Source organism: Molossus molossus, unplaced genomic scaffold (assembly GCF_014108415.1).
Source record: "Molossus molossus isolate mMolMol1 unplaced genomic scaffold, mMolMol1.p scaffold_m16_p_2, whole genome shotgun sequence".
Taxonomy (NCBI): Eukaryota; Metazoa; Chordata; class Mammalia; order Chiroptera; family Molossidae; genus Molossus; species Molossus molossus.
Window position 1 is genome coordinate 18415557 of NW_023425355.1, and position 72089 is coordinate 18487645.

Consider the following 72089-nt stretch of genomic DNA (forward strand, 5'->3'; position numbering starts at 1 on the left):
AAATCAATAAAAAATATATTTTTTAAAACTCACAAAATTACACATCACACTGGCAAACATAAATCATACTCAGAAAATTTCACATCTGTAATAGAAAGATTCATTAACTCCTTAATGCTGGTATAAAACTCAAAGAAAGGAGTATTTAAATATTTAATAGCGATTATAAGGTGTCAAAGAATACACAATAAAAAAGAAATAAATGATGATGTCAGAATATAAAAAGGGAGTAAAAGGGTAATGCTTTTGTAGATGATCCAACTTAACTTGATATCAGCTTAAAATTGACTTGTTAATCTATGAGATGTCTCATGTAAACCTCCTAGTAACACAAAACAAAAACTTAGAGCAGATTCATAAAAGATAAAAAAGGGGAAACAGCATACCATCATGAAAAATCACCAATTTACAAAGATAAGCAGAAAAAGAAACAATTGAAATATAAAACACACAGAAATTAATAGGTGGCATTAGTAAATCCTCACATATCAATAATAACTCACTGTAAACTGATTGAATTCATTACTCAAAATGATCAGATTGGCTGGAAGGATAATAAAAAAGACAACTCAACTACATGCTGCCTACAAGAGACACTTCAGCTTTAAAGATACACATGATTTCAAAATGAAGAAATAAACAAAAGTATCACCTGCAAGTAGAAACCAAAAAAAAAAAAAAAAAGGCAGGAGGTGCTATACTTATATGGGACAAAATAGACTTTAAAACAAAAATGGTAAAAAGAGACAAAGAAGTTCACTATATAACTATAAGGGAGTCAATTCATCGAGAAGATATAACAATCATAAATATGTGCACCCAACATTGGGGTACCTAAAAATATCAAACAAATATGAATGAATCTGAAGGGAGAAATACACAATATTATAAAAATAGAGGACTTCAGTATGTTACTTTCAGCAATAGACAGATCATCCATATAGAAAATCAACAATGAAACAATGGACTTGAATCATATTTTAAACCAAATACACCTAACATATATTTATAGAACATTTTATGCAGCAGAAGCAGAATACATGTTCTTCTCAAGTGCACATGGAACATTCTCCAGGATAGATATATGATAGGACACAAAACATGTCTTAGCAAATTTATGAAGATTGAAAACATACCAAGTATCTTTTATGATCACAATGGCATGTGACTAGAAATCAGTAACAACAAGAAAGCTAGAAAAATCTAAAAACATTAAATTAACACACTCCTAAACAATTAATGACTGAAAGAAGTCAAAAGCAAAGTAAAGAAATATTTTGACACAAATGGAAATTTAAGCATAGCATATCAAAATCTATGGTATGCTGCAGAAAACATTTTTGAGAGGGATGTTTAATGCATATGTAATAGCCTCTGCTTATCTGCAGGAAATATGTTCCAAGACACCTTGTGGATGCCTGAAACTGCAAATAGTATCACATCCTATATATACTATGTTTTTTTTCCCTAAATATACATACCTGTAATAAACTGTAATTTATAAATTAGGCCTAGTAGGAGATTAACAACAACCAGTAATCCCCAGTAGGGCGCGTGCAGGAAGCAATCCATCAATGTTCCGCTCTTGCATCAATGTTTCTCTCTTTCTATCACTCCCTCTCCCTTCCTCTTTAAAATTCAATTTTAAAAAGCCTTTAAAAAATTTAGAACAATTATAACAATATAATTTAATAAAATCATGTGAATGTGGTCTCTTTGTCATATCAAAATTGCAAGGGACATTTTTAAGTAAAATAAGGGTTACTTGAATATAAGCACTACTATTACCACAACAGTCAATATGATAACTGAGAATACTACTGCAGTGTTAATGTGCTGGACAAAAGGATGATTTAAATACCGAGTGAGATGGAGCATGATGGTATGAGATTTCATCACACTACTCAAAATGACATGCAATTTAAAACCGATGAATTGTTTATTTCTGAAATTTTCCATTTACTATGCTGAAGCAAATTTAACCTCATGTTAAAAAAAAAAACTATGAAAAATTAAATTACAAATAGTAGTAACTAATATATTAAGAAAGCATAAAAATCTCAAATAAACAGCCTAACTTTGTATCTCAAGAAACTATAAAAAGAACAAACTAAATCCAAAGTTATCAGTTATCATTAACTAAAACAAGAGAAAAGAGTGAAATAAATAAAATCAGAAATGAAAGAGGAGGCATACAACTGATATCATAGAAATTTATAGGATCATAAGAGACTCCCATGACAAATTATATACCAACAAATTGCATAACCTAGTAGAAATAGATAAATTCCTAGAAGCATACACCTACCGAGACTAAATTAGGAAAAAAATAGAAAACCTGAACAGACCGATAATGAGTAAGAAGATTGAATCAGTAATCAAAAGCCTCCTAATACAGTAAAATCCAGTACCAGATGTCTTCATGTGTGAATTATTCCAAACATTTAAAGAAAATGTAATGCCAATCATTCTCGAACTCTTCAAAAAAAAAAGGAAAGTAAGGAACACTCTCAATCTCATTTTATAAGGCCAGTATTATTCTGACCTCAAAAATATTAGGAAATCAAATTAAAAAACACATTAAAAGAGTGATATATCATCATGACCAAATCAAATTTTTTTCCTGGAAGGCACAGTTGGTTCAACATATACAAATCAATAAATGTGATACACTAAATTAATAAAATGAAATATAAATTATACGATTATCAGAATAGGTGTAGAAAAAGTATTTTAGAAAAAAGCAGCCACCTTTCCTAATTAAACACTCAATAAACTGGGTATGAAAGGCATAGCTCATCATAATAAAGGACAGCTATGATAATCCCACAGCTAACATTATACTCAACAGTGAAAAACTGAATGCTCTTTCTCTAAGATCAGGAAAAGGCAAGGATGCTCACTCTCACCACTCTTATTCAGCATACTACTGGACATCCTAGATAGAGCAATTAAAAAACAAACACACCCAGCCAGTGTGGCTGTGGTTGAGCGTCGACACATACACCAAGAGGTCGCCAGTTTGATTCCTGGTCAGAGCACATGCCCAGGTTATGGGACCAAAGCCCAATGTGGGCATGCAGGAGGCGGCCACTTGATGTTCTCTCTCATCCATGTTTCTATCTATCTCTCCCTCTCCCTTCCTCTCTCTCTAAAAATCAATAAAGAAAAAAAATTAAAATATATATTTTTTCATTTATTGTATTTTGGGTGTGTCACAAATTATCAACTTAAAAGGCACTGTCATGAACTCTTTTTCAGTCATTCTTGAATACATTTCCCGTTTCTGGTCTGTGTACTTTTCTAAATTACCTTTTCTAACTCACTTTCTGAAGTGAGCTCTTGTCATTTTATTTCAGCTCTTCCATTATAGTTTTTCAGTGAGAAAATTCTTTTTGGAAGTTGACCAACATATACATTGAAACTCTTTTTCTTACACATATTACCAATGACTAGCATTAGTTACTATGCCCTATTAATCTTCAGAAATAATATAACCACAGTTTAGAATGAAGTAAAGGATAATACGTTTTTAGTTTAAGTAAAGTTTCTTTTGAGTTGAAATTTGATTCACAAAAGTTGCCATCATATTTTTCTCCCTCATTAAATGCAGGGCTATATTTAGCAAACTGGTTCTCTTTGTTCGGGTTTGTGATTCCATTATGAGAGAGCTCCTATGACTAGTCATTTGTTTTCTGTGTGCATGAGTATATGTATGTGTGCATTTAATACGATGTTACCAAACAATTTCAACTTCAGTACTAAAGCACTAAATTAGAAATATTTTTTGACTTTCTGGTTTCAGTTTGGCTTAGTCCAGGTGATCGCACTAAAATACGAATAATGCTAAATGATATCATTACAATGGGGGTGGGGGTGGGGAGAGAGCAAAAGAGTGCAAGAAAGCACACAAGTCCTTTTATTTTCTAAAGAAATCCCTAATATACTTTGAAACTGGGGCAGACATTTAATCCAAACCTTTGTTTTTAGTTTTGCCACAAGCATCAGTATGGTAAGAAATGTTTACAGAATGGAATGTCAATTTTAAAATTAGTTATATCACCTGCCAGAATGGCTGCCATCAACAAATCATCAAACAACAAGTGTTGGCGAGGGTGTTAAGAAAAGGGGACTCTAGTACACTGCTGGTGGGAATGCAGACTGGTGCAGCCACTATGGAAAACACTATGGTGTTACCTCAAAAAATTAAAAATGGAACTGCCATTTGACCCAGTGATCCCACTTCTAGGAATATACCTTAAGAAGCCTGAAATAACAATCAGAAAGAATATATGTACCCCATGTTCACAGCAGCACTATTTACCATAGCTAAGATCTGGAAACAGCCCAAGTGTCCATCAGTAGACGAATGGATCAAAAAGCAGTGGTACATATACACAGTGGAGTACTATGCAGCTGTAAGAAAGGAAGATCTCTTATCCTTTGAGACTACATGGAGGGACCTGGAAAGTATTATGCTAAGAGAAATAATCCAATCAGAGAAAGACAAATACCACATGATACCACTTAGTTGTGGAATATAATGAACAGACAAAGCTGATGAACAAAATAGACCCAGAGACATAAAAAGGAGTATGGTTCAAACTGACACATTTCAGAGGAGAGGGCGGGGGCGGGGGAGGGATAAGATGAACCAAAGAACTTATATGCATGTATGCATAACCAATTGACATAGACAACAATGCTGGGGTGAGGAGGGGGAATGGGGAGGAGGGTGTCTGGGGAGAAAAAGGAGAAATATCTGTAACAAAAAATAATTAATTAATGAAGAAAATAGATAAATAAATAAAAATGAAGCCGCAAAATTCACCAAAAAAAGGTATTTATGCAATTACCTCTGATGATAAACATTGTGAATATTCCAGTAATTAAGAAATTGCATACACATAATGTTTTATTTATACGCTTCCGTTGTGTATTCAGAGCCTAATTAAAGAGTAATATTATAACAGAATTCTGGGCCATTGGTCATAAAATTGTAATACTTCATATTTGAAAATATAAAATTGTTTTATTCTTATATTGCAGAAGTTAATTCAATGAGGATGAATTTTAATATTGACAGAATACTGATTTTAATACTTGACCATATGGGATTCAACTAAAATGTGTATTCAGCGAACCACTCTTCTGTATTATGAAAACAATTTCAAGAGTAGTACACTTTGATCAACTTTCCCAAAACTTTATTCTATGCCATTGGAGTAAGTTTCCTGCTATCAACTTTGTATTTAAATTTTTTTCACTTAAAAAAAAGTTATATATGAGAACCTTGTTTCTTAGAGCTGAATCTTGATTCTAGCTGAGCACCATCCTGATTTCATCTTGCAATTACCACTTTCTCTAAATCCTGAAGAACAAGCTGAAAGGTTCATTCTGACATTTCAAAGTGAAAAAATGTGAGTTAACATTGATGATGAGCCTTAGAAAACACAGATGCCAGTTCAGCTCATTTTGGTTTAGCTACATTTTCTGCTCCTAGGTAGCTATGAGTGTGGGTAGTTATACAGGTAAAAGGACCAGGATGAAAATTTCAGCTTTGGGAAAAATCCTTGGTGTGACCTTGTGCAAGTGATAATTAAGTAAGACAGGACATTTTTTTTTTCCTTTATTGATTTTAGAGAGGAAGTGATAGGGAGAAAGAGAGAGAAACATCGATGAGAGAGAACATCAGCTGGCGAGATAGGACATATTTAAAGATAGGAAAGCTCTCACGAAGTGGCAGCTATTATTATTTCCCCAAAACAAGTCACCTCTAGGACAGGATGTGTGGCAGGATAAGATCTTAATATTTTGAGATGCACTGAAAATCATCTTGTTTCCTTTGACTATCATTTTAAGAGCCAATATGAACTGCACAATTGCTGATTTTTCCAACTTAAATATTATACAAATAATTTGACTTCCTCATTCTCTATCACTAAATTTCCAGATGAAAAAATTCTGAAACATATTTGAGATAAAATAGCCATATTTCCAACTAGTAGCACAGGAAAATCAAAGATGCATTTTTGTCCAGCTGGTGTGGCTCAGTGGGCCCAATTCCCAGTGGGGGGCATGCAGGAGGCAGCCAGTGGGTGTTCTCTCTCATCGATGTTTCTATCTCTGTCTCCCTCTCACTTTCTCTCTCTTTAAAATCAGTAAAGAAAAAAAATTTAAAGATGCACTTTCATGTTAACTTACATTTATTAAAGAATAAATGCATGGTGAATGAAGGTTCCATTTTATCAAAGCTAATATGCTATGTGTCTTTTTATCTTTCAATCAATAGGTGTGCCTACAAAAATCACATCTATTATTTTCTCTGATTCTCACAATGTCCTGTAAAAAGATAGGACAGGCATTATCATCTCTAGTTTACCAAAGAGAAAACAAGCCTCAGCAATATTAAATAGTTACCCAAGGTAAACTGAGGAACAAGGCTGGACCTGAGGTCTGTTTACACCTAAGTGAGGATCCTTGTCACTACAGCATAGGGAAGGGAGGCTGAGAAACATCTTCCCAAGAGCTTCCCATCACCCCATACAGTCCCTAAATACAATGCACTTCACTGTTAAAGCAAACAAACGTTCAGCCTCTAGGCTAAAAAAGTTCTGAGCCGTAATTTCAAGTTGTAGGCTGCGAACTGAAGATGACTTTGACCATTATTATCTCTCCAAGTATCACAGGTAACTAACAGAACATTCCCTACATCTCACACCTGAACCACAGTGGGAACTGAGCTCAGCCTGCCCTGCTGAACATATTACCCGGGACATATTTTCATCAGGTAGATATTTTCAAAAATGATTACCATCCTGACTAGATAAGGGTATCTGGTCATTTTACCACAGGATTTCTTAACTGGGGTCTATCTCTGCCCTAGGAATCCACAGATGAGTTTCCAAAGGGCCCCACAACGTATATGGAAAAGTATGTGCCCATACATCTAATTCTTCTCGAGATGTGAACCATTATCTTCATTAGATTCTCAGAATGCCTCCCCAAAAGGTTAAGATCCCACACAAGTTTCCAGAACAATAGAAATCAGATCTTATTTCATTTTAAACATTAATTTTTTATTTGTATCGCAAATTTCTATTACGCTGTTTATTTTTAATAAAACTATACAATTTCACCTATCTTCTCAAATATATTTTGGGTTCCTTTGGGACCCCTGATGGCAGATTTCAAAGCAAGAGGCAGTTCCATTCTAGATCAATCTAAAGTGCTTGCTAATGCCTGCTGCCTCCTCCATGCAGCTCATTGCAGAGTGGGTGGTAGCAGGAATTTACTCGTGTAATGTTTGTTAATGATTCTCCAGAGTTGGTCAGATGGTAATTTAAAATTTGTTTATGGTCTATGGCTTTAAAATATTTATGTATGTTTTATATATGGCTCTATTTATATATATTTCATGTACACACTCTTATAATGTCTGATTTTTATCTGTGTCATAAATAATCAGTTTTACTTTGTACTATTACAGATGGTTTCATTTTTTGTGTGTTGATTCCATTACTGCTGAAGAACCAGAAAATCTGCCACATTTTTATTATAATTCCTCCACTGCCTATCTGTATCGTCTAATGGTTACAACTGGAAAGTGAAAATCAATGATTATTTCTTTCATTTCTCTGAAAAATACATTTCCACTTAAACTGCATTTCTCCAGTTGGTTTGTGTGATCTGTGAAATCATCATTAAAAATCAAAAGTCAATGTGTTCATGCATCAACTTCTTCAATGGAACACACAATAATCAGCATTCAAGACATTCAAGTCATTTCTCTTACTGTATACCACTGTCTTCACAATTCATTATCATTAAAAAATATGTTACTGTGTCTAATGGACATAAACAAAACCAACTCTTGCCTGACAAGAATGCCCAGTGTAAGAGAGGACTTAATTCTTCCAATAGATTACAAAAAAAAAAAAAAAAACACCTGTGTTCCTGCATTTGGGATCATCTAACATGCTCACTTGGTAGCCTGGTTCCTTTGTTTAGGACAAGACAATACTGACATGGAGGCTAAATATTTTTGAGATTTGTTCCATCTCATTCGGACCAGTTCTTTTGGCCAGATACCTCATTTTACTGTGTAATTTAGTATGACCCTGCTGCCAAGCACACAGACTCAGCCTGAGTTAGATTTAATAATATCCAAGCTCTGGCCGGTTTGGCTCAGCGGTTGGAGTGTCGGCCTATGGACCAGAGAGTCTTGGGTTCAGTTCCTGCTAGGGGCATATACCAAAAAAAAAAAAAAAAAAGTAATAATAATATCCAAGAGGACATGAGTTTATTTCTTACACAAGCAGGAAGTTCCTCAATGTTTACTTCTCTGGTTATTTGTAAATGTGTATTTTAACTCTGAATGTAGGTAAGAAATGTTTCCAATACTGAAAACAGGAAGAAAAAGAAAACATCTATGTAGTTTATTTATTTAATTTATAGATTTGTTTTCTTCAGCATGAAGACTAATGAGTAAAATGCATAATTATCTTTCCAAATACCCCTTTCCACCTTTAATTTACACAACATCGAGTAGCCATGGGTCCAAAGCTCTATAGAAAAGAAAATAAAGGTCATCATCAAGAAGGGCTCCTTCCTGCCCTGGCCAGCATGGATCAGTGGTTAGAGCATCAGCCTGCACACCAAAGGTCTTGAGTTCAATTCCTGGTCAAGGGCATGTACCTCAGTTGCAGGTTCAATTCCTGGCCCTATCCAGGACTGTGTGTGGGAGACAACCAATTGATGTGTCTCTCTCACATCAATGCATCTCTCTCTCTCCCACCCTCCCTTTCACTCTCTCTAAAAATCAATGGAAGAAATATCCTCAGGTGAGGATTAATAAAAATAAATAAATAAAAAAGGGCTCATTCCTCTCACAGAGCAACCAAATGTATCACACTCTATGATAGAAAAAGATGACTGTACCAAAAGTTGTAGATGACCTAAAGACTACACAAAAATATAAACTGGACAGGTCATTCAACATATACATGATCTATTAATATTTTTTCACTGTTAAAAAACGTGTTTATTAAAACTAAGATTGAAAAGAAACAATATGTTTAAAGCAATGTGTACACTGTCTAAAATGAAGTTAGAAAGGAAGAGTTGAATAGATCATCCATTGTGATCACTGTTCTTTCTTACTCCATATTTAAAAAGGAAGATATTTAGTTGAAGCCTTAAATACTTAAATACTTATTGTGTTAGACACCACTTGTAACCAAATGACCTTTCATTGGAAAAACATGAACAGCTACACAGCACAACAAAAATGCATTTTATGCTTCTCATCTCTTATGTAAAACACACACACACACACACACACACACACACACTCACATGCACACAGATGGAGGTACCATTTCTTGCTACATCCCTAGCCTCTGTACTAATTCCAAAATGCCTTTTTACACTTTCATGATGCTTTGAAATCTCTATAGTTACTTTAAACTCTTCTTGTGAATCCAGGAATTGACGTATACTATTTAGCACACTAATCAGACTAAATTAGAATAAACTACATACTGTGGCCTATAATTTGAAATTATACATCCATATTGTTTTCTGGGATCAAATGACTTAGTTTCAAAATATTAAAATTGTTAGAATCTAAGTTTCAGAAGACAGGGAATTAAAAAAAAACTTTAAAAAATTGATTTTAGAGAGAGGGGGAGAGGAAGAGAGAGAGACATCAATCAGTTGCCTCCTACATACCCCATACTGGGATCGAGCTCACAACCCAGGCATGTGCCATGACCAGGAATCAAACCAGTGACCTCGCCTCTCCGTGCATGGGACAACACCCAAGCAACTGAGCCACACCAGCCAGGGCAGGGAAGAAATTTTTTTAAAAATTTTTTTCCCCTTCATTGATTTTAGAGAGAGAAAAAGGCAGAGGGAGAGAGAGATAGAAACATCAATGAGAGAGAACATCGATTGGCTGCCTCCTGCATGCCCCTCACTGGGGATCAGGCTTACAACCTGGGCATGTGCCCTGACCAGAAATTGAACTGGTGACCTCTTGGTGCATGGGTCGACACTCAACCACTGAGCCACACTGGCCAACAGGGAAGGAATGTTTTAATGACCATGTTTATTTATTTAACTGCAATATAAACATTCCAGGAATTAAGGCATATTGAGTACTTTGAAGGATTCAAAGAGAACTAGAGTATCAAGAGCTGCCACAAATCTCAAAAAAAAAGTTCTATATTAATTTGGTCACTAAAATTGTCATGTTCATAATATTTTCAAGTTATATGACAATTTCAGAGCTGCAATGATTTTACAAAGGATCACTGATCATGTCAGAATAAACTAACTGGAAGGAATACACTTGGATGATAAAAAAATAAAATAAAAGATTGTCAAGACTATCCTAGAGATGTTGAAAGATACTAAGAGATTACTTCAGCACTAATGCACAGGGTGCTGACACTCCACAATCTCTCCTAAGTGGAAAGACTGGGTTGAGGGTTCTTCACATTTCAAAGGGGTTTTCTAGTGTCCGTACAGTTATGTCTGTGGTCTGAACCTTCTAACTGCCATACTAAATTGGAAACCACAAATCCTCTTGGATCTTGGCTCTTGGATTTTAACCCTGAGGAGTCATTTTCACCTCTTTCCTAGTTTTATTGACGAGGGAATGATGTTCCATGTGTTTAAATTCCTTTTCTGTTATCATTGTAAAGATGAATGAGAATGAGAAATGGGACATGACCGTGACTTCTTATTTCTGGTCCTGGGCTTGGACAACGAATCAAGAAAACACAGTTCTGACATTAACTAACCCTATTACCCTTGGGTAAGTTACTTCTTTTCTTTGAGTCTCAAGCATAAAAGTGGGGTGAAGGCAGTTCAGAGGAGTCATGAATTCAATCAAAAAATATATATTTCAGGCAATTTAGGAGCACTAGAGTTATAGTATTGAATAAGAGATACACTGTCAATAACTTCATGGATCTTAGATTCTAGTAAGAAGAGAGAGACCAACAGATAGAGAAATAAATAAATAGACATACAGGCATACAAAGTATGTTGGTAATAATAAGTACTATTCTGATAATTAAAATATCTGTTAAGAGCTTGAATGAGTAGCTACTCCAGATCAGGTGGTCAGGGAAGGCCTCACAGGTGAAGTGACATTTAAAAATAGCAAGCATGTATATATACTTTCTCCACATCTTACTGTTAACAAATGTAAACACCTATACATTTCCATGTGGTGCATACTACTGCATAAATTTTGTAGATTAAGAAACTAAATGCATAGTACAGCATTGACCTGCTCAAGGTCATGTAAGCAAGTGTGACAGCAAAGGTTTGAACCCAGGCTGCACAGCACTCAAAGTCAATACTCATGTTCTGTGCTTTAAAAATACACACACACACACACACACACACACACATAAATATATATGTATATATATGAGGTTTGATCCCCGGCCCTGGTCAGGGTCGTGCAGGAGGCAATTAATCAATGTTTCTCTCTCACACTGATGTTTCCCTCTCTCTCCTTCTCTCCCTCTCTCCCTCCCACTCTATCTAAAAAGCAATAGAAAAACATCCTCAGGTGAGGATTTAACAAAAAAAAGGAAGGCCCAGCCTGCATGGCTCAGTGGCTGAGCATCAACCCATGCACCAAGAAGTCGCCTGTTCAATTCCAGGTCAGGACACATGCCCAGGTTGTGGGACCGATCCCCAGTGGAGGGCATGCAGGAGGCGGCCAACCAATGTTTGCTCTCATTGATGTTTCTCTCTCCCTCTCCTTTCCTCTCTAAAATCAATAAAGAAAAATTAAAATTAAAAATAAAGAAGAAGAACCTAATAGAACAGTGTTGAAACATGGATTTGAGCCAGAAAAATTCCTTTCCATTTTAAATCCTCATTAAAATTTTGGTATAATTTGGTATAATCCTTGGGTATAATGAGATTCTGTGCTTCCCAAGAACAAAATCAGGTATGGATTTGTCCCCAATCCTCAAACCAGTGCTGTTTATCAATCATGCATGGATAAAATTCCTACACAGGGTTGGGTAAAAGTAGGTTTATAGTTGTGAGTATGCAAAACAAATAGTCTTTATTTAATCTGCATGTCTTTTTCCACAGGAATAACTGTAAATGTACTTTTGCCCCCACCATGCATTAGAAAAATAATTTAAAGTAAAAATACAACTCAGAAGTGGATCTATGAGAGTTTTTATATTTTCTGTAGTTTTTCAAAATTCAATATATTTTTAAATTGCACTTTAAAAATAAAGTTGATAACTACAATTCTAGATTTAATGAAGCTCCTGCAGCCTAGTACTCATAGGCTAGTTTAGAGGCAATCAGGAAAAAAAAAAGTAATTGTACGGTTTCATTTCAGTTAACAATTATTTTCCTACCCACGCTTTACTCCTGACTAAAAAAATTCTAATTTTCAAAACATCATTAAGATTGCTGGACCTCTGCCAAATTTAATAAAAGCAATAAAAAGATAAATATAATTATCATGTTGATATATTTATTATAGATTAAAACGTAAAATTATAAGAATTAGTACAGCTGGTGTGGCTCAGTGATTGAGCTTCGACCCATGCACCAAGAGGTCAAGGGATCAATTCCCAGTAAGGGCACATGCCCAGGTTGTGGGCCCAATCCCCAGTGGGGGGCATGCAGGAGGCAGCCAATCGATGTTCTCTCTCATCAATGTTTCTATCTCTCTCTCCCTCTCACTTCCTCTCTCTCTAAAATCAATTAAAAATAAATAAGTACATTTTAAAATTCTAACACCTTATGGCTCTTGTTTTAAGGTGTAAGTTACCTGAGCCAAAATGTGAAAGGAATTTAGAGAACTATAAAATATCACTAGTAACACAGTAACAAGGATTAATTTATCAAATTAACCCAAATAATACTTTGCCAATTTAACAGAAATGTAGGTTTGGTCGGTAAAGTCTAGAGAAGTGAAGGGGAGAGTGAATGTACAGAAAAGCCAAAACAAGTAAGACACTGCCTAGGTTGGATTTGCTGAAGAATATTTGTTGACTAGCAAACCCTTTTGTTGATTTGCTTTTATTTATTTATTTTTTTATCCTCACCTGAGGACATTTTTGCTTTTATCTTCAGATAGCGCAAGAGGGACAGAGCGGGGAAGAGACAGAGAGACACATCGACTGGCTGCCACCCACACAACCCCAATCAGGGCCGAGGACAAACGGCAACCGAGGTACATGCCCTTAGTGGGAACCGAACCCAGGACAATCTGGTCAGCCTGCGCTGACACACTAACCGCTGAGCCAAACTGGCCAGGGCTGTTGATTTGCTTTTAATAAGACAGTAATTATAAGCAATGTGTTTATTGTAACAGTGGCTACCAATGCAGCAAGGTGTAAAGGAAGGCAATCCTCAAGACCCTCTTGCCCTCTCCAAATTCTATCCCCAAGAACTACCTGTCATTATTTATGGTTTGGACTGTGTATTTCAGCTTTTAAATAGACTTTTAAATTTAACTGAAAACTGCCCTGGCCAATTTGGCTCAGCAGTACAGCGTTGGCCCTCGGACCAATGAGTTGCTGGTTCAATTCTGGCCAAGGGCACGTACCTCGGTTGTGCTTCGTCTCCGGCCCTGGTTGGGGTCATGTGAGAGGCTGCCACTCGATGTGTCCCTTTCACATCGATATTCCTCTCTCTCCCTCCCACTCTATCTGAACAAAAATGGAAAAATGTCCTCAGGTGAGGATAAAAACAAAACAAACAAAAAATAAATTTAACTGAAAACCCAGAATTTTCTTATGAAAAGACTCCTGCATTTACACAACTGCCTACATTCTCCCTAGAAAATTAGCACTCTGCATAATTTTTATGCTTTAATCACATGTAAGAAACCCCAAATCATGAAAGTCAGTAATCAGCTAAAACTGACTATTTGTGATACTCTTTCGCATAGGCAGAGTATACAGAACAACCAGCTACTTCACTGGAGAATGACATAGTCTGACTGCGGCTAAAATGTGCAGGTGCTCAATTAAACAAGGGCATAAACATGACTTAATAATTAAACTGTTTGAGAAATATCCTATGACTAAACATTGGCCTCTGATTTAATAAAATTACCCGGGAAAGTCTTGTAGTCAAATAACCAAGAGGATGACTACCTGGCAATAGCTTTTTTAGGGCAGCTGGGAAAAGATCACATTAAAATGGAGCAAAAGCTCTGTGAGTCAGTGGGAAACGCGGATATGGAAGATGAAACAATACTTCGTTAGCTACACATAATTATAATTTCGGTGGTTTATAGAAACAGCTCTCAACACATGAAGCAATCATATGTCATTTAATTGAATTTTGTATCGTCTGCCTCCTTTAATCTTTATTGGATAATTAACCGATTGCTTGGGTTGCAGCACCCAAAGAAACAGCTGAGCTTGAAACTCAAATATTGCAGAAGTTCACGCAAGCTTCTGACAAGTTAAGGGTACATAAAAATAAAAATAGCCACTTGAGAGAAGGTAGAATTAACTTTGCTATTATGATTTAGAAGGCACAAAATAATTTCATTTGATTAAACTTCACTGGAATCAGCGTGTCTTTTATTCTTGGTATCTAATGGATCATGCACAGTCTTAATTTTTGTTTGCATGTAATGTTCAAACACTTAAAAACAAGTATTTGAAAATTTCTAAACAATATACATGTCATAGGATAATATGCATAGGCTTAAATATTTATAGTCCCTAAATAACCACACACAAAAAATGTGTGTCGTGGGGAGGGCTTGCAATATCTCATGTGGCTATCAAATTCCTCTCTCCTGTTTTCCTCAGAGGCACCTATTGTAAAACGGCACATATTTATCATGATTTCAATGTAACTTTTGGTTGTGTTTGAATAAAATAATCATCACTAAACAATTTAAAAATGAAAACCTGATACAACTATCCGGTAACTGAAAAATAGATGAAAATCCAATTATCACTAAAATACAACAAATTCCCTCTATAAATCTGGAGTCAAGAAATTCACTTAGTGATTCACAAGTAGTTAAAAATCACATGCGTCCTCGCCGGTTTTGTTCAGCAGTTAGAGCATCGGCCCGTGGACCAGAGAGTCCCAGGTTCGGTTCCCGTTAAGGGCAATTACCTTGGTTGCAGTTTGTCCCCGCCCCAGTCGGGGTTGTGTGGGTGGCAGCCACCTGATGTGTCTGTCTCTCTCTTGATCGCTCTCTCCTTCCCACTCAATCTGAAGATAAATGCAAAAATGTCCTCAGGTGAGGATAAGAAATAATAATAAAATAATAAAATAGAAATCACATGGTACCTCTGGGAGAAAAACAAAACAAAACACATAGACCAATATGAAGATAGCTTAAGCAAAGAGAGTTCAAAACTTAACAGCCCAAAGGAGGAGTAATAATTTTTAGCAACACCTATATTTCTTAAAAACACTGGAGAGCCTGGATTTGATCTCTTTTCATAATAGTACTAGGGGTATGACTATGTGTTCATCGTTTTTTCTCCATCAAACAATAACTGACTTCTGTGGCTGGTCTTATAAGTCACTGAGATGATATAAACAGGTAAGTAGAAATTTAGCAGTGACGACAGTTACTTTAAATGAAAAGACGAGAAAGAAGAAACAAGTTTTGAAATTAAACTGTGTGCTAACTATTACAAATACATTCTTTGCAAATACATTTTAAATAAAGCAATTGGCACATGAGGTTGCCCTAAAGGAAGATAAAATTTCAACTGTTCCACAAACTACTTTACTACTGCATGAACTTATATCCCTTTCATTTAGAAATCCTGAATTTTTCAGTATTTCTGGTGTTCTCTTTTTTTTTCTTTTAAAGCAAAGATTGAGTTCTCTCTCTCCTTTTTTCAGTGCTTTTTCTAAATGACTTCATGACCACAAGTACAATTTGTACAGTACAAATAGAGTAATTTGTCCCTAGGTTTAGCATATCTTCACCAAAATTCAAAGACTTCTCATAATGATAATATATGGCATGTCATTTTCATTTTTATTCTTTGTCTTCATTGTTTTGTCTTATTACATAAAAATATGGCTTCTAATTCCAAGAATGATAAAGGTAACTAAAATACAGAGTACACAGATTCTTAAATACATTTATGAGATTCTAATTATTTTATTCTCATCTACTGCTCCGTTTTTGTTTGTTTTTTTCTTTTTTGGTTCTGTCAGAGATTAAATCCACAGGTTGTCATTTCATCATATTAAAGGCTAAGACATGAAATGGTATAATATTTAACGGATAAATTGACAATTTGCAACTCAAAAGCTGCTATGAACATAGGGGTGAAAATATTCTTTCTCATTGGTGTTTCAGGCTTCTTAGGGTATATTCTTAGAAGTGGGATCACTGGGTCAAATGGCAGTTCAATTTTTAACTTTTTGAGGTAACACCATATTGTTTTCCATAGTGGCTGCACCAGTCTGCATTCCCACCAGCAGTGTACTAGAGTCCCCTTTTCTCCACACCCTCGCCAGCAGTTGTTGTTTGATGATTTGTTAATGGCAGCCATTCTGGCAGGTGTGAGATGATACCTCATTGCAGTTTTAATTTTTATATCTCTGATGATTAGTGATGTTGAGCATATTTTCATATGTGTATTGGCCGTCTGTATGGCATATTTACAGATCTAAAACAAATATTACAAAAACTTATATGGACCACCCCCCCAAAAAAAAGACCCCAATAGCCACAGCAATCTTGAAAAAGAAGGACAAAGCAGGAGGGATCACAATGCCAAATATCAAGTAATATTACAAAGCCACTGTAATCAAAACAGCCTGGTACTGGCACAAGAACAGCCACATAGATCGATGGAACAGAACAGAGAACACAGAAATCGATCCACTCCAGTATCGTCATAATTTGACAAAGGTGGCAAGAGCAAACAATGGAGTCAAGACATTCTCTTCAATAAATGGTGTTGGAAAAATTGGATGGATACATGCAAAAAAAAGAAACTAGACCATCAACTTACACCATACACAAGAATAAACTCAAAATGGATAAAAGACTGAAATGTAAGTCATGAAAACATAAAAATCCTACAAAAAATAGGCAGTAAAATCTCAGACATCTCACATAGCAGTGTTTTCACTGACATATCTCCTAAGGCAAGGGAAACAAAGGAAAAATAAACAAATGGGACTACATCAAACTACAAGGCTTCTGCACTGCAAATTAAAGCATCAACAAAATGAAAAAGGAACCCACTGTATGCGAGAATACATTTGCCAATGATACATCTGATGAAGGGTTAATTTCCAAAATATGCAAAGAACTCATACAACTCAACATGAGGAACACAAACAATCCAATTAAAAAATGAACAAAGGCCTGGCCGGTGTGGCTCAGTGGTTAAGCATCAACCCATTCACCAAGAGGTTGCTAGTTTGATCCTGGTCTGGACACATGCCCATGTTGTGGGCCCGATCCCCAGTGGGGAGCATGCAGGAGGTGGCCAATCAATGTTCTCTCTCATCAATGATTCTATAGCTCTCCTCTCCTCTATCTCTAAAATCAATAAAGAAAAAAAAATTTAATTGGGCAAAGGACCTGAATAGACACTTCTCCAAAGAGAAAACATTATTCTATTTTATTGAATTCTTTGCAGCATCCAACTTACTGAAAATAGAAATTTCAGCTATTGAGCCATACTTTATCTAGGATATAAAGTGTTGTTTGAAACAATATACATATATATAATCTAGGATTACTAAATGCCTCATATTTGTGTCTCTAAATTAATTACCTTTATGGTTCAGAAAAAAATGCCACAATTCAGTGCTCCAGTTATTGCTTTAACACATTATCTGACATGACCAAATATCTTGGTGTTGAGTAAATGATGTAAGGTATTTTCATGTATAGCTTAATCTTAATTGTCTCTGCTAGCCCAAGGGAGGCAGGTGAAAATCAAACATAACCTCAAGCGTCTGGTCAACCTAATGTCATATTGACAGAAGGTCATCTACTACTTATACGAGAAAAAACATATGAAATTGCAATATATTTAAAAACACTGAATTTTATCTCTTATCTCACAGAAGTTCTAATAAGATAACCAGAAGTAGAATAGATTAAAATTAACATAATTAATTATATCAATCTGCATACTAGATAAATCATCACAAGATAAATCTTCATTTATAGCATGATTCATTTCTCATGTTTCCTGCATATTCCCCCATCTGAGCAATTTATGCCCACTCTTGAGGAAGACTACTCAGAAGACCTACTGCAAGAGGACAATGAAAACAAACCTGGAGTAAACATTCTGGCATAGAGACAACCAGTTAAGTTAATTCATGGCATAGAGAATGGTTTTTAGTTACAGTAGTGAGAAAGTCAGTGTCTTTGTCCACAATGATGACACCTTTTTAAAAATGTTGTATAGAATGTAACTTCCATTTGAAAAATTCAATAATTTGCTTTCTACGTTTACAGGTAAAGGAAGTTGATATCCTCCAGTAATATTTTCATCAATGTATTCAAGTGGAAAATTTTATTTGAAAAATTGTGAATATACCTTGACTCAGGTAGCAATGAAACATGTTGCTTCTCCAGTGAAAATAAACACACACACACCCACACACACATACATGCACACATATGCATGCACACATACACACACACACACTGTGAGTTCTTTATGAATATATTTTAAGAAAAAAATATTTTGCTTTCAATTCAACTTAAAAAATAAGGACCCTTTCTCTTAGTATATTAGGACTACGTTGAACAAATGGATCATGTCTGCCTTTACATAAAGTAAGAGGTTTTTTAATGGTAAAATTCCTTAACAAAAATTTTAGTTTCCTATTTTCAAGGGGCTCTTGGCTTTTCCCATCATGCAAATATATTTAGAATTGTACTTCTCAGGATTTTTTTTCAGCTAGTCAAATTCTGTGCTATTTTTTAAACCTGTCTTTTTTCAAAAACATTTTGTTTTTTATGCATTTCCTGATGAATTAACATAGGTCACTAGACTTCAACTCTGGTCGACTTTGAAAACTCCATTTTTTTCTGTTTCTGTTTTTGTTTTTGTTTTTATAGCTTAAATTTAAAAAAAAACAAAAACTTTTCATATACAGCATTAGAGTATAGTTAAACCAGAAATACAAAGGATCGGAGAAAAAATGTTAGTTTTTCAAATAACATAATTAGTTTGTAAGAGGAAATGCATTAACACTTACTTGGAGTCGGGAGGTTACTTACTGGGTTGAAAATAGTCTAAAAAATCATAAGCCAATGAGAAATTTAGTCCCCGAGTTTCAAAATGATATAATAGCATTATGTTTTTTTAAAGAATCTCAAAGTATGTTAAACATCAGAACAAACATGTGGCTTATTTAAATTCATGCCTGTTCTGGTAGACATTTTTTCCATTGTAGATGTATAGACTTGACTACATTTTCTCAAAATTCTGTGCCTTATCCTAGAAACCAATCTTGTTAATATATAAAAATAAATTCCTTGAGTTGGTGGGAAAAGTGAAAAATATCATAATCCTTCCTAAAGTAACTTGCAAACTTTGGATTTCTAATTATTATATCATCATAGTCCAGTCATAATTCTAAGGACCAGTTTGAGGGCTACTCAGCAGTGACGGAATTCCTAGCCTAGTACTTATGCACAAATAGGAACAAAATTAGCAGATTCTTTCCAGATCTCCAAAAATTATAAGAAACCAGAACATTGCAATTAAATTCAAATATAAAATATTGCCAACTACAGGGTAATTTAAAGGAAAGCAAACGCAGTATCCCACAGAATTCATATTAATAATAGGTATGTCTTGAGATTCTCATATCAGTCTTTGAAATACAAAGCTAAGTAGTTCAATTTAATTTTTTTTAAAGAAGTTTTCATTAAAAGCACATACAGCCCTGGCCAGTTTGGCTCAGCGATTAGAGCATCGGCCTGCAGACCAGAGTGTCCCAGGTTCGGTTCCCGCTAAGGGCACGTACCTCGGTTGCAGTTTGTCCCCGGCCCTGGTTGGGGTCGTGTGGGTGGCAACCATTTGATGTGTCTCTCTCACATCAATGTTTCTCTCTCTCTCTTCCCTCCTCTCTCCCCCACACCTCTCTCCCACTCTATCTGTCATCAGGTGAGGATAAAAAAAAAAAAGGCATATCTAAAAATGTCTCAATAATCAACAGACTTTTAGTTATTTGGTTTCTATCATCAAAATCATTTTCTATTAATCAGAGAAATTAGCTAGAGATTTTAAAATAGCACAGCTTTTACTTAATGTGTCAGTGATAATTTATTAGTTTTGACAAATGCACCAAGGTGATATCAGAGGTTAACAATGGGAGAACCTGATTGAGGGGGGTACAGGAACTCTGTAATGTTTCATAATTTTTCTATGAATTTAAAATTATTTCAAAATTTAAAAATATTCTAAAGTTATTATATTAATCTAAAATTATTTCAAATTCACTGTTAGAGACCTAAATGTAAAATGAAAAACTATAAAATTCCTAAGAGATAACATAGGAGAAAACATGAATGGCTTTAGGTTGGGCAATGATTTTTTTATTCTTTTAAATTAATTGATTAATTAATTTTAATCCTCACCTGAGGATGTTCTTACTGATTTTAGAGAGAGGTGAAGGAAGAGAGAGGGACACAGAGAGAGACAGACAAACAGAGAGAACCAACAATATGAGAGAGAACATTGATTACTTGCCTTCCCTACATTCTCCGACCGGGGATTGAACCCACAAACTAGGTATGCACCGTGACCAGAAATCAAACCTACAACCATTTGGTATATGGGACAATGCTCCAACCAACTGAGCCACATGGGCCAGGGTGGGCAATGGCTTTTTAGATAAAACACCAAAGGCACAATCCACAAAAGAAATCATTGATAAGCTGAACTTCATTAAGATTAAAAACTACAGGTTGCAAAAGACAGTGTCAAAAGAAGAAGAAGACAAGTCACAGGCTGAGAGAAAATATTTGCAAAAGACATCTGATGAAGGACTATTATCCAACATATGCAAAGAACTCAAATCACAACAATAAGAAAGCAAACAACTTGATTAAAAGATGAGTTGAAGACCTTAACTGACACCTTGCCAAAGAAGATATGCAGTTGGAAAGTATAATATGAAAAGATGCTCCACATCACATGTCATCAGGTAAATGAAAATTAAAACAAGGAGATAGAACTACACCTCTATGAGAATGGCTAAAATCTGGAGCAATTACAACACCAAATGCTGGTGAGGATGTGGAGCAACAGGAATTCTCATTCATTGCTGATAGTAACAGCAAATGATACAGCCAATTTGGAAGATGGTTTAGTGGTATTTACCAAACTAAGAATATTTTTACCATATAGTCTAGCAGTCATGTTCCCTAATTATTTACTCAAAAGAGTTAAAAAACTTATGTCACATGGTAACCTATTAGATGTTTATAAAGGCTTTATTCATAATTGCCAAAACTTGGAAAAAACTAAGATATCTGTCATGGGGTAAATGAAAAAATAAACCATGGTACATGCAGACAATGAAACATCATTCACTCCCAAAAAGAAATAAGCTATCAAGTTATGAAAAGACATGGAGGAAACATAAAGGCATGTTACTAATTGGAAGAAGCCAGTCTGAAAAGGCAACATACTGCATGATTGCAAATATAACATTCTGAGGAAAGCAAAATTATGGGGAAAGTAAGAAGATCAGGTTTTGCCCTGGCTGGTATGTCTCAGTGGTTAGAGTGCTGGCTCATGCACTGAAGGGTCTCGAGTTTGATACGTGGGTTGCAGATTCAATCCCCACCCCAGTCAGGGCATGTGCAGCATGCGACCAATCAATGTCTCTCTCTCTCTCTCTCTCTCTCTCTCTCTCTCCCCCCCCCCTCTCCTTCCCTCCCTTCCACTCTCTCTAAAGATCAATTTAAAAAATATCCTTGGGTGAGAATTAACAACAACAAAAGATTAGGTTTTATGTGGGATTTTGGAGGGAGAAAAATGAATAAGCCAAGGACAGAGATTTTTAGGGCAATAAAAATACTCTACAGTCCTGGCCCGTTTGGCTCAGCAGTTAGAGCATCGGCCTGCGGACCAGAGAGATCTGGGTTCGGTTCCTGCTGGGGGCACGTACCTCAGTTGCAGTTTGTCCCTGGCCCTGGTTGGGTCATGCGGGTGGCAGCCACTCGATGTATCCCTTTGACGTTGATGTTTCTTTCTCTCTCTCTCTCTCTCTCTCTCTCTCTCTCTCTCTCTCTCTCTCTCTCTTTCTCTTCCTCCCACTCTATCTGAACAAAAAATGTTAAAAAAAAATAATAATAGGGAAGGGTATGCATGTGTGTGTGTGTAGGGATAGATGGGAAATCTCTGTATCTTCCTCTCAATTTTACTATGGTGCTAAAGCTACTCTACAGAAAGAAAGCCAGCTGCCCTGGCCAGTTTGGCTCAGCGTTGACCAGGGGACCAGAGAGTCCAAGTTCGATTCTCACTAAGGACATCGCTAAGGACATGTACCTCGGTTGCAGTTTGTCCTCAGCCCCGGTTGGGGTCGTGTGGGTGGCAACCAGTTGATGTGTCTCTCTCACATTGCTATTTCTCTCTCTCTTTTTCTTCCTCCCTCTTTCCGTCCGGCTCTATCTGAAAATAAATGCAAAAATGTCCTCGGGTGAGGATAAAAACAAAACAAAAAGAAAGCCAGCTGTGGACTAGATGTTTGTGTCCCTCTAAAATTCCCATGTGGAAATCCCAACTCCCAAAGGTGATGCTATTAGTAGGTGGGGCCTTTGGCAGATGATAACATCAGGAGGGCAGAGTCCTCATTACTGAAGCTAGTGCCTTTTCTGTTGGAAAAAGAAGAGGCAAAATAGGGAGAAATAGCCACATCTACAAAGAAAATATATCAAGCCCACGCAGTCTAAAACCAAGTAAGCAAACTAAAGATGTTTAGCATGAATGAAAATAATAAAGTCCTGCAACAGTATTGGTCTTGATAAAAGAAGTGGTTCTTACTCTCACAAATCCATCTTGGGCTCTTAACTGTCAGATCTTCGCACCCGACATAGTAATGTGTTTTTGTATTTAGATGACTTCCTTGGTACAGTTTTAGCTAATTTTACTTTAATTCATATTTTATTAAAATGTACTGCATTTTCATCCTGCCAGGAATCACAATTTTTAATTACTAATTCAATAAATATTTCAGAAAATATTTTATATTGTTTATATCATATATCAAAATACATCATTCTTACTATTTTTTCTACCCATTAGCCATTACATTATTTATTCAAAATATATCTATTTAGCACCTACCATGTGTCAGGCACTGTTTATAGGTGTTGGGGATTTAGTACTAAGCAAAAGATAAAAACAAACAAAAATCTGCCCTCAATGGAGCTTACATTCTATTCATATTGTTCCTAAACAGGAATGAGAATGTATACCAAGGAAATTGTTTTACTAATGAACTAAATAAACTAACAAACAAAATAGAAACAGAGGCATGGACACATGGAACAGGTTGACAGCTGTCAGGGGAGGAGGGCTGGAAACTGGGTGAAAGAAGGTGAATGGATTAAGCAAAATAACATATATGGCCCTGGCCAATTTGGTTCAGCAGTTAGAGCATCAGCCCACAGACCAGAGAGTCCTGGATTCGGTTCCCGCTAAGGGCATGTACCTCGGTAGCAGTTTGTCCCCGGCCCCAGTTGAGGTCATGTGGGTGGCAACCACTCGATGTGTCTCTCTCACATCAATGTTTCTCTCTCTCTCTCCCTCCTGCTCTATCTGAAGATAAATGCAAAAATGTCCTCAGGTGAGATTATATATATATATATATATATATATATATATATATATATATACACACACACATAGACACAGGTAACAGTGTGATGACAGCCAGAGGAAAAGGAGGGTGTGAGGGTAGGTAAAGGTGCATAAGAGTGGGGAAATGAGGACAGAAAGACTTTGCTTGGGGCGATGGGCACACAACATGGTGTGCAGATGATGTTTTACTGAGTTGTACACTTGAAACCTGTATGGTTTTGTGAACCAATGTCACCCCAATAAATTCAATATTTTTAAAGGTAAAAACTGAATAATTTATACCTTCATCCTCTTTTACTGATGAGAAGAAATAATCTGTTATTTTCTCAATGTTAAGAAACACCTTTTTGTAACATCGCAGTAAAAGATACTTGACAGTAGTTTGCCTATACCATCAAATGACAGCATCTGACAGGCAGTATCATTGTAAAAATCCCCTTTTCATCGACTGAGTTCTGATGAAGGATGGCTCTGAAAAGGTCAGTCTTTGAGATCATCCTATGTACCTATCAATAATTCTTGGAGTTCTATTCATTATTCATGCTTAACCTGAAGTTTTTCTCATTATCACATGAGGGTAGATTATCAGAGTGAAGAGTGTTTTGAACATAGGGATGAATTAGTTTCCCTTTCTTCTGTATCTCATCCAATTGTGTAGTTTGACATCTTTCTCTCTAACATTACCTTTAATATTAATTCATCCCCTTTCTTTTTTTTTCACATACATATTTCAGTTCAGCTGTATACAGTATACGTGGCAATCCGTACTGATCACAGTGCATAACAGATTAATACTTTCAATTCAGTTTAAAACAACTAAAAGTAAAAGAGAATAGCCCTGGCTGGTTTGGCTCAGCGGTTAGAGCATTGGCCCTCAGACCAGAGAGTCCCGGGTTTTGTTCCTGCTAAGGGCACGTACCTCGGTTGCAGTTTGTCCCTGGCCCCAGTTGGGGTCGTGTGGGTGGCAACCACTTGATGTGTCTCTCACATGTCGATGTTTCTCTTTCTCTCCTCCTTCCTCTCTCCCTCTCGCTCTATCTGAGGATAGATGCAAAAATGTCCTCAGGTGAGGGAAAAAAAATGTAAAAAACTAATAAATAAAAGTAAAAGAGAAGAAAATCCCCCAATCTATTCAAAGCTCAGCCTCTAACTGAGGAGACAAGCTCGAAGCTTACTTGGATTTCTCAGGGAGTCTTTTCAAATACCTTAAGACCTTTTCTTGGATTTAACCTCTCCAATACTGGGAGCATGAAAGACTTTCTTTTGCTTTTAGTATTGCTCGCTATCACCACTCCAAACCACCCTCTCAAAAACATTAAAAAGTAAATTCCCACCAGTACTGAATTTACTGGGAATGTAGACTGCTGCAGCCACTATGGAAAACTGTCATTTTCTCAAAAAATTAAGAATAGAGCTATCATATTAACCAGCAATCCCTATCCTGGGTATATAGCCGAAAACTCAGAAACATGTATTTGCAAAGATAGATACATCCCTATGTTCACTGCAGCATTATTCACGGTGGCCAAGACATGGAAACAACCAGAGTGTCCTTTGATAGATGATTGGATAAAGAAGATGTAGTACATATACACAATGGAATACTACTCAGCAATAAGAACAGATGAACTACTGCTATTTGCAACAACATGGATGGACCTTGAGAATATTATGCTGAGTGAAATAAATCAGGCAGAAAGAGCTAAGAACCATATGGTTTCACTCATATGTGGATAAAAAAATGAAACTCGTGAATACAAACAACAGTGTGGTGGTTACCAGAGGTAAGGGGGTGTGGAGTTTGGGGGTGAAGGAGGCCTAATATACGGTGATGAAAGATGATTTGACTTTGGGTAGTGGGACACGGTGCAATATACAGCTCTTATAACAGAGAAATCCACACCTGAAACCTATATGATCCTAATAACCAATGTCACCTCAATAAATTTTTAAAAATATATTAAATATGCAAAAATAGCCTCATATTGTTTGATGCCATCTATATGAAATGTCTGAAGTAGACAAAGCTATGGAGAAACAAAGATTTGTGGTGACCAGCGGGTGAAGGTAGGAGGGAATGAAAAGTGACAGCTACTGGGTACTGATCTTCCCAAACACAGAAAGAGTACACTTATTGTATATGAGGGCAAAGACCACTATTGTACTCTTGAGTGTCTGGCACATATTTGAATATTTAATAAATATTTGTTGAATGCTGAGTTAATGATTAAATGACTGAGTTATCACCTAATACTCCATAAATGATAGTTGAATTTAATTGTTTTAAAAAGAGAAATCAGCCCGGTCAATGTGGCTCAGTGGTTGAGCATCGACCCATGCACCAAGAGGTTGCCAGTTCCATTCCCGGTCAGGACACATGCCCAGGTTGTGGGCCCCCTCCCCAGTAGGGGGAATGCAGGACGTGGCCAGTTGATGTTCTCTCTCATCAATGTTTCTGTCTCTCTGTCCCTCTCCCTTCTTTTCTCTCTAAAATCAATAAAGAAAAGAAAAGAAACAAAAAATAATAAAAATAAAAATAAAAGTTAAAAGAGGAATCAGCTTAGGAAACTGATTACATGTAAAGAGTAAGAGGGATAGAGAAGTCAGTAACAGCAAGAAAGTAACAAATTCCCAGTATTTGAGGTGTGAGAGGAGGGCAGCCCATCTATCAGTGCGTATAATTCCATCTTGGTCTCCTGCTCCCCTAAATATTGTTATAGCTCATCAACTTTACTCACTGTATTCTTTCTTCAATATTCTGACTCTTGTACACTTTATTAATATTCACTCTGAATTTGCTCAGTCATGGAAAAAAATTAACATGAGATTTTTCCTTTCAGTTGTCACACAGTTGTGGAAAGGCCGCATTAGTACTAATACAGGAGTTTCCTCATCTCTTCTGGATTGCAGGAACATATTTATGACACAGTGTTCCTCGGTGATACTGGAAAGCTAGTTGAAATCCACTGACATCCACTGATCCAGACTTTTCCAAAGTTTTGTGAGTACCTATTTCCTTGTGTCAAAGCCTTTCTGCTTAAAATATCTAGAAAATTTTCTTTTTTTCAACTTAACCATGAGTGCTACAGACATATATTTTATGGATGAAGAAATGGAGGCTCAGAGAAGGTAATTAACTTGCACAAAGTTACACAGATAGAATAACAGCTATTATAACAATAGTTTTGACCAGAAATTTAAAAGGTATATAACTAAAGTTCAAATAGACCAATAATTTACTGCCCTGGCCAGGTACTCAGTTGGTTAGAGTGTTGTCCCAATACATCAAGGTTTTGGGTTTGGCCTCAGGTTCAATATGTGGTCAGAGCACATACAAGAAGCAACCAATAAATTCATAAATAAGTGGAACAACAAATCAATGTCTCTCTCTCTCTCCCTCTCTCAAATCAATCAATAAAAAATATTTAAAAATAATTTTTAAAAGAAATGTAATTTACCTTCCATCTTAGATTCCATTGACCATTATTACAATTACTCTCTGCCCTAGGAAAATATACTTTGCCTTGTTCCTGTCATAAGTGAATGAGTCAATTTGTTTGCTGAATCACATCCACTCTTATTCAAAAACTTACAATCATCCCCTTTGTGCTGAGAGTTCTTTTCAATCATCATGCTTACAATTATCCCCTTTGATTCCAAGATAGGTAATTCTGGATTTCTCATCTAAACCAACAAACAAATGTAGCTTAATATTTTCCATCTTTCAAAAGCCCTCTTGGGAAATTCATAATATTACAGGCCTCCCTCAAGAAATAAGAAAAATCTCAAACAATCTAATATTACACATAAAGGAACTAGAAAAAGTACAACAACAAAGCATAAAGTGATTAGAAGAAAGAAAATAATAAATATCAGAGAGGAAACAAACAAAATAGAGTCTAAAAATAAAAACAATACAAAAGACAAATGAAACTAAGAGCTGGTTCATTAAAAAGATAAACAAGATTTATAAACCTTTAACTAGACATATCAAGAAAAAAAGAGAGAGGCCCCAAATATATAAAACTAGAAATGAAAGGAAAAACCTAACAACTTGACATCACAGAAATATAAAGGATTATAAGAAAATATTATTAAAAAACTGTAAGACACCAAATTGGACAATCTGGAAATAATGAATAAATTCCTAGAAATATACAATCTTCCTAAACTGAAACAAAAAGAAACAGAAACTTTCAACAGACCAATTACAACTAATAAAATCAAAGCATTAATCAAAATACTTCTGACAAACAAAACCCTGGACCAGATGGCTTCACAAGTGAATTTTATCAAACATTCAAAGAAGAAATAACACCTATCTTTCTCAGACTACTGCAAAAAATTCAAAAGAAAAAAACTCCCAAGTTCATTTTATGAGGCCAGCATTATCCTAATTCAAAAGCCAGAAAAAGACACTATGGAAGAAAGAAAATTTGATAGGCCAATACCCCTGATAGGCATAGTTGCAAAAAAATCACCAAAATATTAGCAGAATGAATCCAGTAATACATTTAAAAGATCATACACCATGATGCAGTGGGATTTATTTATCGTACCAAGGTTGGTACAATATCTGCAAATCAATTAACATGACACACTACATAAATAAAATGAAAATAAAAATCACATGGTCATATCAATAGATGCAGAAAAAGCATTTGACAATATCCACCACCGATTTATGAAAAGAACTCTCAACACAAAGGGAATACAGGGAACATACCACAAAATGATAAGTGTGGTATATGACAAACTTGCAACTAACTTTATATTCAACAAAGAAAAAACTAAAAGTGTTTCCCTTAATATCAGAAAAAAAAAGATGTCCACTCTCAATACTCTTATGCAACATAGTACTGGAAGTCCTAGACACAGCCATCAGAGAAGAAGAAGAATTAAAAAGCATCCAAATTGGAAAAGGGAAAGTAAAACGGTCATTATTTGCAGATAACATGATACTGTATATAGACATCCGTACATATTCCACCAAAAAACTACTAGAACTGATAAATTAATTTGGTAACGTAGCAGAATATAAAATGAATATTCAGAAATCAACTGCATTTTATACACCAAAAAGGAAAATTAAGGCAACAACCCCAATTACAATTGCATAAAAATATAACTAGGAATAAATTTAACCAAGACGTAAAAGACCTGCACTCAAAAAATTATGACACTGAAGAAAGAAATTAAAGAAAATATAAATAAGTGAGAGCATATACTGTGTTCATGGATAGGAAAAATTAACAAAATTTAAATGTTCATACTACCTGTCCAGCCGGTGTGGCTCAGTGGTTGAGCGTCGACCCATGCACCAAGAAGTCACCTGTTCAATTCCTGGTCAGGACATATGCCCAGGTGGTGGGCCTAATCCCCAGTGGGGGGCATGCAGGAGGTGGCCAATTGATGTTCTCTCTCATTGGCGTTTCTATCTCTCTCTCCCTCTCCCTTCCTCTCTCTCTAAAATCAATAAAGAAAAAAATTTTTTTTAAATGTCCATACCACCCAAAGCAACCTATAAATTTTATGTAATTCCCATAACGATACCAATAATGTATTTCACATAAGTAGAGTAAATATTCAAAAAACTTATATGGAACTACAAAACACCCCAAATAACCAAAGCAATCTTGAGAAAGAACAAAATTGGAGGAAGCATGCTACCTGATATTAAATTATACTATAAGGCCATAGTGATGAAAACAGCATGGTACTGGCATAAAAACAAACATATAGATGAATGGAACAGAATAGAGAGACCAGAAATAAACCCACACATTTATGGGTCAATTAATATTTCACAAAGGAGGCAAGAACATACAATGGTGTAAAGATAGTCTATTCAACAAATGGGGTTGAGAAAACTGGACAGACAGGTGCAAAAAATGAAACTAGATCACCTTCTTACATCATAAACAAGAATGAACTCAAAATAGCTTCAAGACTTAAATGTAAAGCTTGAAATCCTAAAAATCCTAGAAGAAAGCATAAGCAGTAAAATCTTAGACATTTCTCATAGTGATTTTTTTTTTTATATATCTCATTGGGCAAGGGAAACAAACAAACAACAACAACAACAAAAAACATGGGACTACATTAAACTTACAAGTTTTGCACAGCAAAGTAAACCATTAACAAAATGAAAAGGGAACACACTGAATGGGAAAACTTATTCTCTGATCATACATCTGGTAAGGGCTTAATATCCAAAATTTATAAAGAACACATACAACTCAACAGCAAAAACAAACAATCCAATTAACAAATAGGCAAAGGACCTGAATAGACACCTCTTCAAAGGGAACATATAGATGGCCAATAAACATGTGAAATGATGCTCAACAACCACTAATCATCAGAGAAATGCAAATTAAAAGCATAATGGACTATCACCTTCCATCTGTCAGTATGGCTATCAATAAATCAACAAACAAGTGCTGGTAGGGATGTGGAGAAAAGGGAACTCTCATGCACTGTTGGTGAGAATGCAGAATGCTGCAGCTACTGTTAAAAACATTATGGTATTTCCTTAAAAAATTACAGATGGATCTGCCTTATGACCCAAATTCCACTTCAGGGAATATATCCGAAGAAACCCCAAATACCAATTTGAAAGAGTATATGCACCCCTGTGTTCATTGCAGCATTATTTACAACGGCAAAGATTTGGAAGCAGCACATATGCCCATCAATGGAGGAGGAGATGTAAAAGCTGTGGTACAGTCATATAATGAAATGCTACTTGACTGTAAAAAAGAAGGAACTCCTTACCTTTTGCCACAGCGTGGATAAACCTGGAGATTTTATGCTAAGTGAAATAAGCCAGTCAGAGAAAGACAAATACCACATGATTTCACTTACATATGCGATCTAATGAACAAAATAAACAAACAAAATAGAAACAAACTCATAGATATAGAGCACAGACTAACAGCTGTCAGAGAGGAGGGGATTGGGGGACTGGGTGAAAAAGTTAAGGTATTAGGCAAAGAAAAAAACCTCATAGATACAGACAACAGTATGGTGATTACCAGAGTGGGGGTAGGAGAGGAAGAAGAGGGTAAAGGGGGGATAAATGGTGACAGAAGGAGACTAAACTTGGGGTGGTGAACACACAATACAGTGTACAGATGATGTATTATAGAATTGTTCACCTGAAATCCGTGTCATTTTGTTAAACAATGTCACCCCCCAAAATTCAATAACTTCTTTCTAAAAATTAAAGTAAATAAAGAATGATTATTGAATAGAAAATGAAGCATCTTATACTTTAGAGGGATATTTACAAAGCTGCTAATCTCAAAATGGCTGTTAAAATAAGTTTGTTGAGAGGAACTAATAATTTTTGTAGTACATGAAGTCTGTTGATACAAGCACTCTTTGGGTGGGATGAAGCCAGGAGCACATCTTTTCTTTCCCCTCTCTGTAATTTGGAATATACAGAGCAGTTCTGATTTTATCACAAAGCACTCTATTACTTCTCTGTAATCAAAAAGGTCTTTCCAACAAAGTGAATTTTTTTGAGATTACCCTTTTATGGAAAGGTTATTTTGCACTACAGTACAAAACCTAGTTACACACAGTACATTGCTCTCATTCTGTTTGAACAATAGTTTGGAGACTTCTAATGACTCAGGTGTGGCACACAAGTGTTCCAGTATTTAGCAGCCATGCTCCTTAATGTCAGCATAACTCTGACACTTTCATTTTAATGAGTAAGACTACGGATCTACAATATAACTTCCTTTATACAAAGTTTTCAATCATTGTATTGAAGGGGTTCATTTATGCTTTAGCTGTTCCTCTTGAGATTTCACACATAATGTCACTGTTTTATGCCTGAAACGAGATTAATCTTCATTATAAGAATATTATCTAGACTCTAGACTACAATTACTAAGTGAGTTCTAGAGACTATATGTGTTTTCTAAGAGCTATCAGAAATTCATTCACATATACTTTATTTTTTAGAGGAAACAAATGGAGTGGTGGACAAGTTTGCATTTGTACATTTTATTTCGTTCAATCCATAAAGAGAAATCTGAAAATCCAACACAGGTCTTGAAATAATGAACATACCCTTCAAAGGCTTGCCATGTTCAAATATTCTAAAACAAAACAAAAAATGTGAGTTCCGTAAGGGGAACACTGCACCACGGTGCACAGTAAGTACAACAAAAATATACTGAGATCTTTACAGAATTTTTTTTATCACAGTGCAGAATCAATGTCATAGTTACATATTTTAAGATTTATAAATGGACAAAAAAAAGGGATATTTGGACAAACAACTACTGAAGGAGAAAACCACATTGTTGAGTTGAAAAACTATGTTCACATTTATAAGCTTCAAATTTTATCTTCCATTAACATAAAAGAGTATCAACCCACTGCTTCAAAAGCAGCTCCAGGTGTCAGAATGATCAAGAATATTATAACAGCCCTGGCCAGTTTGGCTCAGCGGTTAGAGCGTCGCCCTGCAGTTCAGAGATACCTGGGTTCAGTTCCCGCTAAGGGCATGTACCTTGGTTGCAGTTTGTCCCCGGCCCTGGTTGGGTTGTGCGGGTGGCAGCCACTCAATGTGTCCCTTTCAAGTCGATGTTCCTCTCTCTCTCTCTCCCTCCCACTCCCTCCCACTCTATCTGAACAAAAAATGGAAAAATATTCTCAGGTGAGGATAAAAAATAAAAAAAAAGAATATTATTATAGCCCTGGCCTGTTTGGCTCAGCAGTTAGAGCGTTTTCCTACAGACCAGCGAGTCCCAGGTTTGGTTCCCGCTAAGGGCATGTACTTCAGTTGCAGTTTATCCCCAGCCCTGGTTGGGGTCATGTGGGTGGCAACCAGTCGATGTGTCTCTCTCACATCAATGTTTCTCTCTCTGTCTCTCCCACCCTATCTGAAGATAAATGCAAAAATGTCCTCAGGTGAGGATAAAAAAAAGAATATTATAATAACTACATGTGGCACCAGGTGGGTACTGGAAATATCACGGAAATACTCTGTAAAGTATATGATTGTCAAGCCACTATGGTGTACATTTGAAACTAATACAAAATAACAATGAAAGAAAAAAAGATATATATATATATACACTTTTGATTTAAAAAAAAAAACAAAAAACAAAAAAACACAACAGCCCTGGCCGGTTTGGCTCAGTGGTTAGAGGATCTGCCTGCGGTCCAGAGAGACCTGGGTTCAGTTCCCGCTAAGGGCGCGTACTTCATTTGCAGTTTGTCCCCGGCCCTGGTTGGTCGTGTGGGTGGCAGCCACTCGATGTATCCCTTTCACATCAATGTTTTTCTCTCTCTCTCTTCCTCCCTCTCCCTCCCACTCTATCTGAACAAAAAATGGAAAAATGTCCTTGGGTGAGGATAAAAAAAAAAAAAAACACAACAGTACAGCTCCCCAAGAAAGATAACTCCAGTGTCCTATTCAATTTACACTTTCAGCTCACAGTCCAAGGTTTCTTAGGGATATGCTGGATATTGGTCCTCATATGCTAATAAAGTGTAAACTATACCATACAAAATTTTTAATAAAAAATCTCATGTGTCCAGACAGTGTGGCTCAGTGGCTGAGCATCGACCCATGCACCAAGAGGTTGCTGGTTCGGTTTCGGGTCAGGGCACATGCCCAGGTTGTGGGCCCAATCCCCAGTGGGGGGCATGCAGGAGGCGGCCAATCGATATTCTCTCTCATCGATGTTTCTAGCTCTTTCTCCCCCTGCCTAAAATCAATAAAGCAAAATTAAATTAAAAAAAAAAAATCTCATGAAACTTCGTACCATCTGACCAGCCTTACTGGAGTTTCAGTTAGCAAACTGAGTACTGTGATTACAGTAAACAACACTATATTGCATACTTGAAATTTACTAAGAAAGTAGATCTTATATTGCCTTTTCAAGATACACAAAAAAGAAAATGGTAAGCATGTGAGGTGACAGATATATTAATTAGCTGGATTGTGGTTATCATTTCACTATATATATCTATATCTATATATATAGATATATATGCATATACATATATATACATACATATATATGTATATGTATCAAAATGTCAAAATGCAAATTGCATACCTTATTTACACTGTTCATGTGTCAGTTATACCTTAATAAAGCTTTTGTGCTAATTATTAAAAATTTGTTCAAACATTTGTTGAGCCCTTTGTATATGCCCAGTATGGTACAAGGCTCTGGGTATAATAACAATTAAGATATAGTCCCTCAAGGAGCTCACAGTCTAACGATAAACTACCGAGTAAACTGAGGCACAGTGGTCAATTATTTACCCGGTGATGTAGAATTAGCTAAGTACTTAGAAATGGGGGACTAGGCCCTGGCCAGTTTGGCTCAGCAGTTAGAGCGTGAATGTCGGCCCATGGACCAGAGAGGCTTAGGTTCAGTTTCCACTAAGGGCACTCACCTTAGTTGCAGTTTTTCCCCGGCCCTGGTTGGGGTCTTGTGGGTGGCAACCAGTCAATGTGTCTCTCTCACATCGATGTTTCTCTCTCTCTCTCTTCCTCCCTCTCTCCCTCCCGCTCTATCTGAAGACAAATGCAAAAAAAAAAATGTCCTCAGGGGAGGATTAAAAAAAAAAAAGAAGAAGAAGAAAATGTGGGACTAGAGCTGGAGAGAGGCCAGGGTACAACTAATACCTCATAAGTAAACTTCTTTGCTTGAAGAGCAAGTCTACATCCAGAAACATAAAATCTGCTGGCAAAAAGGTTAAAATAGTTTCCAATTGTCTCTTTGATTGAAATAATGTCTTATAATCAATTAAGCCACTACCTGGTGATATTTCTACACTTGTCTCTAAAGGCTTGGGGCATGCTACTGGTCTTCTCAGACACAATAACTGGAAGTAACCTGAAATCCAGTTCTAGCACTGGGAATCATACTGAAATTCTTCAAAAAATAACTTTAAATGTATAGCATATTTATCATACCTCTACATGTAAAAATTTGGACAAATGTTCCTCTAACCTTCATTCAGAGGATTCTAGTAAGTTATAGACACCACAGAAATTAGACAACTTGTCTGTTACTTTCTATATACATACATTATGGACGTAATTTAAACATTATGTACATATATACAAAGACATCACATTTAGATGCGTGTATACACCCATCCAATGTACAAAAGCTAATTGGAGACATGAACCCATGTAAGGCCATTTCTTTTGCTCTAAGGACACATAATCCTTGAAGGAAACAACAGAGTATATGAAGAACTGTCCATTTCAGGCCTGACCGTCTGTTTTAGTGGTACTGTCTATGATAGTTATTTCGGCAGGCAGAATGTCTATTTCACTGACAAAAGGCCAGAATTATAGAGTTGTTTTTGAATGTGGAAACCGTAATTATCCAGTAATCTAAGTAGAGAACTACTCAAAAACACTATTGACCTGAATGCTGCAACTGACTGAGAATGAGGGAACTTCTGAGAATCGAACATTAATGCATATTTCATCCATACAGGATGTTCTGAAAACACTCAATAAACGAATTCTCAAATCCTATCACTTGCTCACTTCAAGCACTTCTTCGCTTTGCTGTGGAGAATTTTCTTCTTTATTAGGGTTTTTGGAGTGTTTGCTTTTAGATAAGGAGGTCCCTCCACCTTCAGACACCTTATTATTTGAGTGATCCTGTTTCATGTCTAGCAAATAGACATCAATGGGCCCTTTGGTGCTCTGTACTTGTAGGGTGATAGAGTCCTCTCCCGGGTCTGGAATGTCCAGTATGGTTTCTGCTGGAGCTTTAACTGCAATAACCATCTGTTCACGGAATGCTTTAATGCTCTGAATATCTTGGTATGTCACATATGCTACTCCTTCATTTTCTTTGTCATCTGTTAACTCAAATAACTGCTGAGCACAATCCTTAATTAACTCATCCAGAGCATCTTCCATTGCCGATAACTCATCAAGTTCCTCCTGCTGCTTCTTCTGCCGGTGCACTGCATCAAAATTGGTAATATCACCTCCTATCCACTGAATAAGGTTCTTCGACTTTTTTTGCACCAGGTTGGCTCCACCTAAAATATTGCTGATGTCATATAACCGTCGTTTTGGCACTCCCAGTTTTGTGGAAGTCTCCTTTAAGTCAAGAACACCCCCCGGGGCACTCCTGATCAGATCTATAAAGTTTCGAGTTATACGAAACAGTGATGAATCAAAACGACATTTCAATTCTTTTGGAGGTTTTTTCATGGACACAGCTTGTCCACTATCTTCGGAATGAATGCTGGTTTTGGACGGCAGCAGGCCATCCACGTTGGAACGGTCCTGACGTTGGCAGGGCACCTGCCCCTCTGCCGGGTCCATGAGCAGGCCCGGCTGATTCTGTGCTGCCAGCTGCTGACTCATGATGCCCAGCTGGCCGCCCCTCGCCCTCGCACCCCACAAGCTCTCGTACCTGCAGCCAATGGGCTTGGGCCGACGCTACCCGCAACTCGCCGGTTCTGGAGCCAAGCACACACTGGGCTTGCGGCCCGTTCGGAGATGCAACTGGCTAGGCCGAGCCGGACCAAAGGGAAAATGCGCCACGGCCCATGGCCCCAGTCCCGGGAATTATAAGGCAAACTGGAAGAGAGCAGGGAGACTCACGATTTTCACGACGCCATTTTCTCCATCTTCCCACATGCGCAGTGCGCTGCCCCCAGTGCGCATGCGTGCAGCTCCCAGCCAGCCTCACCCCCTAACACACGTGGGAACATACATTGTAAGAGAAAAGGAATAGGATGCCTTCCACCTGGATGTCATGCCTAATAAGTGAATGCGCCACAGGATAATAATACTTCTTTGTGCTTGTTTCTGTTTTAGTTTATTTTTTGTTTTTGTTTTTGTTTTTGTTTTCCCACTAGAGATAGATTGCATCAACTAAGAGAATCAATATCAGAAATTAACAAGGGTACTATTTAGTGATTTGTTTGGAGGAAAAATGTAAGGACGAAAAATGGTGAATATTATTTTAACGGATATTGCACAACGCAAAATATTACATGTACACAAAATGAGTTAATAGCGGAATTTTTGATTCTTTATTTTCTTGGTAAAAAGGCATTTTTTTCAATAAGTGATAAGTCTGCCCCACTATTAAGAACTACACTAAATATCACTGTAGTCATTATGATTAGAGCAGTTAAATTTAACATTACCTTTTAATGAGAAATCTAATTATTAATTTAGGAAACTTAAAGCATATATAGAACATTTATTTATTTGTTTGTTTTTGTTACAAATGTTTCTTCTTTTCCCCACATTGACATCATCCTCCCCCTCGCTCCTAGCCCTGTCTCCAGCATTGTCGTCCATGTCCATTGGTCATGCATACATGCATATAAGTTCTGTGGTTTACTGCCCCCCCCCCTCACACTTCACAAGGAACTACTGCAGTGATTGAGAGGGGAAGCAGTGAGAACCTAACCTTGCGCTGGGAATAGAGAACAGGAGGGATCAATGCAAAATATATTATAAAACTTGAACCAACAGGACTTGAAATCAGTTGGTTCTGTGGATTGTCAGTCTGTACCATACTTCCACATCTCTGGGACTACCCTGTTCTTCTGACTGTTAGGACATTTTTAATTTATACGCCCTTGCTGTTTAATTGTATTTCGAGTTCTTCTTGAATGAAATACTTTTCAACTGTGACCAAGATCGAATCTGATTTGGAAGATCTGTCACAACATGAGATTCTTCAGTGTCTCTCTTCTCAAATGTAAATTGTATCTATATTTATACATATTCTCCTTTTCTCTCCCATCTTAGAGAAAACATTTGTTCTCTCTAAAGCCTTAGATTCCTTTTTCTTTCCTTCCCTCACCTCAGGTTTTCCTTTCCTTCCCTCATCTCAGGTTTTTGTTTCTTTCTTTTCAATCTCTCACTTGACACCAAATCTTTTCCCTTCATTATAAAATTCAAGATGTCTCCATTCATTAAAAAAATACAAGTTCCAAGATCCTGATACCTCCTTCAAGCTGCAGTGCCTTTTTCAATTCCTTTCACTTTAAAATTCTGAAGAGTCTATCTATACTTCCAAAACCTCATTACTCAAATCATTCTGTAAATCTTCTCAGGCCACTCTAACCCGTACTATTTTGCTCAAAGGTCAGTAGCTAAAACATCCAATCTCCGTTTCCTATTCCTCATCTTAGTTGTCTTTGACATTTGCCTTATTTAACTTACTTGACTCCTTCCTGGCTGCTGCGATTCCCTACACTCTCCTAGCTCTCCTCTTCCTCCTCCTTTTTTTTTTTCCTTCAGGACTTTCAACATTTCAAATATTCTGTTTTATTTTATTTCCATCTCAGCTCACATGAAGAATGTAAGAACTACAACAAAATTTCTAATAAATTAAGTTTTGTGTCTTAAAAAAAGAGAATATATATATATATATAACCGATGGACACAGACAACACTGCAGTGAAGGCAGGGTGGGAGGGTATCAATGGGGGAACAAAGGAGGGACATCTAATACTTTCAACAATAACGATGAATCATCATCCTCCTTTGACCACTTCTTCTCAGTCTCGTGTACCTACATGATGTTTATGGGGAATTTTTTTTTTTCTTAGCTCTCTTCTCTATACCTAACAAAGATATAAACTGGCAGTCTCTGTATCAAGTATAATGCACAGATATGATTTGTTTGATCAGGATTCAAATTGAGCATGAGTTCCCTAGTTCAATATTGTGTTATAACTGATTTGTTTTACATACTTATTTTTACCACCCAGTCTGAAGTATTTTGTCTTCAACATTTTTATTCTTATATACTCTCTTGAGTTCTAAGTCTATATTTTTACCTCCGTCACACATCTCCATTTTTGTATCCTTTTAGCATCTAAAACTATATTTCTAGACATCAACTTAGCTTATTCCCTCTCAAACTCTTTTTTTTCTAACTTTCTTTATTTAGGCTGATAGTGCCAATATCTTTCCATTATATATCTTCCCATTGATTTGGGCCTGACAGTTCAATGTTACCATTGATTCCTTCCTTGCCACACAGAACCAACTGATTTCAAGTCCTGTTGGTTCAAGTTTTATAATATATTTTGCATTGATCCCTTCTCTTCTCTATTCCCAGTGCAAGGTTAGGTTCTCGCTGCTTCCCCTCTCAATCACTGCAGTAGTTTCTTATGAAGTAAACTGTGTCACATGGAAAGCATCTGAAAGAATATCAAGTTTAGCCCTGGCCGGTTTGGCTCAGCGGTTAGAGCATCGGCCCTTGGACCAATGAGTCATGGGTTCCTGCTAAGGGCACGTACCTTGCTTGCAGTTTGTACCCAGCCCTGGTTGGGTCGTGCAGGAGGCAACCAGTCGATGTGGCTCTATCACATCGATGTTTCTCTCTGTTTCTCTCTCTCTCCCTTCCTCCCACTCTATCTGATAATAACTGGAAGAATATCCTCGGGTGAGGAATAAAAAAGATTTAAAAAATAATATCAAGTTTAACCTGTGATAAATAAAATTAGGTGGCTTTGAAAGCTACCATTAAATATATGAAAAGCTGTCATGGAGAAAAGTGATTAAACTTATCCTGTGCGGTCTTCAAGAAAGCCAGGACCCCCGTGGTCAAAAGATGGAAGGATTTGGGGTCAATACAAAGAAACTTTTTCTAGTATTTAATTAAGTAAACTCATGCTACTCAAAGTATTGGAGCCTAGGCTGGAAGATAGCAAGTCAGAGATGGCATAGAAAGGGTTACATAACTTTGAAGGGCCCTTCTTATCAGAGTCTCTGACTTTACGATTTATAATTTGTGAAATTGTCAGATCTAGAAATCCAAAATACCTATGGAAGCTTTTAGGATGATATATCTTTATTTTTTAAACTGCCAGTAAATATGGAGGCCATGAGTCAACTTCTTTGAAGACTCAGTTGTTTAGATGATTCGTCCTAAATAAGCAGCAGTAGTTAAAAGATTTTTTGGGCCCTGAGTGTACAATCAGAACCTTGAGGAGAACAGGGGTAATATTATTTTTATTTTACTGATTAGAAAATTGAAATTTGGTAGTGTTATTTCTTACTAAAGTAGTATGATATGTCAGCAAGAAATATTATTAAAATAATTTTTGTCTGACTCCTAATCCGTTGCTTTTTTTCCCCATTAAAACATGTTACATTCCATTAATGGGTGGTTTTTGGCATGAAAATGAACATGAACTCAATGATAAGCTAAGTAATAACAATGGAAGGAGAAGAAATTTTAACAATTTCAAAATGAACATCCATTTCACCTGATGGGATTTATTTGATTTACTGATGATTAATAACATCAGACAAAATTTCACCATGGCTCAGGTAAAACTGGTCACACAAACAAGCCTCTCATTGACAATAACCATCTCATCAAGAAAAGAAGTTCCTGAATTTATTTATATCTTGAAATATATCTCTCCTTTGATAGGTATTTCCTCATTAAAGAATGGCTGATTTTATCAAATAGAAATATATAATAAATAATTTGATCTATTTTTAATTAAGAGAAAATAGTTCTTATTACATAGGTAAATGACATACTTCCTCCATGAGATTCTTCTCTTAAGAGTCTTTGAGGGTTTAAAGTCTAATTTGAAAATATGCCAGAGCTATCACCATAACATTGTGTTATCAGTTAGGGCAGGATTTAAAGAGATGATTTCATTATTAGGATTTTTTAAAAAATGGTTTAAAAATAGCTAACATGGCTGTTTTACCTGAATATTTATTGCTATGCACTGCTCTTTATGATTCTTATATTTAAAACTATGAGCATAAATAGGATAAAATTCATATCCTCAGCATGTTGCACATTTTATGACTAATTGTCATGGCAGAGCCATCTGCTACCATAATTAAGCACAACAGTCCAGTAGTTGTCCAGCTGTTGCCATTATGCAGTGCCTTCAGTAGTCCAATAGACTGGCTCTGAAATGGCAAGAACAATTGAGATAGCTGTAGGTGCAATCCAATAGGGAGTAGGAAAGACAGTCATACTAGCAGTGATCGACTCCTCAGGTATCAATATAAAATGTGTCCTTTCATCTATGTGGTTAATCAGCCTATGCTGCCAGTTTATATTATGCTTCTTTATATCTGCTTCTTATTTTCTTCATTACACTTTTCCATACATTTGTAATCATTTTCAATTGATGATTTTTTTATATTTTCCTGTACCGGCTAACATAAATGAATGGAGCTATGAGCAGACAAAGTGAATCCCTCCATACTGTAGTCTCCAGCATTTCCCAGGAAGATCAGTGGGCCTACAGGAATGTCTTCTTTTTAGGTCACATGCCTGTGGTTGTGAGAAGCAGACTTCTGCTGCTGCCTCACCAATAACTGGTTTTGGGAAAACAGCCAACAGGAATGGTCTAGAATGTCCCAGTTACCCTTATTACAATAGCCGCAAATACCAACAGCAGTGCTTTCTACTGTGGACCAGCTAAGGATTCAACACAAGCCTGTTCACTGTTGAATGTGCAGTTAATGTAAGGTGATGCATGAAAAGCCTTGCAGAACTGAAACTATTTCTTCCCAGGGTCTAGTACAGTGTCTTTCATTTAACAGACATAACAGAATTGTTCGCTTAATATGTACACAAACAAATTAACTCTAAGTGCAACAGAATTACACACAGTCAGTGCAACTGAAGTTTAGATGAGATGCAGAACACAACAGAAAGAATTACCAAGGGAAAAATTCACTAAGGTGATGAGCTGAGCTTTGCAAGATCTGTAAAGTTTAATACAAGGCAGGAGAAGGAGACTTCAAGGTAAGGGAGAACATTGCTACCTCAAAGGACTAAATATACTTAAGTGATAGTGAGTACTAAGCCAGTTTAATTAGACTGGTAGTCTCAGGTATTGGATTTGTAAGAAAAAGGCTGGAAAAGAAGATAGGAATAAATTCTGGAGGTCTCTAAATGTCAGCCAAGCTGTATATTTATCTTACACAAGGAGACGTTTAAGTGTTTAGAGCAGATGAGAGCTACGATCCCAGCAATATACAGTACAGATTGTTAACAGTGAAAGATATGTGGCACGGAGGATGATTAGGAGCCCAGCGCAATGATTTGGGATGTCAAAAGTAGAAATAACTCCAGTGATGTGCAGTAGTATACTTCACAAAGTATTGGCAAAGACTTGGTAATTGGTGCTCACAAAAGAGACCACAGTGAAGATAAAACTTGGAATTACCTATAGTCATCCAAGACAATGGAAGAAAATATTCAACAGAAGAATAGAAAATTTGGGTCCTAAATTTAGGGAAACGTACCACATTTGGGGGAAAATAGAAGTGAAAGCAATAAAGAAGCCAAATAAAGTCAGAAAAGAAACAGTGGTTTATAGGGGCTATGAAATGTATCATGATAATATTACTAGAGATACTGCCCTGCTGCTGTGGCTCAGTGGTTGAGGGTCAACCCATGCACTAAGAGGCTGCTGGTTTGATTCCCCGTCAGGGCACATGCCCAGGTAGTGGGCCCGATCCCCAGTGGGGGGCATGCAGGAGGCGGCCAATCAATGTTCTCTCTCATTGATGTTTGTATCTCTTTCCCTCTACCTTCCTTTCTCTCTAAAATCACTAAAGAAAAAAATATTTTTTAAAAATATTGCTAGAGATACAACTTATTGGAAGCTAACAATGCACTAAACACTGTGATTAGTATTTTATCCACATAAGGATTTTAATTGTCTCAATTTTATAAGGTAGGCATTATTTCAATCATAATTTTGGAAAACAGTGATGACACAAAGAGAAGAAATAACAGCTAATATGTAGCAGAACTAGGTTTTAAGTCTACTTCCCTTTAATTCTGTTTGCCCATAAAAATAATTTTTTTTGCGATGAGAAGACACAAGCATGTACAAAGGCTTAAAGAAAGAGGACTCATTAGCAAAAATTTGAAGGAAGCTATAGAAAATAGTGTCAAAATAAATGAGATAATATTAGCTTTAGAAATAAGAGGTATGCTTCTTCTTTTAAAGCAAGAAGAAAGGGTACAATAAAAGGACAAAGGTGTAATAAACTAAAGACAACCAGGAACAAGTCAGATGTCCTTGATCTTGATACCAACTATCATAAATAATATCTGCCAAGTGTAGAGAGACAATTTCCGAGTATCAGGGAAGGAAAGTAAGTTTAGTATACAATCTGTAAACCTTATTCTATGTGCTCAACAATAACATCGTCTAGTAACAACAAAGATGTTTTTAATTATATTCCACTTTTATTATGTAACATTCTGTGGTCTGGGAGCACTGAGACAGGTGGATAGCAGGGATGATTCTGACTAAGGAACTGGCAGGGAAAACAATAAAATATTCTGGAGTCAAAAAGTCTAGGGCCTTGTCCTGGACAGTTTGGCTCAGCGGTTGGAGCGTCGGCCAGCGGACCAGCGAGTCCCAGGTTCTGTTCCCGCTAAGGGCACGTACCTCGGTTGCAGTTTGTCCCTGGCCCTGGTTGGGGCCATGTGGGTGGCAACCACTCGATGTGTCGCTTTCACGTCGATGTTTCTCTCTCTCTCTTCCCCCCTCTCTCCCTCCCACTCTGTCTGAAGATGAATGCAAAAGTGTCCTCGGGTGAGGATTAAAAAAAAAAAAGCCTAGGGCCTTTAAATCACCAGAAATGCAGTTCAAAATAATAGGGCATTTTTTATTGTGACAAAATAACATAATATTTTTTCATGCTCCTTCCTACTAAGTAAAACTATAAGCCCTAGAAATAATGCAAAGAAAACCAAATGAGAACTGTGAAAGTTATAGAGGAAGGAAAATTGGTCAGGGACTCCAGGACTGTCGTAGGACACTTTATGATAATTCCACCCAACAGAAGAAAGCAACTATGGTGAGTAAATAATGATGCTGACAAACTAATTCTTGAAACCTGTGACTATGTTACCTTACATAGTAAAAGAGGATTTTCAGATGTGATTAATTTATGGTTCTCAGGATGGGGAGATTTTCCTGGATTATCCAGTGAGCCAATATAATCACAAGGGTCTTTATTTGAAGGAGGCAGCAGGGTTGTTGTCAGTGAAGGTGATGTGACAATGGACACGAAGGGCAGAGTGATGTAGAGTCACGAGTCCAGGAATGTGGGCAGCCTCTAGAAGCTGGAAAAAACAAGGAAATATATTCTTCCCCAGAGTCCCCAGAATACAAACAATCCTGCTGATATCTTGATTTTATTCCATTGAAACCATTTTGTACTTCTGATCTCCAAACCTATAAGATAATACATTTGTGTTATTCTAAGCAAAGACTTTGATGATTTGTTACAGTAGCATAGAAAACTGATGAAATTCTATCTCACTGTTTCTTTATCTCTAACATAACTTTAGAGGCAATTCAATTATGCTGATTTTCCCACCTAACTGAATATGAGTCCTTATGACAAAACCAACTAAACCCACACCATCAGCTATGTGATTGATCAAGATCCTTGCTGACAATAAACAACCAAGGGAAGTGGTCTTCTTCTCTAACTGAGACTCTCCTATTCCCACTGAGAGAATGTGGCATGGTTAGGTAGTATCAAGAGGGATTCCACTTCAAAAGATCGCAAAACCTGGGTGTCTCCTTTGTCCCCACAGGCCTGAGAGTGCCATTTCCCACTAAGACATACTGGGAGATCAGTGGCAACTGCAAAAAAGATTCTTCTACAACAAGTGGCATAGCCTGGGAAGATGCCATTGCCCAGACCATACACATTAGAATAAGTGGGAGGTATCAGTAAGAGAGATCCCACTATAAAATTAGCAAAACCCAGTGAATCTGCACACATGGGCCTAAGACTCTCTTCTCCAAACAAGAGGCACCGGGGTAACCAAGGGGAATCTTCAAGAGAGACCCCATCACAATATATGAACTCTGGAATGGGAAAGTCTTCTAAATTAATAGACACGGTATCTAGAATATAACTGAAAATTAGTCATCATAGCAATAGGAATATCACATAGGAAAATCACAAGTGAATGCAAAATGACAATAGACTGATGACAACAGTGAGGTAAATCAAAAGTTGAAATTGTCAAATTTTAAAGCAGTCACTGAGCTGGGCTGAGCTGGGCCCCTTGGCTAAGGCGACTAAGCAACTCCATCTTTATCGGCAGTGTACTTTCCTCAGTATTTTTCCGATAATAGGTTGATTACCCCTAGAAGTAAAGGATCTTTACCTAAGGTTATGGTTGACCTATGTAATGGGATGTATCTTCCAGTTTCTGATTATCAGGAACTAAAAATCATCAGCCCAGTGACTAATGCTTATTTTGGCTTCTTTAATAACCACTTTTGCACCCACTATTGTACCAGTTCCCTGAGGAGGAGCCAAAAGGGAATGTAGCTTCTATATTTAAAAGAGGATGAGCAAGAACAATCAGGGCTGTTGATTTGGGGAGACTATGCCCTCTGCAGCCCACCAGTGAATAAAGTACTACTTTACAATTCGGCTGTGCAACTCTGATTATCTCACTGACATGTCATAACACACTATAAAAAATATTTTGGCAATCAACTATAAATTATTTAAAAGAACTAGGTGAACATTATAAAACTTACATGTAAAAATGTATAACAGAAATAAAAATCTCACAAATTGACCTCAATAGTAAAGTGGAGATGACAGAAGATAAATCAATGAACTTGTGGATATCAATAGCATTTACCTAAACTGAAGAAAATAGATATAAATAAATAGCTTCAAGAACCTGTAAGACAATGATAAAATAAAATCCAACATTTGTATCATCTGAGTCTCAGAAGGAGAAAAGAGAGACAGCGAGGCTGAAAGAGTATTCGAAAAAGTAATTTTTAAAACCTCTCCATTTTTAGTTGACTTAAATCTACAGACTTAAGAAGCTGAGTGAACTCCAAACAAGATAAACCCAAATCAATATTAAACTTCTGAAAACGATAAAGAAAAATCTTAAGAGCATGTACAAAGAACATTAACTATCTTTTGATTTCTGATCTAAAATTATGAAGGACAAAAGGAAGTGGCACACCACTTGCAAATGCTAAAAATAAAAACTGTCAATAACTAAAATTTTATAATCAGCAAGACTCTCTTTCAAACTGGGGAAAGAAAAAAATAAATGCCAACAATGAATAATATACCCAGTAACAGGCCTTTGAAAATGAAGGACAGATAAAGACTTTCCCAGACAAGCAAAATCTGAGGGAGTTCATCAACACTAAAACTGCCTGACAAGAAATGTTAAGGGAGTTCTTTAAATTGAAACAAAATGACACTAAAATTCAACATGAAAGCATATGAAAAGATAATGGTAAAGGTAAATATACAGACAAATACAGACTACTGTAACAGAAATGAGTAAATCAGTTTTAATTCAGATATAGAAATTAAAGAAAAAAGGATAAAAATAACTATAACAATATGTTAATGAATAAATGATATAAAAAAGTAATTCATGACACCAATAACATAAAGTGTCAGAAAAGAGAAGGAAAATTATAGAGTATTTGTATTATCAGCTTACAAGAGACTGTTATAACTAAAAGATATTTTATTCAACCCTCATGCTAACCATGAAAACAATACCCATAGAGGATAAACAAAAGAATCATAAAGGAATCAAAGCATACAAACACTATAAAAAACATAAAGGAAGACAATAAGAGAGTAGAAACAAATAAAAGAGCTACAAGATAGAAAGAAAACATTAACAAAATGACAATTCTGTAAGTTCTTCCCTACAAATAGTCACGTATGGTTAAAGAAAACATTAACAAAATGACAATTCTGTAAGTTTTCCCCTACAAATATTTACTTAAAATAAATAGATTACATTTACCAATCAAAAGACATAGAGTGGCTTAATAGATTGAAATAAAATCAAGATCCTATATATATTGTCTACAGGACACTCATTTTAGATTTAAGGACTCACATAGGCTGAAAGTGAAAGGGTGGAAAATGATATTCCATGCAAATGGTAAACAAAAGATAACACATTGACCCTACTTATACCAGACAAAATAGTCTTTAAATAAAAAACTGTCACAAGGATCAGCCAGGTTGGTGTGGCTCAGTGGTTGAGTGTTGACCTATGTACCAAGAGGTCACCAGTTTGATTCCCGGGCAGGGCACATGCCCAGGCTGTGGGTCAAATCCCCTGTGTGGGACATGCAGGAGGCGGCCAATTGGTGTTCTCTCTCCTTGATGTTTCTATCTCTCTCTTCCTCTCCCATCCTCTCTCTCTAGAATTCAATAAAGAAAAAAAAAAAGGTTTTAAAGGATAAAATTACCAGGAACATATAACAACTATAAATATATATGCCAATAACTTCAGAGCATCTAATTATATGAAACAAACATCGACAGACAAAAAGGGAGAATTAGAAACAACAGTACTTAAATATTTCAATACTCCTCTTTCAATAATGGATAGAACATCAGACAAAAGATCAACATATAAACAGAAGACTTGAACAGCACTACAGACCAAATGGATCCAACAGACGTACACAAAGCATTTCACCCAACATCAGTGAAATACACATTCTTTTTAAGCACACATAAAACATTCTCTGGGATAGATCACATAGATCACAAAACAGGTCTTAAAAAAATTTTTAAAGACTGAAATCATACCAACTATTTTTTCAGAGCACAATGGAATAAAACTAAATTTAATAACAGAAGAAAAACTGCAAAATTTACATATGTAGAACCTAACACATTCTTGAACAGCCAGTGGATCAAAGAAGAAAGAAAAGGGAAATTGGAATATAATTTGAGGCAGACTAAGATAAAAACATAACATATCAAAACTTATAGGATATTCTTACAGGAAGTACTAAAAGAAAAGTTTGTAGTAATAAATGGTTATATTAAAAGAAAGAAAAATCTCAGATAAACAATATAACTTTATAATTCAGGGAACCAGAAAAATAAGAACAAATTAAGCCTAACTAGCTGAAGGAAGGAAATAATTAAGACTGGTGTAGAAATAAATAAATTACAGAATAATAACCATAGAAAAAATCAAGGAAACTGAGTGGGATTTTTGAAAAGATGAATAAAGTTGACATACTGTTACATAGACTAACTTATAAAAAAGAGCGAAGACTCAAATAAAAAATCAGAAATGAAAGAGGAGACATTATAAATGATGTCATTGAAATAAAAAGTATCTATAAACAAACACCAACAAATTGGTGAATCAGAAGAAATGGACAAATTCCCTGAAACATACAAGCTACCAAGATTAAAAATAAGGAATATTTGAACAGACCCAGAAGTAGTATGGAGATTGAATCAGTAATCAAAATCCTTCCAGCAATGAAAGACCCGGACCAGAGGACTTCAATAGTGAGTTCCATCAAACATTTAAAGAAGAATAAATGGCAATTATTTTTAAACTTTTTTAAAAGATTGAAGAGGAAGAAATGATTCCAAACTCATTTTGTGAAGTCAGCATTACCTTGATACCAAAATCAAAGACAATACAAGAAAGGAAAACTACAGGCCAGTATCCCTGATGAACATAAATGGAAACATTCTCAACAAAATACTAGCAAACTGAACCTCAGCAACATGTTTAAAGGATAAATTACCATGACTAAATGGAATGAATTCTTGGAATGCAAGGATATTTAAACATATGAAAATAAATTGGTGTGATACATCACAATAACAGAACAAAGTCATAAAATAATATGATTATCTTAATAGATACAAAAAATCATTTCATAAAATCCAATATCCTTTCATGATACAAAAAAAACAAAAAACAAAAAAACTCAATAATCTGGGGACAGTAGGAAATTGCCTCTACTAAATAAAAGCTGAATGTTTATTCTCTAAGATCAGAAAGAGAGACAAGGATGCCCCCTTTTTCCACTCTTTCAACATAGTACTAGAAGCCATAACCACAATATTTATGAAGAAAAAACAAATAAAAGGTATTCAAATCTGAAAGGAAAAAGTAAAATTATCTCTGTTCATAGCTGATATGATTTATATTTAGCCAACCCTAATGACTCCAAGAAGCGTGCGCATGCGCGCGCGCACACACACACACACACACACACACACACACACACACACACTGGTTAGACCTAACAAGCAACTTCATTGAAGTTGTTAGATACAAAGTAAACATAAAAAAATCCGTGGTGTTCGGGTTTCTTGTCTCATAATATCAAAGAATGAGTTCAAGGACCAAGAATAAGAAAAAGGAAAGTTTATTTGAAAGACAAACTCCTAGAAGTGGGGAGGGAATTCAAATGCGTGGCCCGTGGGATTCTGTTGTCTAGGGGTAGACATCTATTTTGCTGGCCTCTGATTGGTCCTTTCAAAGAATTCTGCCTCAGCAACATCCATAAATTTTAAAGCTTGTGTTTCCTGCATGTGTTTCAGCCTTAGGTCATCTACAGGGGCCTTGGTGTCCTTCCTTTTTATGATAATTTCAACTTCTTCCAGACTCTTATTGAGGAGGGGAAAGGCCGTTGGAGCAACCCTATGCTTGTTTTTGGTTTCTCCCCCAAATCCAATCATTCAGCAATCCTGTTGCCTTGCTCCCAGAAACCAGTAGGTATATTAATTGAAATAGGTCACAGTCTCCAGAATTATATTATTTAACAGTAAATAAGTTCCTTTGCAAACCAGAAAAAGGAACTACACAATCAATCTGTTCCCCTCTTGCCTGACACCAGCCTTTCTGGATTTTTGTGATGTAACTGATCTGTGCTCCTTCCAGGAGCTTCTAATTTGTATTTCTATAAATGGGGCTGGGAGTTTCTAGCCTTGAAGGCACAATTTGCCAGGTTAATTTTAGTTTTTATTTTGAGATCTGTAGAGTCTGAATAAATCTCCAGATATACCATGTGCTGGGTTGCCTGCTTGTATGCTGAGCTCCAAGTCATCTCAAACTTCACATGTGTCTCAGCCTTCCCTCCCCACAATCCTATCCCTCACTGCCTAACCTTCCTCTATCTTCTCATATACACCAACCAATAACTAACATTCTAAAAGGAAATTAAGAAAACAATCTCATTTAAAATAGCATTAAAAGAATCAAATACTTAGGAATAAATTTAACTAAAGGAGTAAAGACTTCTATAATAAAGAACTGATGAAAGAAATAAAACACAAATAAATAAAAAGGCATACTTTATTTATAAATCAGGAGACTTAATATTGTTAAAATGTCCACACTTCCCAAAGCCATCTATAGATTCACCGCAATCCTACACAAAATCTCACTATCATTATTTTTGCAGAAACAGAAAAAAAATCTTAAATTTTACATAGAATCAAAAAGACCAAGGTAGCCAAATCCATCTTCAGCAAGAATAATGAAGCTTAAGGCATTACGAATCCTGATTTCAAAATATATTACAAAGCTGCAGTAATTAAAACAGTATAGCACTGTCATAAGAGCAGACATGCAAATCAATGAAACAGAATCAAATACCCAGAAATAAACCCACACATGTACATTCAACTGATTTTCAACAAGGATGCCAAAAACACAGAAATGAGAAAAATAATCTCTTCACCAATAACACTGGGGAGGGGTGGGGGGAGGCTGTTCCTGTTCAGAGGGAATGAAATTGGGTGCTTATCTTATACCACATAAAAAAAATGAAGGCAAAGTGAATTAAAGACTAAAATGTAAAAAATGAAATCAGAAATCTCCAAGAAGAAAACATAGAGGAAAAACTTCTTTACATTGGTCTTGGCAATGATTTCTTACATATGATGTGAAAAGCACAGGCAAAGAAACCCTAAACAGACAAGTCGGATTGCATTTGAAAAAAAAAAAAAAAATCATACACAGGAAAAGAAATAGTCAACAAAATGAAAAGATATCGAGTACAATAGGAGTAAATATTTGTAAACCATATAGCCAATAAAAAGTTAATACCCAAAAATGTAAGAGATTCTTGCAACTTAATGCTAAAACATTAAATAAGCTCATTAAAAAATGGGAAAATGACATAAATAGACATTTCTTTAAAGAAGATATCCAAATGGTCAATAGGCATGTGTAAAGGTGCTTAACATCACCTAATCATCTGGGAAATGCAAATCAAAATCACAATGAGATATCTCACACCTATTAGGTTGGCTATTATAAAAAATGAAAATTAAAAAAAAAGCATGTATCATGTGGTGGTAAGGATGTTGCAAAAATGGAATATTTATACACTATTGGTGGGAATGTAAATTAGTGCAGCCAATATGAAAAACAATATGACGAATCCTGAAGAACATTAAAAATAGAACTACCATATGATCAAGTAATCCCACTTCTGGGTTACCAAAAGAATTAAAATCAGGTCACGAAGAAGTACCCACAATCCTATGTTCATTGCAGCAATATTCACAATAGATATGTCCATTAGCAAATGAATGAATATAGAAAATATTATGCACATAAAATATATTATGTATATATGTGTGTGTATATATATATACACGTGTATACACATATACACACACACACATACACACACACACACACACACATATATATATATATTCTTCAGACTAAGAAAGACCAAAATCCTATCATTTGCGACAACATGGATGATCCTGAATAATATGGATGACTTAGACACAGAAAGACAAATACTACGTGATACCACTTATATAAAGAATCTAAAATAGTCAAACTCATAGAAGCAGAGTGTGGAATAGTGATTGCCAGACACTGAGGACAAAGAGAATTGGGAAACCGCTGTTCACTGTATATCATGTTTCATTCATGTAAGAGGAAAAAGTTATAGATATTTTCTGTACAACACTGTGCTTAGAGTTTAAAAAAAATATTATAATGGGTGCACAGCAACTCTCTATTATTTCTTATGGTTCTTTGTGAATCTTCAATTATCTCAAAATAAAAAGTTTAACTTAAAATGTCATAAGGTATTAAATTAATAGTTTAGTAAAGATCAGGCTGTAAATGGACCTAAAGAGAGAAAAATATTGATATAGTGAGTGGAACTGAGCAGGACATACTAAATGATAAGGAGCTTACAGTCTGAAAAGGAGAAGTCTAAATACAGAAAATAAAAGATGGGAGAGTATGATGCCACGGATCTTGTTGATTGGCAGTTGCTGTATATTGAGGACAGGTGCCTTCAAAGATCATATGTGTAAGAGTTGACCAGCTGAACCCTGGCCGGTTTGGCTCAGTGGTTAAAGCATCCCGGCCTGTGGACCAGAGAGTCCCGGGTTCAGTTCCTGCTAAGGGCATGTACCTCTGTTGCAGTTTGTCCCTGGCCAGGGCCGTGTGGGTGGCAACCACTCGATGTGTCTCTCTCATATTGATGTTTCCCTTTCTCTCTTACTCCCTCCCTCCTGCTCTATGAGGAGATAAATGTAAATAAAAAATAAAATAAAAAATAAGTCCTTGGGTGAGGATTAAAAAAAAAAAAAAGAGTTGACCAGCTGAAGTAAAGTAATTGTGAAGTTGAGATGAATCCAGCCATCTGTATGAATGTTAAATTCTCTGAATATGGTGGTAAATGAGAGAATAAAAATAAAGGACATGATAACTGTGCTGTGCCATTTTTCATTCCATAGCAATGCACTGAATCTATGCATGTATTCTATTCTATTAGTGCAATATTATTTTTCATTTTTTTTCATTGATTAAGAGTACACATTATTTTAGTTTGATTATTAATAGTCAAAATAAGAAAAAGCCAAGATGGTCGATTGTTAAAATCTATATTTATGATATTTGGTTTATAGATCATTCCTTGATGGCATATTCCTAGCACTTTTCAAATTAACCAAAGACTACAAAAATACATGCTTTTTTTCAATATTTGTATTCCAGTTAACTAACAGAATATAGAAGAATGGTTCAAATATAATTATAGATAAATATTATTTTATTTGAAGAAGCATTTATTTATATGCATATATATATACATACATATATATATATTTAAAACTAGAAAATATCCAAACAATTAGAAAATGAGTAAATAATGTAGATTCGAAGAGCTATCTAATTGTTTTAGATTGAGCATTAATCTCACCTCAGATACAGATTCTGCTTGCAACCTACTGCTTGGAAACAAAACAGAAAAATAGAATTAGCCAATTTTAAGGAATATCTTGGTTATTGTCGCTTTGTAGTATAATCTGAAGTCAGGGAGCATGATGCTTCTGGCTTTGTTCTTTTTTTCTCAGGATTGCTTTGGCTATTTAAGGTCTTTTGTGGTTCCATACAAATCTGATGATTTTTTTGTTCTATTTTTTTTTAATGCCATTAGGATTTGATGGCGATTGCATTAAATCTGTATATTGCTTTTGATAATATTGCCATTTTAACTATGTTGATTCTTCCAGTCCATAAACATGGAATATTTTTCCATTTCTTTGTGTCTTTTCAAATCTCCTTTAATAATGCTTTGTAGTTTTCAATGTATAGGTCCTTCACATCCTTTATTAAGTTTATTCCTAGGTATTTTATTATTTTTGTTGCAATTGTGAAAGAAATGATTTTCCATTTCTTTTTCTGAAATTTCATTGTTACTATGCAAAAATGCAATGGATTTTTGTACATTGTTTTGTATCCTGCCACTTTAAAGCATTGTATTGGCAAAAAAGCAGATACACAATCCAATGGAACAGATCTGAGAGCACAGAAACAAACCCAGATGTATATGGATAAATCATTTTTGACAAAGGAGCCAAAATCATACAATGGAGAAAAGAAAACCTCTTCAGCAAATAGTACCGGGAAAATTGGAAAGCCACATAGAAAAGAATAAAACTGAATTAAAGTTTGTCCCCATGTATAAAAATTAACTCAAAATGAATCAAAGAACTACATATAAGAACTGAAACAGTGAATTACATAGAAGAAAACATAGTTAACATAGTTTCTAAACTTATAGATCTTGGTCTTAGAGGACATTTTATGAACTTGACCCCAGAGACAAAAGAAGTAAAGGCAAAAATAAATAAATGGGACTATATCAGACTAAAAAGCTTCTGCACAGCAAAAGAAACTGTCAACAAAACAAAGGCAACAAAATGAATGGGAGAAGATATTTGCAAATAACAGCTCTGACAAAGGGTTAATGTCCAAAACATATAAAGAACGTTTACAACTCAATACCAAACAAACACTCCAATTAAAAAATGGGCAGACGATCTCAAGAAGATGTACAAATGGCCAATAGATATATGAAAAGATGCTCAACTTCATTATCTATTAGGGAAATGCAAATCAAAACTACAATGAGATACCACCTCACATTTATTAGAATGACTATTATCAGCAAGACAAGTAGTAAGTGTTGGAGAGGTTGTGGAGAAAAAAGGAATCCTCATTTACTACTGGTGGGGATGTAAACCAGTACAGCTACTATAGAAAACAATATGGAGTTTCTTTTTTTTTTTTTTTTTATCCTCACCCGAGGACATTTTTCCATTTTTTATTCAGATAGAGCGGGAGGGAGAGAGAGGAAGAGAGAGAGAAACATCTATGTGAAAGGGACACATCGAGTGGCTGCCTCCCGCAAGACCCAACCAGGGCCGGGGACAAACTGCAACCAAAGTACATGCCCTTAGCGGGAACCGAACCCGGGTCTCTCTGGACCGCAGGCTGACACTCTAACCACTGAGCCAAACAGGCCAGGGCTCAGCTGGTCAACTCTTATACATATGATCTTGGAAGGCACCTGTCCTCAATATATAGCAACTGCCGATCAACAAATCTCATTTCTTAAAAAAAAAAAAAAGAATAGATTTACCATATGACCCAACAACTCTTCTTCTGGGTATCTACCTAAAAATTTAAAAAACATTTACAAAAAAATATATGCACCTTTAGGTTCATTGAATCACTATTCATGGTGGCCAACGCATAGAAATAACTGAGGTGTCTTTTGATAGATGATTGGATAAAGAAAATGTGGTACATCTATATAATGGAATACTACTCAGCCATAAGAAAAGGTGAAATACTACTATTTGCAACAACACGAATGCATCCTGAGAATATTATTGTAATTGAAATGAGTCAGACAGAAAAAGTTAAGAATCATATGATTTCACTCATATGCGAATATAAAACTGAAAGCAACAAATGAACAAACAAAAACTCATAGACACATACAACAGTATGGTGGTTACCAGAGGGAAAGAGGCAATGGGGTCAAATATATGGTGATGGAAGATGATTTGACTTTGGGTGGTGGGCACACACTGCAATATATAGATCATGTATCATAGAATTATACACTTGAAATCTACATGACCTTATTAACCAAAGTCACCCCAATAAATTTAATTTAAAATAATAATATAAATTACAAATAAAATACTAAGTATCTTGGTCAATGAAAATAGAATAACCAGAATGCAGTTTGTCAAGGTACTTAATGAATAACAAAACACCTCCTGTAATTAGTGTATTCATTCTTTTAACAAATGTTGAATATTTACTATGCTCTAGGTACAGCAGTGTACCAAAGAGACCAAACAACTTTTCCTATTTTCATATTGCATACATGTTAATGCAGGAAATTTCATTCATAATGATGTAAATAATGACACAAATTATCACATAATTTAGGCAGATGTTATTTAGGCAATATAAAATATGGAAGTTAAATAAAACGAGTGTGTCCTTTGCAGCAAACAGGAAAGACTCTGTACCAGACTGAGATATTACCTAGGCCTTAAAGAAAGGAATATTGATTTTTTTCTAGCTCTAGTTTTTAATTACTAAGTTGGAAATGAATTTGTAAATTGTTTCACTGCATCTTCCAAGAATATACCCATAGTGTACATTGAAATAATATAATCTAAATATTTACTAATATCTGTGGAAAGTGAAATTCTTTTTAGTTGCTAATTATCATTCTGGCTTTACTCTGATCTCCTCAAATAATTAATATCAGCCTCCTCCCTCCACCCAAATTGGACCATAATAGTCACTTGTTTGTTTACTAAATTAAGTTTTTCTTACTTGTTCAGATAAATTTTATCAATCAAGGCCAAGAATTTATGATAAAAATATTAAATTGAGTAATTTTTGATGTTCTTTCTTCTTTCATGAGTTACCTTGCTAATAGTCCAGATCATTTATTTTCCTTATTCTAGTTCAGTTCCAAACTTATAGCTAAAATCATTAAGTCATTTCTGGACTTTAAACTTCTTGTTCAATAATCTGCACATTTTCACTCTATGGTACTAACCAGGCATCAGACATATAAAGACTTGGAACTACATATATTCATAGAACAAGAACAGAACCATAACTGTAGGCCCTCTTTTATGGAAGACAATAAACTCTCACCTGAGATTTATTATTTCTTGAACTGTGTTGTATGGCCTCTAGTCATGAGCTTTCAACTTTCAATTCAATCAAACTTTAAATTCCATCAACTGGGAAATTTCAGAATGTATTCTAAAATGGGTTTTGGGAGCTAAAAAGAACAGAAGTTGCCCTGGCTGGTTTGGCTCAGCGGTTGGAGTGTCAGCCTGCAGACCGAAGGTTTGTGGGTTTGATTCCCAGTCAAGAACACTTACCTGGGTTGCAGGTTTAATCTCTGGCCCTGGTGGGGGTCATGCAGGAGGCAACCAATCAATGTCTCTCTCTCACATCTATGTTTCTCTCTCTCCTTCTCTCCTTTCCACTCTATCTAAAAATCAATGAAAAATGTCCTTGGGTGAGGATTAACAACAACAAAAAAAGAACAGAAATCATCCTCATCACCATTTCCATACATTCATGAAATCATAGCATCAGAATGCACTACAAGAACTTGTCTAGGTCTCTAGGCACCTCTGCCTTCTAGTTTTTCACTACTTGTAGAATCAATCAACACCTACCTACGTTTTTTGTAACAGATGTCTAGGCATCCTGGGAATTGAGCTACTCAAAAGTCATCAAGAGTTTATGAGTTATTTACTAAAGCAAAACTTGCTAATAGGGAGAGTTACCAAAATCCTCAGTAAAGAGGTTCAAATCATACGTCCTCTTAGTGTGTTTCTTGCTAATGCTCCTCTGTACCATTATTGTAAGAGAGATCGCTAGAGTTGTCCTACATAGATTACATTTCCTTCCCTGTCATCTAACCCTGACAGTCACAAAAATTTCTTATATAACATATGAACACACACATACACACACAAACACATACACAACTCAAATTGTTTTTTAACACTACTGTAAATGAATATATATTCTTTGCTATGGTGGTAAAAAAAAACATAACACTTCATATGCAAAAAATCTGTATGTCCTTGAAGAATTAAGTCATCCCTTAAATTGTTTCCACAAAGTATATAAATATACAGTTTCATTTGGCCATTTTAGTATATTGGAAAAGTATAATCTTTTGCTAGAAAGCAGAGATTTATCTGATTTGTCCTAAGGGAAGACGTTGAGTTTCACCAGTATGCACCTTGTTACACCTTGGGCAGCCAGTGCAATGTAGAAACAATGAGAGCAGGCCTTGATGTTTAACTAAATTAGGTTTAATCGAAGCCAGTTACTATCTGAGGGAATTGGGGTCTAATTACTTAAATCCTTGACCTGTATGTAAAATACAAAAAATAATATTTATAATGGATACTAAGTGTACAATTTATGGCACATAATAGGCATAAACAAAGAAAGGTTATTATTCGGTTTATGTCCATCATCATCATGGTCGTCAGAAAAAATGTGATGATAAATTTTATTTTCTGTTTTGTGTGTGTGTGCGTGTATGTGATAATTTCAAAAGTGGCAGTTATTCCCTTTTCTAGTTCTTATCTTTCTTACTAGTTTTTAGTCCTGATCCCATAACTGATAGAGCCATTTGATTTATCATGAAACAGTTACTATTAAAAGCCCTTAATGTTGATTGACAGGAAAATAGTAAAACATACAATTTTATAACCTAAGATTTTGAGTTATAAAATCAAGGATTGAACCCTGGTTTTAATTTTGGAAATAAAGCAATTGGAAACCTCTCAGTAAATTTGACTTTTATATGTTCAACTAGATGCTTTTAGAAAAAAAAAAAAGTCCATGTTTTCCAATTTATAACCTAAAAAAATCTCATAAATTAAATGTATTCTACATAGCAATGGGTCATAGAGACATTGACCAGAGTACAGGAAATAGGAAAAGTAGAGCATCTAACTGCATATTTATATACCCAAGGTAAATGAGAACTTGATTATGAGAATGTGGGGAAAGTGATATCATTTTAGACTTTACAATTCTCTTTGATTTAATTTTGTATGAGTCACTGTATTTTATCTTTCACAGATAATAACCCAATCATATCTATTTTATTATCCTGATAGGCCTCTGGATTTGGGACATTAAAAATAGAGAAAGTAAACCCCCTAATGGTTTGGCTTATCATTTTTTTTCTTTCCTTTCTGAGACACAGAGATGCAACTGTGTACATTATCAAAATATTAAATCAAAAATTAAAACATCAGGGAGTCTGAATGTCTGCTTCCAGTGACACAACACTTAGTCAATATTGTTTGGTTTTGCTCAGGGAGCCCATGTCTCCCTGCAATTTGTAACCATCTCTGTGTTAAATTACATCTAAAATACAAGAGACCATATGAACGAAGAGCTTGGTGAAGTGAGCTACGCATCTTGGCACCGTTATCTCAAGTTCTATTCAATCTGACATTCAATAAAATATGTACTGTGAATCTTTCTTCTTCATCATTACCCCACCTCCACCTCCACTTCTATATCCAATTACATTTTTACTATAATTTTTTAAAAGAAAGCACGGGTGTTATGATTGATCAAGGTAAAAAGGTTTTACGGACATTGAAAAGAACATGTACATTCAAAAACTGCAAATGATTCCTAAAATAGGATTCATACTTCCAATCGGGAAAGCAATAAAAACAATTTAATAGTGTCGAGTTCAGGCTTGCATTCGAACTTTTAAGCCTTTAGGTGCTTGAACAACACTGAGAAATATTAAAACAAAAAGTTCAGTCTTCATCTGATTTTTTTTAGAAAGAAAGAATTTTATTTAGAAATAAAGATACGACTTTGGCTTGACGATAACTTGTACATCCTATTCCATTCAAAACTCCCTACTTACCTTATCATTGAATTGAATATTGAAACTGGTGTGTTCATAGTCATGGGGATATAAAGCCCAGCATAAGGAATACAGTCAATAACATTGCAAGGACCATATGTGATGCAAAATGGGCACTAGACACATGGGGGAATCATCTCGCAAGTCACATAAATGTGCAACCACTGTGCCATAAACTCAAAACCAATACAATATTAAGTGTCAACTGCAATCAATCAAAAAAATATTAAAAATTTTATGACATTTTTGGGGTGACATTGGTTAATACCATCATATGGATTTAAAGTGTAGATTTCTTGATATATGAACTGTATATTGCATTGTGTGCCCACCACCCAAAGTCAAATCATCTTCTGTGACCATATATTTAACACTCTTTACCCTTTACTACCCTCCACCCATTCCTTCTGGTAATCACCATACTGTTGTTTGTGTTTATGAATTTTCATTTGTTTGTTTCTTTGTTTTTCATTGGAAATTGTAAAAATCGTTCTTCATTTTTCAACTACAGTTGACACACAACACCATACTAGTTTCAGGTGCACACCCCAGAGACCAGGCACTACACAACTTATTAAGTGATCATTCCAATAAATCCCATACCCATCTGACACCACTCACAGACACTAGGACATCATTGATCACATTCCCCATGCCGTACCCCACATCCCTATGACCATTCTGTAACTACCAACTTGTACTTCTAAATCTCTTCACCTTTTTCACCCATCCCCTCAACCCCTCCCAACTGGTAACCATCAAAATATTCTCTGTATCTATGACTCTGTTTCTGTTCTGTTTGTTCATTTATTTTTATTTTTAGATTCAATGTTGATAGACATGTATTTACTGTCATTTTATTGCTCATATATTTTTTATTTTTTTTAAAGATGACCCTTTATCATTTCATGTGATACTGGTTTGGTAGTAATGTATTCCTTTAGTTTTTTTCTTGTCTGGGAAACTATCTGTCCTTAGATTTTAAATGATAGCTTTGCTACAGAGAGTAGTCTTGGCTGCAGGTCCTTGCTTTTCATCACTTTGAATATTTCTTGCTATTCCCCTCTGGCCTGAAATGTTTCTGTTGAGAAATCAGCTGACAGTCTATGGTAGCTCTCTGGTAGGTAATTACTTTTCTCTCACTGCTTTTAAGATTCTCTTTGTCTTTAAAATTTTGCATTTTAATTATGATGTGTCTTGGTGTGGGCCTCTTTGGGTTTGTATTGTTTGGGACTATTTGTACCTCCTGGACTTATATATCTATTTCCTTCACCAAGTAAGGAGAGTTTTTCTATCATTATTTTTTATATAGAATCTTTTTTCATTTAATGTATCTTAATTGTTGAAAATATAACAGATGTCCCCATTTTTCTCCCATTGACCCCCCCTCCTACCTGCTCTACCCCTCACCTTCACCACACTATTGTTTGCATTTTCAATTTCTTGCTCTCTCTCTTATCTTTCTGGCACTCCATGATGCAAATGTTGATACACTTGAAATTGTCCCAGAGGCTCCTTACACTATTTTCATAATTTTGAATTCTTTTTTCTTTTTGTTGCTCTGACTGGATGCTTTTTCTTCCTTATATTCCAAATTAATGGTTTGCTTCTCAGTGTCATCTACTCTACTGTTGATTCTCTGTAAATTATTCTTCATTGCAGTTAATGTATCCTTAATTTCTGACTGGTTCTTTCTTATGGCTTCTATTTCCTATTTTCAAGCTGTTGAAGTTCTCACTAAGTTCCTTGAGCATCTTTATAATCATTGTTTTGAGCTTTGTATCTGGTAGCTTGCTTGCGTCCATTTCACTTAGTTCTTTTTCTGGAGATTTCTCCCGTTCTTTCATTTGGAAATTGTAAAAATTATATGTCTTCACATTTTGGCTGCTTCCTTATGTTTATTTCAATGTATTAGGTAGAGTTGCTATGTCTCCTGGATTTGGGAGAGTGGTTCCGTATAATAGGTGTCCTGTAGGGCTCAGTGGCACAGCTTCCAGAATCACCCAAACTGCATGCTTCAGGTGCACCCCCATGTGGGCTGTGTGCATTGCCTTATTGTAGTTGAGCCTTCGTTGCTGTTGGCATCACTGGAAGGGATTGACCCCCAGGCCAATAGGAGGAGCTGCTGTGCAGGGGTCAACCCTACAAAGCAGGACATGCTTCAGTGGGGCTTTGGTGCTCACTGAGTGTGTCGCTGGTGGAGGTGGTAGAAAAATGAAGTCTGGTCAATTGTACTTCAGCTGAACAGGCTCTATTTTGGCATTTTCCACCTTTCGTCTATCCATCTTTCCCTTCTTCCTTCCTTCCTTGAGCACTTATTGAGTACTTCCTTGATATCTAGCATTGTGACAGAAAGAGGAACAAGCAACAGAGAGCCAACGCAGGCACAGCTTGTTTAATGCTGCTGATCATCTTATTAGGGAAAATAACATCAATAAAATGATCATAACAATAAATAAAAAAAAATAGAAGTGTGAAAATTGATATGAAGGAGGGGAACATAGTCCTATGAGAGCACATATGATAGGAATTTAACCTAATCAGGAAACCCAAGGAACGTTTTCTCAAGAACATTTCACTTGAGTTGAGAGCTGAAGGGTCAGTACAAGTTAAATGGGTAAAGGAGAAATGGGATAGTTCACAAAAGTGTAAACCCAGTGAGGAAGAAAGCCTGACTTAGAGGTACTGGGATAAAGTAAACCATACGCATAGCATTTTAACTCTAGAGAATATCTGGTGGACTACATTAAGAGGGGGGAATATATTGAAGTAAAAATTGAGTCTAAAGTAAATGCAAAAAAAACATGCTTTAAACAATAAAGATAAATTTAAAAAATTGAACCTGCAATATCTCCAAGATATGCTTGTAATAATAAATTATACTTGCTTGTTAGCTTATAATAATTAGTGGTATTCTTACTAATCTATTTTAAACATAAATCATAACCTGCTCTCAGATGATCACACATAAATTGTTGAATTGCCACTATAATACCAAAGTGCTTTCTTATAGCGATCTAAAGTGAACACAGATTTAGCCAATATGTTAGCACTTAAAGACTATTAAACTGTGATACTTTGAAGATTGTTAGGTCTAATTATACACTGGTGTGTTATTCATCCCCTAATCATAATTATCAGAACAATGCCAGCATGTTCTAGAAAGTTTTTATAAGATGTCACTTTTATTTTCTATATTTCATATACTATATTGCATAGTTTCTTACTTTTGGGGTATGTATGCATATAATAAGAACTCCATGGAGGTTTCTTTAAGTGTAATCTGTAGTGGACACCAAACAATGCATGGGTAGAGTGGAAGGATGGGGAGCAGGAAAAAATGAACTTGTTTATCAGATACCTATTTTATATTCTTTGTCAGTAACATAAATCTCCCTAGCAATCAAATTGTTTTCTTTATTACTGGGTCATCACAATATCGGTCAACAGTGGCAAGAACATACAGTGGAGTAAAGTCAGCCTCTTTAATAAATGGCGTTTGGAAAATTGGACAGCTATATGCAAAAAAAAGAAATGAGACCATCAACTTACACCATACACAAGAATAACCCCAAAATGGATAAAAGACTTAAATGTGACTCATGAATCCATAAAAATCCTAGAAGAAACTGTAGGCAACAAATTTCCGACATCATACACAGCAGAATTTTCACTGATACATCACCTAAGGCAACAGAAACAGAGGAGAAAATGAACACATGGGACTACATCAAACTCAAAAGCTTCTGCACAGTGAAAGATACAATCATCAAAATGGAAAGGCGACCCACTGTATGGGAGAGCATAATTGCCAATGATATATCAGATAAGGGGTTAATTTCCAATACATATAGAGTGCCCATACAACTCCACAAAAGGAAGACAAAGAATCCAATTAAAAAATGGGCAGAGGAACTAAATAGACACCTCTCCAAACAGGACATACAAATGGCCAAGAGACATATGAAGAAATGCTCAACATCACTAATCATCAGAAAGATGCAAATTAAAACAAAAATGAGGTATTGCCTCACACCTGTCAGAATGGCCGCCATCAACAAATCATCAAACAAGTGTTGGCGAGGATGTGGAGAAAAGGGGACTCTAGTACACTGCTTGTGGGAATTCACACTGGTGCAGCCACTATGGAAAACAATATGGTGTTACCTCAAAAAATTAAAAATTGAACTTCCATTTGACCCAATGAACCCACTTCTAGGAATATACCCTAAGAAGCCTAAAACACCAATCAGAAAGAATATATGTACCCCCATGTTCATAGCAGCACTATTTACAATAGCTAAGATCTGGAAACAGCCCAAGTGTCCATCAGTAGATGAATGGATAAAAAAGCTACACAATGGAGTACAATGCAGCTGTAAGAAAGACCTCTTATCCTTTGAGACGACATGGAGGGACCTGGAAAGTATTATCTTAAGCGAAACCAGCCAAACAGAGAAAGAGAAGTATCAGACAATGTCACTTATTTGTGGAATATAATGAACATAACAGTCTGAGGAATAGGGTAGTCCCAGAGATGTGAAAGTGGGGTACAGACTGACAATCCCCAGAAGAGGGGGTAGTGGGGGAGAGATAAACCACAGAATTTATATGCATGTGTGCATGAACAATGGACATGGACAACAAAGCTGGGGACAGGGTGGGGAGGGAGGAGGAGAGGGGAATCTGTGGGGGAAAAAGGAGAAACATCTGTAACAAAAATAAATTAATTAATTAAAAATAAATAAATAAATAAAAATATTGGTCAACATTATTGCCTCTATTTACTTACTGCCTATTGTCCCCAACATTCAACCAGCTTGATTCCCAACAAAACCTGCCATTCCTTTGAACACAAATCTTCATTCCTGGAGGAAGGAAGTTGTTTTTTGAGCTTCTACTGGAATAGTACTTTAGAGGCATGCAGTTAGAAGTTGAATATATATGGTTTGGAATTCTCTAGTGAGTTCAGGAATACAGCTAGAAACTGTGGAGTTATAGGCATACAAGTGTACACATGAACATGTCAGCAGTTATTCAGGAAGAGCCCATGTAATAAAAAGAGAAAGCAGAGCCCAGCCAGTGTGGCTCAGTGTTTGAGTGTTGACCCATGCACCAGGAGGTCGCTGGTTTGATTACTGGTCAGGGCACATGCCCAGGTTGTGGGCCCGATCCCCAGTGGGGGGTATCCACAGGGTGGCCAATTGATGTTCTCTCTCATCGATGTTTCTCTCTCTCTCTGAAATCAATAAAGAAAAAAAAAATTAAAAAACAAAAAGAGCAGGCAGAGAGGATCGGTCCCTCAATTTCATCAATATTTCAGGGGGTGTCCAGCCTGAAATACATGAAAACAGAGTAGGAGAAAATATCCACAATGATAGAGGAGAACCAGGGAAAAAGGGCATCATAGAAGCTGAGCAAAGACAGGTTCAAGAAGGAGACAGTTGTCCGTGAATTTCAAATATCAAAGAGATATGACGCAAGATAAGGAAAGCAGTGACAATTGCCTTTAGAAATATTGAGCCTATTGGTAAATCTAAGACTTGTGTTTAAAGGAATGGTAGGGATTGTTGACTGATATTATGATGACTCAACAATAAAATGAACAAAGTGATTGCTAGAGAGATTTATGTTCCTGACAAAGGATATAAAGTAGGTATCTGATAAACAAGTTCCTCAGAGAAAAAGAAGCAGCAGAAAAGGAGAAATTAGCCAAGTGGAGAAGGAAGACACTCTCCCATTTGAATTATAAGGTGAGAAAGAAAAAAAAAAAAAAAAAAAAAAAAAAAAAAAAACATGAATATGGAGAATCCTAATAGGAAGGAAAGAAGAAAATTGTAGGAATTCTTGTCTGATGCCCTTAATTTCCTCAGTGCAGTGAGTGGTTGTCTTGTGCTGAGACTAAAAGGAAGGTAGAATTTTAGGCTTGAGAAAAAAACCCCACAAGTCTGGAATAGACAATATGGAGCAGTGTAAAAGAATGTGAGGGCTGACCGGCTGGTGTGGCTCAGTGGTTGAGTGTTGACCCATGCACCAAGAGGTCACCAGTCCGATTCCCAGTCAGGGCACATGCCCAAGTGGTGGGCCCGATCCCCAGTGTGGGGCATGCAGGAGGCAGCCAGTCAATGTTCTCTCTCATCGATGTTTATATCTCTCTCTCCCTCTGTCTTCCTCTCTCTTTGAAATCAATGAAGAAAAAAAAAATAATAAAAAAAAAAGAATGTGAAGGCTTATCTAGTTAGTGACTAAGAATTACTGGAAAGTATTGCATATCCATCTAACTTGGAAACTATAAATTTATTGAAACTTCCATATACATAGCTATATGACACTCCTTCAAGATCCAGATGAAATGGTTCCTGCGCTATAAAAATTCCTCTGACACAAACAAGTAGAATTTACAAGTCCTTCTCTCATGGCACCACTAAATCTAAAATATATCTCTGTAATTGCACTTAGATATTATGCATAGGTTATTTGTGCTACATGCTACTCCTCAACCAAATAGCTCCTAGAATAGCTGTATTTTGGATTCCAGTATCTATCAATAAATGTTTATTGAATAAATAAATGAGTAAGTATCCATCCTTCTGGGGTAGTGCATGTGCAAATATGTATTTACAGTATAATCATTAATAGTTCTCTCAAAAATCCCTTCCCTGACATTGTTCCAGCCCAGGTACTCTGACTACATAGTCTGTCCCTGTCAAAACGTACCCAGTATAAAGTAGAGAAGAATGTGACTTTGATAGACAGCGCAGGAGATTAACTAATCTGAGATGTTTATTTTTTAATTTTTTTCCTTCATTGAGTTTTAGAGAGAGGAAGGGAGAGGGAGAGAGAGATCGAAACATTGATGAGAGAGAACATCGACTGTCTGCCTCCTGCATTCCCCCCACTGGGGATCAGGCCCACAACCTGGGCATGTGCCCTGACTGGGAATCAAACCAGTGACCTCTTGGTGCATGGGTTGATGCTCAACCACTGAGCCACACCGGCCGGGCTTAATCTGAGATGTTCAAATTCCTGATTTAGAAGCTCAGAAAAGAACCATGTATGATAAATAAGATATTACAGTACAAAGGCAATTTTCTCTAAAATTAAAATGTATCTTCACATTTTTTAAAGGAATTCATTTACCATTATACATACTACTGGTCAATCTATTAATGTCCATAACTAAACACAATGAATGATTAATTTAACAGGGGGCTTATACTCGAAAGACTGTTTTTTTAAAAAAATATTCCATCATTATTATTATTATTATTATTATTTATCCTCACAGGAGGATATTTTTGCATTTATCTTCAGATAGAGCAGGAGGTGGGGGAGAGAGAGAGAAATATTGACGTGAGAGAGATACATCCCAACTGGGGTTGGGGACAAAGTGCAACAGAGGTACGTGCCCTTAGCAGGAACCGAACCCTGGACTCTCTGGTCTGCGGGCTGACACTCTAACCACTGAGCCAAATCGGCTAGGGCTCATTGTTATTTCTTGTTAATCATTATGTGCAGACTTCCCCCAGCCTCAGTAATATGTAGGAAGCGTGATGCACAGGACTGAAGCCTAATCCATGTGATTTCATTTATTAGCTAGAGTACTAGCTACTTGTAGAAAATGGGACATGTTTTAATGATGTGTTGTATAATAAAGTTTTATCATGAAAAGCATTTCAACCCAAATTAGGTCACTTATTTCTTTTAATAGCAGTTTAAATCTACTCATTTACATTGCACAGACAATATTCCCTCTTCTCTCACAATATTTTTGCAATCTTTTTTTTTAGCATATGTGACCGGTATTGGGTGAATTAATTTGCAATGATGGATTAGCAGGTTTTTTTTTGTTTTTTTTTTTTTTTTTATTTCTGTAAAAATCTAGGGGACAATAAAAGAATTATTTTAAAAATCACACTGATATTTCTCATGTTGGCAGTGATACCTCTTATTTTATACTAAGGAATTCTATAGCAGAGTAATGATTAAAAAGTTAGCTTTATGTTCAAATGAGTTGTAAATTAATTATTTACTGTACTTACCAGTCCTTCATTTGATGATATACTGCTAAATAAATAATTCATATAAATTCTACACTGAAAGTTGTAAGAATAAAAGTTACTGATCTCATATCAGATATCCTGGGCTTCTACTATTTTTGAGGACATCCCCCCACTTATCTACCCACCCCCACGCTTTCCTGGAAGTTCCATTTAGAATATGAGTAATCCTCAATTTTCAAACTTATAAGAGAGCATATTCTTAGAGCTGTATTATATGACAGGAAAGGAAGAGCTTCTATTCATTCATTTAGCTTCCTGTAATGTTGTACCCTATCAAAGAGCATTGAAATGCTATTTCTGTTCTGGGTATCAAATATATTATTGCTTAGGAGGTTATCTTTCCCTTTGAAAACATTCCAGTTTGTTCTCCCATAGAAAATGCCAATCGTCTGCTTAACAATATGCATCATGTTGGTCTTTGGTAGGAGGGGAAAAAAAAGTTGCAATCAGAAACAAAAGAGGGGGGTGGCTTATAAATATTTTTTCCTAAGGGTATCAGATATATTTCACTGTGAGAAAGCTTGGGGATCCATTCAGGGCAATGTTACCACCCATCACTTATTCATTCACCTATTCACTCTGTGCATGTCATTGTTATGAGCATTGGGGAAATAGCAGTAAACAAATAAACAAAAGTTCTGCCCGCATGGAGCTCATATACTTGTGGGGGAAGATAGAATATAAACAAAATAAATCAGAAAAGTATATAGCATGTTAAAAGGTGATAAGTATTGCCTTGGCCGGTTTGACTCAGTGGTTAAAGTGTTGCCTTGTCCGGTTTGGCGCAGTGGTTAGAGTGTCAGCCTGAGGACCAGAGAGTTCTGGGTTTGATTCCAGCCAAGGGCACGTACCTTGGTTGCCGTTGGTCCCTGGCCCTGGGTCATGCGGGTGGCAATCAATTGATGTGTCATTCTCATGTCAATGTTTCTCTCTCTCTCTCCCCCTCCCTCCCACTCCTTCTGAAGATAAATGTAAAAATATCCTCGGGGAGAATTAAAAAAGAAAAATAAAAGGTGATAAGTGTTACGGGGAAAAAGTAAAGGATGAAAGAGTGGGATATCTAATTGTACGTAGGATGGTCAGAGAATAATTCACTCAGCTGGTGAGATCTGAGCAATGATCTGGAGGCGAAGAAGTGAACCTTATGGGTATCTGGGATAAAACAATGCCTACCAATGCAAATGCAACAGCCCTGAGCTTGACTGTGGAGTAATAGCAAGGAGGACAATATTGATGGTGTGGGTGGACAAAGGAGAAGACTGAGAAGTTGAAGTCAAGATAAGTAAGACATTCAGATTCAAGCAGTGGTTCTGAACCTTCCTAATGCCACAACCCTTTAATATAGTTCCTCATGTTGTAGTGACCCCCAACCATAAAACTGGTTTCGTTTCTACCTCATAACTATAATTTTGCTACTGTTATGTCTTAGGCGACCCCTGTGAAAGGGTTGTTCGATCCCCGAAAGGGTCGTGACCCACAGGCTGAGAACCATTGGATAGAGCCTTGTAGGACTTTCACTTTAACACTGAGCTGGAAAGCTGTTGGAGGATTTTCAGCAGAGCATGCTATAGATGAAATGTTTGTTTCCCCAAAATTCACACGTTGGAATTCTTATGCCCAGTGTGAGGGTGCTAGAACATGAAGCCTTTAGGAGGTTATTAGGTCATGAGGGTGAAGCCCTCATGTATGGGATTAGTGGCCTTAAAAAAAAAAAAAGGTTCCACAGAGTTCTCTAGATACTTCTACCACCTGAGGACACAACTTTGAAAAAGACCATCACCCAATCATGCTGGTACATCAATCTTAGACTTCCAGTCTCCCAAGCTCTGCCAAAGAAGTTTCTCTTGTTCTAAGGTACCCAGTCTGTAGTGTGTTTTTTTTTTCTGTTTTTGTTTATTAAATATTTTTCTTTATTGACTTTATAGAGAGGAAAGGAGAGAGAGAGAGCTAGAAACATCGATGAAAAAGAACATTGACTGGCCGTCTCCTGAATGCCCCCCATTGAGGATCAGGCCCACAACCTGGGCATGTGCCCTGATCTGGAGTCAAATTGGTGACCTTTTGGTGCATGGGTCCATGCTCAACCACTGAGCCACACCAGCTGGGCCAATCTGTGGTGTTTTATTCTAGCAGCCCAACAGACAAAGATAGAGGAGTAATGTGATTTGACATGCCCCAAATGGTAAAAGCATAACCTAGCAAAACTTACTATTGAAAGCATTTTTCCTTTGTTTCACAGTCTCTGGAATCTCTATTTTTTTTAGTAAATTTGGAATCATTGTTCATCTCTCTGTTGAAATGACCACTATTTTCCCCCATTGCTTTTCTGTAATTGTATTTTATATTGTATATTAGTAGGGTACATATATAAAATACAAATGCATTACAATTATGAATTCAAATTTTATGATGATGAGCGAAAGGCTCATATTTCTATGCTGTTCATTATTGTGTGGCCACAGGCTTTTATAGAATGCAGCTATGTACAGAACACAGTTCAATTTCTCTTCTAACTTTATCATCAGCAGTATGAATAAGTGATGCCATTAGGCTTAAAGAAGCTTTTTTCTTATTGCTAAAAGGTTTACATTTTTCCCATTTTAGAAGCAGAAGAAAAATAAAGATGTCTGCTAGTTCTGAGTTATTTTGAAAAATAAATGTATTAATGCAAGCTCTATAATTAACACAATATTTATGTAAATGGTGTGGGAAGTTTACCTTTGCTAATGCCACAGACATTTTCTTTAAGATTTGGTTAATAGGGGGCGGGGCCACCACAGGTCAGAGGCCCAGGGGTCAGGTGTGGGCAGCAGCTGGCAGGTAGGAAGAAGGAGCCCAGATGTTATCGAAGAAACCTTGATGGTGGAAAGCCGAGGCAACCAAGGGAGGGACCTGCTCTCTCCACGTTTTTGCCCTTCCGGACGGGCTGTGTGAATGTCGCTCAGACACTGCCCTCTTCCCTTGGAGACCTTGGTTACACAGCCGGGTGTGAACCTTTTCCCTGGGATGTTCTCTGAGAAGCTGCAGAATCGCGCCTTTTGCCGGAATCGTCTGACCAGAACGTGTTTGCTCAGTGCTCAATGAGAGGGCATTTATTGGATTATCAGGTACCAGGCATACAGGAACTGTGGAAGGGGACTTGCGGTCAAGATGGCGGCATAGTTAAAGGAGTATCTCCTCCTCCCACAACCACATCAGAATTACAACTAAACTACCAAACAACCATCATTCAGAATCTCCTGACATGGAGCTGAATGGAAGTCCTACAACTACGGAATTAAAGCCACACTGAGACTGGTGGGAGGGGCGAGACTGGTGGGAGAGGCTGAGGCGTGGATGGGCTGGTCCCACACTCAAATGTGGCAGATAAAAATCAGGAGGGACACCTCAGCTATCAAGATCCTCCTTGAGGAGTGAGGGGGGTCTCACACCAGGTACCCTGCTCGGAGTTCCATTACCAAAAGGAGAAGTGCCCATCACTTCTGACTCTAAAAACCAGTGGGAACTTAGGCTGAGGCTGCTGGAGCCCCAGGCAGCTCCTCTTAAAGGGCCTGTGCACAGACTTATTTGGACTCGCTCCCTCTGAGTTCCAGCACGTTGGGGAGGCAGCTTGAAAGGCACCAGAGACATACAGGAAAGAACTGAATTGTTTGTCATTGGGGTGAGAGCTGGAGGGGCAGCTTTCTCCTGGACATACTTGCTGTGGGAGGCTGTCATTTCTTTGGTGAGCCCTTCCCTGGAACAGCAGACAGCAGCTATATCTGGGACTCCAGCAACCTGACTCACACTGTTTGCCCCGCCCTGGTGATTCCCTATCCAACCTTCTGGCCCACTCAAGCTGTTTCCAAAAGCTTTACCATAGGATTGGCCCATCTTGGATCCTGCTTCAGATTTTCCTAAAATCTCTCAAACAAGTAGCACCTGGTCTCAGTGAGCCTTATACTGCTCGTTAAGTGCAGCCAGCCCTGGTTCACAGCTTGGATTTGCCTGGGCACCTCCAAAGCCAGCACAAGAAGCAGCCATCTGCAGACCACTTTGTAGCTTATGCCTGGTGGCCCTGGGTAGAACACAGGCAGGGGCTGACCTTGCCCCAGAGCCAGCACACCCTGTGGACAGCTTCAGACCACATCAAAGCACCACCGCCCAAACACCTCCACAAGTGACACAGTCAATGAGTGGATTCAGTGTGTACCAGAACCCTGCTGAAGTAAGTCTTGCTCTGTGTGTTGGGCCCTGACACCGCTGATCCTCCAAGGGAGTCAGAGGCTAGTGGTCAATGGGCACAGCCAGTCCTTGCAGCTGATCAGCCTGAGTAAATCCCTTCCATTGATGTGCCAACTGTCAATTACAACAAGAGTCAATTACAACAGAAGGGTGTACAGTCCACACTAAGGGTGCACCTCGAGGGCCCTGCTGGGGTGATCAGGGAGGCTGTGCCATTGGACTGTACAGGACACCTAAAACAATAGGCCAGCCTACAAAGCCTAGGAGACATAGCAACTCTGCCTAATACTTAGAAACATTGGTAAGCAAACAAAATGAGGAGACAAAGAAACATGTCCCAAATGAAAGAAAAGAACAAAATTCCAGGTATAAAACTAAACAAAATGGAGATAAGCAATCAATTAGATGTAGAGTTCAAAACACTGGTTATAAGAATGCTTAAGGAACTTAGTGAGACCTTTAAGGAACTTAGTGAGACCTTCAAAGAACTTAAGGAGAACTCCAAGGAACTTAGCGAGAACATCAACAACATGAAAAAGAACCAGTCAGAAATGAAGCATGCACTAACTGAAATAAAGAATAATATATAGGGAATCAATAGTGGAGTATGTGAAGCCAAGAAGCAAACCATGGATTTGGAATATAAGAAAGCAAAAAACACCCAATCAGAACAGCAAAAGGAAAAAAGAATCCAAAAAAATGAGGAAGCGAAAGAGCCTCTGGAACAACTTCAAGCATACCAACATTCACATCATGGGGGTGCCAGAAGAAGAAGAGAGAGAGCAAGAAATTGAAAACCTATTTGAAAAAATAATAACACAAAACTTCCCTAACTTGGGGAAGGAAACAGACGTACAAGTCCAGGAAGCACAGG

The 72089-nt window shown here is 36.5% G+C and overlaps 1 protein-coding gene across 1 annotated transcript; it reads right to left on the reverse strand.

The window, feature by feature from the left end:
- Positions 1–35382: 35382 nt before the first annotated feature.
- LOC118636112 (transcription factor E2F6-like) lies at positions 35383–36231 on the reverse strand. Its single transcript, XM_036271159.1, has one exon. The coding sequence runs from the start codon at positions 36229–36231 to the stop codon at positions 35383–35385; it is 849 nt and encodes a 282-aa protein (XP_036127052.1).
- Between the last annotated feature and the right edge of the window lie 35858 nt (positions 36232–72089).

Bases quoted from the DNA above. Each gene is read 5' to 3' on its own strand.
- LOC118636112 (XM_036271159.1), bottom strand. From the start codon at position 36,231: ATGAGTCAGCAGCTGGCAGCACAGAATCAGCCGGGCCTGCTCATGGAC.